Genomic DNA, 72,089 nt, shown 5'->3' on the forward strand with positions numbered 1-72,089 from the left:
GTCATGAGGATAAACACTGCAGTTTTGGTTACTGAAGCCCCCCGATTCACTCGTGAAGACTGAGGAGAAGAATAAATTCAATACCTTCGCCATCTCTGCATCCTTTGTAACCAGATGTCCTTCCTCATTCTTTATGGGGCCAATATGGTCTGTCCTCCCTTTTTTGCTGTTTACATACTTAAAGAATTTCTTGGGATTTTTTTTGCTCTCCTCCACTATGTGTCTTTCATGTTCTATCTTAGCCGTCCTAATTGCACCCTTACATTTCTTATTGCATTCTTTATAAAGTCTGAATGCTGAGGATGATCCCTCAACCTCGTATTTTTTGAAGGCCTTCTCCTTTGCTTTTATATGCATTTTTACATTGGAGTTAAGCCATCCAGGATTTTTGTTCGCTCTTTTAAATTTATTACCCAATGGGATACATTGGCTAATGCCCTTATTTAATATGCTCTTAAAGCAAACCCATCTCTCCTCCGTATTCTTTGTTCCTAATATTTTATCCCAATTTATGCCTTTTAGCATAGGTGTGCGCAGCCTATTGCATTAGGGTGTGCACCTCAAAGCTCCAACACATATGCGTTTGACATATTTACCGGCCTCTTCCCCGCTCTCCATCCTGAAACAATGGGAGGAAGGGGGAGCAAGGGAGCACATGGGAGACCCAGGCAACAGAAGTAAGAGGATCAGGGAAATGAGGGGTGGCGGGGGTGGCATATATTAGTACCAATCCCCTATATTTTCCTCCTGTGGCAGCAGAATGTTGACAAAAGGGAGAGGAGAAGCCTACTTTCAGCTGCTGCAGGAGGAAAATACAGATTGGTTCCACTAAATTCCACCCACGCCACTTCTCCTGTCCAGGTTCTGAGGGTCGGCAAGGAAGGGTTGTGGTTTACCTGTCACCTGCCCACCATTGACAGGTTGCCAACCCCAGGATTAGGGTGTGCCCAGGCACACCTGGCACACCCCTTGCGCACGCCTATGCCTTTTAGCAAGGTTTGTAGTTTAGGGAACTTGGCTCTTTTGAAATTCAGTGTCTTTGTGTTCCCTTCTTGTTTCCTATTTGTGTGATTTATACTGAAACTAATTGACCTGTGATCGCTGTTACCTAAATTGCCCCAAATTTCCACATCTGTGATCAGGTCTGTATTGTTGGTAATCAGTAGATCCAGTAATGTTTTATTTCTAGTTGGTGCGTCTACCATCTGACCCATAAAATTGTCCTGCAAGACATTAAGGAACTGGCGAGCCTTAAATGAATGCGCGGTTCCCTCCGCCCAGTCTATGTCTGGATAATTAAAATCCCCCATTATGATAACACTTCCCATCCTTGCTGCTAATCCAATTTGTGATAGGAGATCCGTCTCCACTTCCTCCCTCAGGTTAGGGGGCCTATAGCATACTCCCAGTATTATTTTCCCCTTAGCTTTATCCCTTTGGAGCTCTACCCATAAGGATTCCACCTCCTCTCTAGCTCCCTCAGTGATGTCATCTCTCACATTCGCTTGTACATTATTCTTGATATATAGGCATACCCCTCCCCCTTTTTTACCCTCTCTATCCTTGCGGTATAGGGTATACCCTTGAATGTTTGCCAGCCAATCATGAGAGCTGTTGAACCAGGTCTCTGAAATTCCCACAAAATCCAAATTCTCCTTGTACAACAGTATCTCTAGTTCACCCATCTTGTCCGCCATGCTCCTGGCATCGGTAAAAAAAACAATTGTAAAAAAAATAAAAAACCCGATGGTGATTAAATACCACCAAAAGAAAGCTCTACTTGTGTGAGTGTTGCATGACTGCACAATTGTCAATCAAAGTGCGACAATGCTGAAAAATAGCCTGGGCAGGAAGGGGGTGAAAGTACCCAGTATTGTAGTTGTTAAAGGAGGAGTATGGGCAAAGCTTTTTTTGGCACTACTTCTCCAATGGTTTATAGGAGTGCAGTTTGTTCTTCACTCCTGTGACCCGTTTTCAGCTGACAGCGGGCTAAAGTCCGCTGTCGGCTAAAGTCACTCAGCTGGTCCAGGTGCTGGAACAATCCCGACTTTACAGTCTGGATCCACCCAGAAGCCTGGACCGGAAGCTGACTGGTCTGAGTAAGCCGCTCCCGCCCCCTCCACTGCCCAGCGCTCCAGTGATCACTGGAGGGGCAGAGCAGAGAGCTGATGACTGTCAGCTGTGTTGGATCGCTTAGTTCTCAGTGTAGAGGCGGCAGGAAACAGATGCAGCATCGATCCCATGCTGCATCCACCTTGGTGAATATAATCTTTTTTTTGGAAACTCGAACTTCTCTGGTAAAGAGTCTTGCAACTTAGTAGGAATCTGACACTTCTGCCAACTATGCCAGCTACTATGTCCCCCTGCAAAGCTTCCTGCTGAGACTGACAGCGGGAGCTGTTTGCACATGGTAGCTGTAATAAAGTTTTGTTATCATGCAGCGCTCATAGCTCCAGAGGGGTTGATTTACTGAAGACAAATAGGCTGTTCGCTTTGCAAGGGAAGTTGCACCTTGGTAGGGATTTTCCCCAGAATTGAGTGAATGTGGTGAAATTTTACTTCGCAAAGAATGCCAAAAAAATGCAAGAAATTAAAAACAAAGCAGCAGTTTTGTTTGGACATGATTGGATGATGGAAGTCAGCAAAGCTTCACCTAATTTACCAATCTCTAGAGAACAGATCCTTGCAAAGTGCAACTTCCCTTGTACAGAGAACAGTCTTTTTGCCTTTAGTAAATGAACCCCAGAGAGTCTAATTCCTCCACTGTCTTCTTGTATCTCTTGGAGACGTTGGGGTTGACTTACTAAAGTCAAACATGCTGCATACCTTACAAGTGAAGTTGCACTTTGCAAAGGGAATTTTCCCCAAAGCTTATTGAATGTAGTGAAATTTCACTTCGCAAAGAATACCCAATATCGTGCAAGAAAAATTAACAAAAAAATAGCATTTTGTTTACACATGATTAGATGATAAAAGTCAGTAAAGCTTCACCTCATTTACAAAGCTCTTTGTAAAACCCCGTTAAAAAGTGCAATGTGCTGCGCCAAGTGAACATTCTGTTTGCTTTTAGTAAATCAGCCCCTCTGTCTCAGCATCAGTGGGAGGATTTTTCAGGAATCCACAGCTTCTTCTGCATACAGCTCCAGGGAGACCCAGGAGTAATGGTGTATGGTAGATGCTGCATCTCGGGCACTCGGGATTTCACACTGGGGTGGCTTAAGAGGCGCATTTCAGGCACTTTACAGGCGTGATTTTTAGCGCTAAAACGCCTGAAAAGCGCCCCAGTGTGAAAGGGGTCTTAGAGCTGCACGATTAATCGCTAAAAGATCATGATCTTGATTCGATCCCTCCTACAGTCTTAATCCAGCATTTCCACGATTCATGTAAAAAGTACAGAGCTGTCAAAAAAAAAAAGCAGCCGGCGATGTTTTATCAACATCATTGCTCATCGCTGAAAGAGAGATAAAAAGAAACATTGTATCTTTCTGTTCATTAACAGATCAAAGGGATGAACTTCGGTCTGGCACTACCCCAGTGAACTTTGTGAAGTGATCCATAAAGACTAGGGCAAAGCGGAACCCAGAGCGGGAGCTGGAGACTGTAAGGAAGTTCATCGTCACCAGCTCAAAGGGCTCCGAGGTGGTGATAGTCATCTGGGTAGTTTTTTCTTGGGGTTTTTGTGTGTGTTGCGAGCTACACATTCCCGGCTAATAAGGAAACCAATGGTAATCGTCTGGCGCACACGGGCAACTGCGAACGCCCGTGCACGCTTATGCGCATGCGCGGCAACCGGCGTGCACACGCAGGAGCGCGTCCCTGGTACCAATTGGCGCCAGACAGCCTATTTAAGTAGTCCCCTGATCACTGTTCTGTACTGACTGGTCTTTCAGCTGTGCTCCTGATACCCTGAACTTGTGATTTCCTGTCTGAATACCCGTTGCTGACCTTGGCTCCCGTTTGACCCTGCTTCTGGATCCTGCTTGCCTGATCTCTGGCTTTTGATCCCGGCTCTCCACTGACCATGCTTCTGGACTGTGTTTACTTGATTCCTGGCTCCTGATCCCGGCTCTTCATCTGACCTTATGATGTCCTGTTACCGTGTTGCCTGTCTGTTAATGAACCCGGCTTCCCCAATGACCTCGCTCCTGCCTCCTGTTTGGCTCAGCACTTCTGCAACTACAGTCCTGCGACTAGCTGCGACTTCCTGCAACAGGTCTCCGGGTCTTCATCTGCAGGCACTCGTGTTCCTCCTGGCCCTTTGGCTCCTTCTGTTCCATCCTCAGCGGGACCCGGGCTGGAGATACAAGAGAGGCCGACCTCGTCAATTCAGGCTCCCTTCAGGTACGTGACACCAGCAAACTTGTTGCACCCATTCCGTCAGTTGTGGACAAAAGAAATATCTCCTGACCAGGGCGTTGGTATGATTCGCCCCTCCAGGCGTGCATCATTTGACAGACCTTGATGATGTGGGACTGGGGGACCACAATTTTTCAAATGTTCAGTTGTTCAGTGGGTGTACGCGTCTGCTGGTACAGGATGTTGCCTCGAGACTCAAGACGTTCCCACCGCCTCAGGAGTGCTCTGACTTTGTCAGATAACTTTTGACACTCCAAAGAAGACGGTTTACAGTGCCAGGCAAGGAAACATTGTACCTGCACAAGATTGAGGTCCTTCTGTTGGATCAGGTCCCACTCCTCAAGTGTGTGGATCTCAGCGGCCCCCTGCCTGGGAGTCCAGTTGCTGCTTCTGGAGGGAGCGAGAATAGAAAGCCACAGGCAACACCGATGCCACCTCCAGATCCTCTAGACTCAGGTCCACATCCTCACCTTTCCAGCAGGTAGCGGGAGAGGGCACCCACGTGTCTGTTAAATTTCCCAGGTTTGTAATGTATCTTATTGTCAGAAAATTAAAGGGGTTGTAAGCCCTCATGTTTCTTCACCTTAAAGGGGTTGTAAGCCCTCGTGTTTCTTCACCTTAAAGGGGTTGTAAACCTTCGAGGATTTTCACCTCCTGTAATGCTGCAGCCCCCCCCCCCCGTCGAGCCCCCGTTTTACTTACCTGTACCCCCTCTATCTCGTCCCGGGTATGAGCACACCAGCAAAAGCCGTTGGCTCCCGCTGCTGTCAATCCAATGACGCGGGCGCCGGGGGGGCGGGGCCAAGTCATACATTCGGCTTCTATAGACACCGAATGAATGGACTGGGAGCGCGCCTGCAAGGTAACCCCCCTCGGAAGAGCGCTTCTCCTAGGGGGTTATCTGATGTGGGGAGGAGCTGCGAGAGCCGTCGAGGGACCCTGGAAGAGGAGGATCGGGGCCGCTCTGTGCAAAACTAGCTGCACAGTGGAGGTAAGTATGATATGTTTGTTATTGAAAAAATATAATTAAATTAAAAATGGTCCTTTACACCTTAAGTCCTGCTAGATCAATTCAGGCTGGCTCCTTTTGCAGGTATAGCTACTGTATGTAAAACATTAAAGGCGCCTAAACTGTTTAAAATCCAGTAATACACTTGTGTGTAGAGTGCAGCGTGGTGTGTCGGTGAGCAAAGAACGAGGCTGAGATCAGATAAAACAATGAACTAAGATAGTTCCAACAATGTACAGCTAGGCAGGGTGGGTAGGCACAGCCAACCGGAGCCACTTACGAAACTGTAGCAGAGGAGCGTATTCTAAGATGATACTGGCAGCTTCTGCAACAAGGAGCGAGAATGAGGCCTGGCCAGTCCACACCCAAATGGGAGGCTTCCTAATCGGAACAAGCATAGTCCCGCTAATACTCTGAAACCTCTCCCTGCCAGATGGGGATCTTGTGCCCGCCCTAGCCGCGCTCACAAAGCGTGCCAAACCTGGGAGCCAGAGTCTTAACCACTTGCCGACCGGCTCCCGTACATGTACGTCGGCACTTTGAAGACGGATATCTGCTGCCACAACCGATGTATCCATCTTTGGAGCCAGCGGTTCTGTTTACGATAATGATGGTCTCTGCAGCGGATTCGCCGCAAGATCACTGTTATCGGCGGCAGGAGAGGGGCCACCTCCCCTCCTTGCCACTGCTCTCCTGCGCCCCCCCCCCCCCGCCGCTTACCGGAGCCGTCGGTAGCGGCGGAGGCGATCGCGTCCTTCTCCGTGCTGTGCCTGGAGACGAGTGAGGCTAAGATGGCCCCCACCCGTCTCCATACCATAGCAGGGCGGCCATACGTCTTAAAGGGCCATTTTTCTGTTTCTGTCATTTTTTTAAATGACAATTTTTTTTTTTACTTTTTTTTTGTATTTAAGTCCAAATATAAGATCGGAGGACTTTTTGACCCCAGATCTCATATTTAAGAGGACCTGTCATGCTTTTTTCTATTACAAGGGATGTTTACATCCCTTGTAATAGGAATAAAAGTGACCCAATTTAAAAAAAAAAAAAAAACAGTGTAAAAATATAAAATTAAATAAAACAAATAAGAAAAAAAATGTTTTAAAGCGCCAAGTTCCGACGAGCTCGCGCGCAGAACGAACGCATACGTAAGTAGCGCCCGCATATGAAAATGGTGGTCAAACCACACATGTGAGGTATCGTCGCGATCGGTAGAGCGAGAGCAATAATTCTAGCCCTAGATCCTTCTTCTACTTCATTGGTGCTTCGTTTGAGCGCCACCTACAATGGGGAGCACAGACTGCACCCGCCAACACACTGTCTCCCCCTGCTCTGCTCAGTCGCTCTCTGTTTTTTGGCACTGTGCCGAAAATCAGAGCCACTATTGTGAGTTCCGATCTGCCGACAGTCTAACCACTTGCCTACTGGGCACTTTTACCCCCTTCCTACCCGGGCCAATTTTCAGCGCTGTCGCACTTTGAATGACAATTGCGCGCTCATGTGACACTGTACACAAACTACATTTTTATCATTTTTTTCCCACAAATAGAGCTTTCTTTTGGTGGTATTTAATCACTTCTGCGTTATTTATTTTTTGCTAAATAAATGAAAAAATATACCAAATATTTTGGAAAAACCTGTTTTCATAAGTTTGTTATAAAATTTTGCAAACAGATCATTTTTCTCCTTCACTGATATGCACCTATAGGCTGCACTGATGGGCACTGATAGGCTGCACTGATAGGCTGCACTGATAGGCTGCACTGATGAGGTGGCTCTGATGGGCACTGATAGGCTGTACTGATAAGGCAGCACTGGGGGGCACTGATGAGGAGGCATTGATGAGGTGGCCCTGATGAGCATTAATGGGCACTGATAGGCTGCACTGATAAGGCGGCACTGATGAGGAGGCATTGATGAGGTGGCACTGATAGGCTGCACTGGTTACCAGCACTGGTAGGTGGCACTGATGGGCACTAGTAGACGTCCCTCATTCCAATCGCAAAAAGTTGGGAGGTATGCCGTCATTCAGTTATAGCACGGTCAACAGGTGGCTAAAGATTTACTGCTGCTCAGGAGCTCTGGGCTACAGCAATATGGCCGCCTCCGGCAAGAAGAAACAGAAACAATGCTGGAGGCAATTTACAGCACAGACTCATTTTGGAAGCATAATTATTAATGTGGAATGTACAGAACATTATTTTTTATCAAGTTGATCTGGGTAAAGTTTTGCTCCAGTAAACTTTTTATTGTGTGTTTGAAAAGTAGGAAGCTTCCAAAAGATCATCAATTTCTGGCGATTGAGTGTGTAGAAACGTTTTCACAATTACAGGCTGTCTGGGGATAACGTGATACATCTGACTTTCCCCTCCTATGACACTCACACAGCGCCATCCACAACATGGCCGCCTAGTTAGCCATTCCCTGGCCGCTGCGCCAACCAACCAGCTGCGCAGCCACACTTCCGGCCTGTTAGACCCGCCTCTTCCTGGCTGAAGCCGCTCGGCCACCAATAGGGGAGAAGATAACTTTTCAAACTGTCCTGTCAGGAAGGCGCTTGTTGGAAGGTTCCCGGCTGCGGCGAATGGTGGCGGTTTGAAGTTGGAGGAAAGGGAGAGAGATATATAAGTGACATGGTGAGTGAGGTGCGGGGTGGAGGACGGGGGGCGGATTGTCCTGGCTCAGCGCTCCCCGGTGACCTGGCTTCTCGGTACCATGGCTGCCTATAGGCACACTGTACGTTCCCATTCACATGTCTATGGTAGGAGGAGGTGGTGAGAGGTGACCCTTCTAGTCTGAGGCCTCTATGGTCACATTACCTGGAAATAAAGCTCTTTATTCGGGTGTGATCAGTGAGCCGCCCTCTGTGTTGTGTTCTATGATGATGGCGGAGAAATGAGACCGTTGGGCTGTCCATCTCTGGGTCCTTCATATACCACCCCCCTATATTCATAACAATGGACTATTCCTCCATGGTAAAGTCTTAGGGCCGGATCACGCCATGAATCGCACAGGGGGGGGGGCGCGCTGTGTATTCCTCTGCGATTCACATGTGACCCGGGTACAGTGCGATTTCAGCCCATTCATCGTTTATGGTTCACGCTGTAAGTCTCCTGCGCTTTTGTTTAAATCGCACTGTACTTGTGACCTGCAGCGGGTGTCAGTGCAATTTTAACCGCTTCAGCCCTGGAAGATTTTACCCCCCTTCCTGACCAGAGCACTTTTTGGGATACGGCACTGCGTCGCTTTAACTGACAATCGCGCGGTCGTGCGACGTTACACCCAAACAAAATCAAAGCCCCCCCCCCCATAAATAGTTTTCTTTTGGTGGTATTTGATCACCTCTGCGGTTTTTAATTTTTGCACTATAAACAAAAGCGACAATTTTGAAAACAAAAAAAAGCATTATTTTTTACTTTTTGCTATAATAAATATCCCCCAAAAATATATAAAAAAAAAAACATTTTTTTTTCTCAGTTTAGGCCGATACGTATTCTTCTACATTTTTTTGGTAAAGAAAAAATCGCAATAAGCATTTATTGATTGGTTTGCACAAAAGTTATAACGTCTACAAAATAGGGGATAGTTTTATGGCATTATTATTATTTTTTTATTAGTAATGGCAGCAATCTGCGGTTTATTAATTTTTTTATTGTGACGGACACATTGGACACTTTTGACACTATTTTGGGACCATTGTCATTTATACAGCGATCAGTGCTATAAAAATACACTGATTACTGTGTAGATGACACTGGCAGGGAAGGAGGTAAACACTAGGGGGCGATCAAGGGGTTAAGTGTGTCCTAGGGAGTGATTCTAACTGTGGGGGGGGGGGGGGAGGGGCTTCCACTGACATGACAGCAATCACTGCTTCCGATCACAGGGAGCGGTGATCTCTGTCATGTCATTAGGCAGAACAGGGAAATGCCTTGCTTACATAGGAAGCTCCCCGTTCTGCCTCTCCGTGACACAATCGCTGGGAGATCGGCAGACATTGACCTGTCAGAATTGTGACGTTTCGTCGCCATCTTGCTACACCCCGCACTCCTCCACGGTAAGGATACACTGATAAGGGGGGAAATCGGACATCTTGCTACACCCGCCGGAGTTTTGCATTTCACGCTTATTTTTAACAGTAAACGGAGCTTATGAGGTCAAATGTGGTATTTAGAAATCCGACTGCTTTAGATGTTGAATTTTTAAAAGCAGCGGAAAACCTGCTGATCTCAAAGGTTTTCTAATCTGACAGAACACCGCGATTTCTAAATACTGTATTTGACCTTTATAAGCTCCGTTTACTGTTTAAAAATAAGTGTGAAATGCAAAACTCCGGTGGGTGTAGCAAGATGTCTAATTTCCCCCTTCTCAGTGTATCCTTACTGTGGGCGATTTGCGGGGTGTACCAAGATGGCCGGAACGTCACTTTCGTTACAAATTCTGACGCATCGCCAAATCTGATGCAACACCCGCACGGGTGTCCCCGAAGGAGAGCGCTTCTCCGACGGGGCGCTCAAGAAGAGGAGGAGCCAAGAGCGCCGCTGAGGGATCCTAGAAGAGGAGGATCGGGGCCACTCTGTGCAAAACCAACTGCACAGAGGAGGTATGACATGTATTTTATTTTATTTTTTTTTTAAAGGAAGCTTTACATATCCTTTAAAAGTCAGCAGATACACTTTTTTTGTAGATGTTGACTTATTAATAAGCGTAAAAATGACTGAACCTCCGCTTTAATGACGCTCCAAATGCAAGTCGCAAATGCAGCGCTTTTGTCTGCACCGGATCAGACAGTAGAAAACAACGATGCAATCTACTACTAATAAAATAATGATAAATGCCCAAACATTAATAAATATTTATTTTGTGTTAGGGTGTTTATTTTTTTTAAGGGGTAGGAGTTAAGGGTTCATTATTTATTGTTACTTAGTATTTATTGAATTTATTTTTTTATGATTTTTATTTGTGTATTTTACATTTATGTGTTCATGTAGTAGTAGTAATATAAAAAGAAAAATAATAAATAACCCCCAACTCCCTAATCCTAACTTAAACTGAACTCTAACTCCTTACCCTAACGAAAAAAAAAACATTATTATAAATGAATAATATTAATAAGAAGAAGAAAAAAAAAAAAGCTAGAAAATCTGAAATGCCTAGCAACAAACAATGCAACAGATAATTAGTTTGGCTAATAAAAAAAACACCAAAGCTCAAACGCTGTATAAAAACACGCGCAATTCACGCATGAAAAAGTACAAAAACTGCTGGAGAAGCGCTCAGGTGTGAATGCAGCCTTAACCCTGGTTCACACCGGAGCGTTTTGACACGTCAAATCGGCGGCCGTTGCCATCAAATGGCACCGTCCTAATCGGTGCGACGGCGAATCTGTGGCGCTGCACCGATTTCAAAAAGTCATTTCTGTTCTACTTTTTGAGATTTCGGGCTGCACAGATGTCTCTAAAATCGCGGCCGAAATCGGGAGAGAAATTGTGTGAGTTCAGCTGAACTCGCACGGCTTCATTCCCGCAGCTCAGTGTGAACCCGGGCTTACAGATGGAAGCTCATTCCTTTGAACTAAAGCAGGGATATGCAATTAGCCGACCTCCAGCTATTGCAAAACTACAAGTCCCATCATGCCTCTGCCTCTGAGTGTCATGCTTGTGGCTGTCAGAGTCTTGCTATGCCTCATGGGACTTGTAGTTCTGCAACAGCTGGAGGTCCGCTAATTGCATATCCCTTGTGTAAAAGAATTGAAAGATACGTTGTTTCTCTTTATCGCTGTTGATAAACATTTTCCGGATGAGGTTTTTTTTTTTTCCTTTTGTTTTTCTCTTTCTTTTGACAGCTCTGCACTTGTTTAACATTAATTGGGGAAATGCTGTATTAAGATCGTGTGTGTGTGTGTGTGGGGGGGGGGGTTGAATTGCGATAACGTTTTTTTAACAATTTGTGCAGCTCTACCCCACAGCATGCCAATAAATAGTGCACCACAAACAGAACTGCGTACCGGTACTGCGATCCATACCGTGCCATCCGGTGCAGGCAAGTGCACTACGTTTGCCACACTCGCTGCAGATTACAAGGTGCAGTGCGTTTTGAACGTGGTGCAGGGAATGCGGGAGCGCAGCGTTCTGGTGTGAACTGGTCCTTACAGAAAATATATAACGCCGTGCACTCTCCCCGCTCCCTACTGTACTCACCTCTGTGGGTGATGAGCTGATAGAAACCACACAAGCCAATCCAATGGTCCTGGGACCTGAAATCCCCACTTTACTCTGCACAGGGATTGTGAGACGGATCGGAGTAATGCTGTGTGACAGTGAGGATCAATCAGAATCGCGCTGATCCATCCCAGAAGTTCTACACAGAAGAGCAGGGATTTCAGATCCCAGGGGGCGCTGACAGCTCCGCATCCCCAGAGGTAGGGAACAGCGTGGAGCGGTGGGGGGAGGGGATGAAGAGGATGTATGCTGTTCGCCTTTTTCTTTTTTTCTGTAAGGCTACATTCACATGTGTGTGTTCCAGGAATGGGGCAACTGGAATGTTGTGCTTGCAGCGCCATTACGTAAAGCGGTTGTATACCCGCAAAAAAATTTTTTTTTTTTCTACTCCTGTAAAGCAAAAGGCATAATGAGCTAGTATGCACCGCATACTAGCTCATTATTAAATACTTCCCTTAGAACGAGGCGTCAGTATCTTACCTGGTCCACGCCGAGGGAGCTGTCATGTTGCCTCGGCGTGTCTTCCGGGTATCGCGGTTCCAGCGCTGATAGTGGCTGAAACCGCGATGTCGTCACTCCTGCGCATGCGCGTGGGAGAATTGTTACTCGGCAAGGTCCGGCAGTTGCCGGCCTTCAGCCGAGAATCCCCTGTGCGCATGCGCCGCTGCAGTCAGCGGCTCCATAGCAAGGGGACTATCTCCTAAACCGTAAAGGTTTAGGAAATATTTTTTTTTACCTACAGGTAAGCGTTATTATAGGCTTACCTGTAGGTAAAAGTAAAAAAAAATGACTATACAACCACTTTAATGGCACCCAAAATGTAGAATGTAGACCGCAAATGTGCATTTTGCCGTGTGACAAATGTGTGATAAAAAAACACTGAGCTCTGCATCCAAAAAAGGTGCCGGCGCTTCTTTGGTGCGCGTAGCGCAGCCCATTCAAATGAATAGGCTGCTCTATGCCGCCGCATTAAAAACGCAAAAAACACGAGGTGTCACTGGGGCCTAAAGGTGAACAAACATAGTTACATAGTCAGGTTGAAAAAAAGAAGCAAGTCCATCTAGGGCAGTGGTTCTCAACTCCTGTCCTCAGGGCCCACTAACAGGCCAGGTTTGCAAGATAACTGAAATACATGACAGGTGATCTCATTTGCTGCTCAGTGATTGCAGTATTCTAGTCTGCATCTCCCCCAAGGTAATACATAAAACCTGAAAACCTGGCCTGTTAGGCTTGATTCACATCTATGCATGTTGCTTTTGAGTGTTTCTGCAGTGTTTTTTGCGGTATGCAAACGAGAAGATCCGGACAGCCGCACTCAAGGAAGTAATAATCCAAATTTCTTTATTTTAAAATCAAGAACACATCAGATACAGGACGTCATGGACAGTGTACAGATCATAGGCTCTATGATCTGTACCCTCTGTCCATGACGTCCTGTATCTGATGTGTTCCTGATTTTAAAATAAAGAAATTTGGATTATTACTTCCTTGAGTGCGGCTGTCCGGATCTTCTCGTTTGCATATAGTCTCTACTAGCATGAGCCAGCACCTGGAACCTCTCATCTCTGGAGAGTAAGATCAGCTTCATACCTGGTGAGATCTAAACTAGTGCGGGGATAACTTTTGTATTGCAGTGCTTTTTGCGGTGCTTACCGTGTTTTTGAACATGCGTTTTTGCTGCGGTTTTTTTTTTTTATACTGTATACAGTGTTAAAAAAAGAGAAAAAAAAAACGCAAAACGCGGTACTTGCGTTTTGGATACAGGTCCATTGAATTCTATTACATGCAAAATGCTGCATTTTGCATGAAAAAAAGTTCCCGACCCTTTCCAAAAACGCAGATGCACAAAAATGCATTGATGTGAACATGTTTCATAGGAACCCATGTTAAAAAATTCCCATGCATTTCTGCAAAATGCATAAAAAAAACGCATTAGTGTGAATAGAGCCTTAGTGGGTCCTGAGGACAGGAGTTGAGAACCACTGTTTTAGTTCAACCAAAAAAAAAAAATAAAAATGCAATCCCATATACACAATCCATCACCCACAGTTGTTCCAGAGGAAGGCGAAAAACCCCAGTAAAGTATGATCCTAATTTGCTAAAGCAGGGGTAAAGATTCCTTCCTGATCCCTCCAGAGAGACCATCAGATTTTCACTGGATCAACTTTACCTATAAATGTCTGTGCCCAGTTATGTATTATGTACGTTCCCTGGTAGGATCACCAGGGATTTTCGCATAAAGGAGGCAATACAAAGTGAATGGGATCCTTTCTCATACAAGTACATGGCACAGCAGCCACATATCAGGAATATGAAGTGTTGGGGTAACAAACGCTTTAAGCGCATGTAGGGCTGCCCATTCATGTGAATAGGGTACCCTATGCTGTTGTGCAAAAGATGCAACGCGTAAGTATGAATGGAGGGGCCTAAGGGGAATTCCTCCACTTTGGAAAGCTCTCCTTATCAAACGCTTTAAGCGCATGTAGGGCAGCCCATTCATGTGAATAGGGTACGCTATGCTGTTGTGCAAAAGACGCAACGCGTAAGTATGAATGGAGGGGCCTAAGGGGATTTCCTCCACTTTGGAAAGCTCTCCTTATCCATGGGGAGATCATTTCCCTTCACTTTTAGCTTTGAGACATGACGGGTAGTGAAGGGTAATCTTCCCAAAGGGGCACAGATGGCAAAAAAAAAAAATCTGGTCAGAGTGTTAAGCCTTTACTTGCTTTGGCTCTGGATATGCTTTAAAATTAACATTTCATGCAAACGCCCCTAAAAAAAAAAAAAAAGCTAGTTATAAACCGACTGTCCCAGAAAAAAATGCCTTGCCCCTCCCCCTCAATGCTTCTGGGAGACGTAGATGATGTCACAATACCACAATCTGCAGAACTAGGAGAATACACTCCAGAACATTGAAAGAATGCGTTCTCGCAGGATTTCCAGAGTTCTGCTATCACAGTGCGGTGAGGTGTGGTGCCATACGTCCTGGAACTTTTACAGGTGGTGTGTGTGTGTGTGTGTGTGTGTGTGTGTGTGTGTGTGTGTGTATATATGTGTATATATATATATATATATATGCACGTGATCCTGCACTTCCAGGTATCGAGAGCTTGCCACTAGTGGTTCGCTCCCACTGTAATTCTACACAGTGGGTCCCACGGATCGGATGTCAGCCGGCACCCTCTGATCGTACGGTACACAGGCTGAACGACACAGGCAGATCGCCAGTAGGAAAGGCATGGATCCTGTGTTCCTGCAAAACGGGGACACAGATCAATGCCTTGCCCTAGTAAACACCTCCCACACTGTAGTCAAACACTGGCTAGGCACACAGTTAACCCTTTGATCGCCCCTGATGGTAACCCCTTCCCAGCCAGTGTCATTAATACAGTGACCATACATATTTTTAGCATTGATCGCTATTGGTGTCACCGGTCCCAAAAAAGTGTCAGTGTCCAATTTGTCCTCCGCATTATCGCAGTCCCGCTATAACAGTGAAGGTGAACCTCGGCACCCCAGATGTTTTGGCACTACATGTCCCATGATTCTCATGCACTCTGCAGTGTAGTTGAGCATCATGGGAAATGTAGTTCCAAAACATCTGGGGTGCCAAGGTTCACCATCACTGCGCTATAAGTTGCTGATCGCCGCCATTACTAGTGAATAAAAAAAAATTCCATAAAGCTATCCCATAGTTTGTAGACGCGATAACTTTTGCGCAAACCAATCAATATACGCTTATTGGGATTTATTTTCTCTACAAAAATATGTAGAAGAATACATATTGGCCTAAGTGCCGGTTCACACAGGGGCGGCACGACTTGCAGGTCGCCTCAGCGAGGCGACCTGCAAACGACTTCTGAGGCGACTTGCAAAACGACTTCTGTATAGAAGTCTATGCAAGTCGCCCCAAGTCGCCCCCAAAGTAGTACAGGAACCTTTTTCTAAGTCGGAGCGACTTGCGTCGCTCCTATTAGAACGGTTCCGTAGCACAGAACGGGAGGCGACTTGTCAGGCGACTAGGTCGCCTGACAAGTCGCCCCTATGTGAACCGAGCCTAAAGTAAACTGATGAAGAATTTTATTTATTTATTTTTTTTACATTTGTTATTGGATATATTTTATAGCAGAAAGTAAAAAAAAAATGTTTTTTGTTTAAAATTGTTGGTCATTTTTTGTTTATAGTGCAAAAAAAAAAACACGCAGAGGTGATCAGCTCTATTTGTTGGGAAAGGACATACATTTCATTTGTGTACAGAGTCGCACGACCGCGCAATTGTCAGTTAAAGTAATGGAGTGCCGTAAAAGTGCCGACTTATAGCCCGTACACACGATCTGAAAACCGGACTAAAAATAACGCTTTCGACGCGATCGTACAATAATCGGATCGTTAGTACAGAGCTTTCGAGAGCCCATCACGACAGTTCATCAGATATTATTCGACCGGACAAGCATGAAAATTTTCCTCGTACGATTTTCGTTAAGTCAATATAGTTGTCGTCTGAAAATACAATACAAATTATTAGAACACGTGACATCACTTCCGAAATTTTTTTTTTTTTTTTCTGTCGTATGAGAATTTTTGTGACTTTGGTAACCTATTCGATTTCTACTTGCGACTATTAATCTGAAAAAAGTCATACAATCTGTCTGATATTGGGATCATGTGTACAGGCCATAAGAGAGGGGAGAAGAGATCACCACTGTGTACGGCTGCATCTATTCTCCCCTTACTTTCTTTTCACACAGCATTTGAGAAGCATTCACTGCATTGGATTGTTGCTGTCAATCCAATGCAGTGAAGAGAAAGTGGGGGGGCGGGGCTTAAAGGGGTTGTAAAGGTAAAAATTTTTTCACCTTAATGCATTCTATGCATTAAGGTGAAAAAACTTTTGACAGTACCGCCGCCCCCAGGCCCCCCATTTTACTTACCTGACGCCTCGAATCTTCGCTCCTCGTCCTCGTCAGCTTCATTGCAGCTCAGCCTGGTCGCTGATTGGCTGCAGTGGATGGATTGAAAGCAGCGCAGCCATTGGCTTGCGCTGCTGTCAATCACATCCGATGACGCGGCGCGCTGGGGGGCGGGGCCGAGTGATACAGCGAGCGGCTATAGCCGCCGGCTGTATCACGGGAGCGCGCCCGCAAGCACTCACCACCGTGCGAGGGAGCTCGCATGAAGGTGGTAAATGCTTGCGGGGAGGAGCTGAAACAGCCGCCGAGGGACCCCAGAAGACCAGGTTCGGGGCCACTCTGTGCAGAACGAGCTGCACAGTGAAGGTAAGTATAACATGTTTGTTATTTAAAAAAAAAAAAAAAAATAACTTTACAACCCCTTTAAGTCCTGCTGTGCAAGTCTATGGAACGTGGCTCCATAGACACACAGGTCGGGGGCACGCAGAACACGTTTCTCCCCATAGCCAGCGGCTGGCTATGGTGGGCATAGGAAGAGGAGGAGCCAAGATCGCCGCTGGGGACCCCAGAAGAGGATCGGGGCCACTCTGTGCGATACCACTGCACAGAGCAGGTAAGTATAACATGCTGGTCGTTGTAAAAATGTAATTTAAATAACAAACACTTTTTAACCTCTTCCGGACCGCCCACCGCCGTTATACATCGGCTGTTTGAAGAGGAGTATCGTTGTTATGGCAGCGGCTGGCTACCATAACCCCGGCATCCTCTTCTTCAGTGAGCGGTCCAGTTTCAGATAAAAAAGGGATTTCTGCGGCGGATTCGCCACGAGATCACTTTTATCGGTGGCGGGAGAGGGGGCCCCTCCTGGAGCTCTCTGCCGCTTACCCGAGCTGTCGGCAGTGGCGGAGGCGATTGGATCTTCTCCCTTGCTGTGTATGGAGATGAGTGAGGGGAAGATGGCCTCCACCCGTCTCCATACCATTACAGGGCGGAAGCGATGTCAAAACATCACTTCCGCCCATAGCTCTTAAAGGGACTTTTTTTTTTTTTTTAATGACAATTTTTTTTTTTCCTTATTGTATTTTAGTGTAAATATGAGATCAGAGGTCTTCTTGACCCCATATCTCATATTTAAGAGGTCCTGTCATGCTTTTTTTGTTTACATTCCTTGTAATAGGAGTAAAAGTGACATATTTAAAAAAAATAAATAAAAAAACTGTGTAAAAATAAAAGGTAAAATAAATAAAAAAATATTTTTTTTTTTAAAAAGTGCCCCGTCCCGACGAACTCGCATGCAGAAACGAACGTATATGTGAGTCGCGCCCGCATATGAAAACGGTGGTCAAACCACACATGTGAGGTATCACCGCGACCGGTAGAGCAAGAGCAATAATTCTAACCCTAGACCTCCTCTGTAACTCAAAACAAGCAACCTGTAGAATTTTTTTTTTTTTAAACATCGCCTATGGAGATTTTTAAGGGTAAAAGTTTGTCGCCACGAGCGGGCGCAATTTTGAAGCGTGACATGTTGGATATCAATTTACTCGGCGAAACATTATCTTTCACAATATAAAAAAAAAAATTGGGCTAAGTTTACTGTTTTACTTTTTAATAAAAAAAAAAAGTGTATTTTTTTCCAAAAAAAAGTGCGCTTGTAAGACCGTTGCGCAAATACAGTGTGACCGCCATTTTATTCTCTAGGGTTCTAGGAAAAAAAACAGTAAACAACAAATCTCAGAAAGAGGCTTTGTCCTTAAGTGGTTACATTTTTTTTTTTTTAATAATTTTTTTTAAAAGGGGGATCCACTGACATGTTGACTCCATAAATAATAAAGTCGATCGTTGTGTGGTGAGGTCGTTTGTCAGTAACTGGTGCTTATCCTCTCCATAGGAGCTTTTTGTTCCACCGATAATCTATAAATAGTGGAATTTGGTGTCCAGCCTGCTGCCCGCTGACAAGATGCACCCCGTGTATTTATGGTAACTGGCCGAACCCTTTGATATAATGAGGCCGGGCTGCTGTACAGTACAATTACCAGCAGATCTCGGGAACAGAGCACGGGTAATTGAGATGGGCCTGTTTATGAAGGCTGTTTTGTAGAGGAGAATCTGTGAAATTAAATTTGCTTGAAGCCACTGGCATATTTTTATTTAAACGTCTGTAGTATATAATTACTTTATTGATCTGAGAGGAAATGAGCTGCGTTAGTTGGGCCTTTTTTTTTATTTCATTAGTGTCTTCATAGAGGCCTGAGCTTATTAAAGACATATGTCTTGTTTAAACCAATCTTAGTTTCTCGTAATTTAGGAGGTTAAAATACTTAGTAATTAGTGACAGATCTTGTTACAGGGAAGACATTCCTTGCTCATTTATTAATATAGTTGCCACCAGAACAGACCTCATTATGAAGATTCACTATGATAGCTTACATCTTTCAGAAAAAAAAAAGCAATCCGCCGATCCCGGAGCAGATTATTTGTCTGTCGTTAGGCCTCATTCACATTGCAACTCTTTCGTTTAGCTTTTCTAAATGCTGGAGAAGTGATTGGCGACCTTTTTAACTTTTTGCCTCTTGGATCAATTTCTTCCTCCTTTTTAGATGTTCCTGCTTTAAAGCGGGTTTAGAAGTGTTTACATGAATTTTAGACTCTAAATTTATTACCGTATATACTCGAGTATAAGCCGAGTTTTTCAGCACTTTTTTTTTTTGTGCTGAAAGTGCCCCCCTCGGCTTATACTCGCGTCAAGCGCTTTTCTGGTGCAAAGAATGACATTTTGCGAACCGAATTTGGGGCCCCGTATCTTGGGGCCACTTGGTGCTAGGAACACTATTTGTTGTGCAAACCCAGTGGAACTAGCACTACAACATATCCAAATTTGGGGTTCCTAGCACCAAGTGTCCCCGAGATACGGGGGCCCAAAGTCGGTTCGGAAAATGTCATTCTCTGCTACAAAAAGTGCTTGACATTTTCCGAACCGAATTTGGGGCCCCATATCTCGGGGCCTCTTGGTGCTAGGAACCCCAAATTTGGATATATTGTAGTGCTAGTTCCATTGGGTTTGCACTCCAAATTTGGGGTTCCTAGCACTAAGTGGCCCCAAGGTACGGGGCCCCAAAGTCGGTCAACTGTGTCTATCTGCAGCAATGTCATTTCGGGACCCTTTGAGTCCAGAGACCCCAAATTTTGGCTGCAGCTAGGGGGCATCTAGGAACCCTTCACTACCGAATTTGACGTTCGGGGGACCGATGGCTGCAAATGGGCACAGTGAGGCTGCAAATGGGCATTGTTGACCCTCTTTTCCACTTACAGTAGCTGCGCATTTCTCACCCTAGGCTTATACTCGAGTCAATAAGTATTCCCAGCTTTTTGTGGTAAAATTAGGTGCCTCGGGTTATATTCGGGGGGTCGGCTTATACTCGAGTATATACGTTTAAATTATATTTGGAGTAGAGCTGCACGATTCTGGCCAAAATGAGAATCGCGATTTTTTTTTTTTTTTTTGCTTAGAATAAAAAGATCACGATTCTTGCTTTAAAATTTTTCACATTATAAAAAAAAAAAAAAAAAAAAAAAAAAAGGCTAACTTTGGTTAGTTTTTTTTTTTTGTTTTTTTTTTTACTTTATTAAAGTAATTTTTTCCAAAAAAATTGCATTTGAAAGACCACTGCGCAAATACAGTGTGACATAAAATATTGCAGCAACCACCATTTTATTCTCTGGGTCTCTACTAAAAAAAAAATATATAATGTTTGGGGGTTCTAAGTAATTTTCTAGCAAAAAAAAAAAAATTTAACTTGAAACCAACAAATGTCAGAAAAAGGTTTAGTGTTGAAGTGGAGTTCCACCCCCCCCCAAAAAAAAAAAAAAAAAACATTTGGAGAAAAATTTTTTTTTTTTTACTCGCCTCTAAATCCCTGTTGCTAGGGGGTCCCTCATAATCTGCCTCCTTCAGAGCCTGGGCTCCTGACGTCACTTACCTTACCTTGGTGCAGGAAGGGAGATCGCCTCTCCACCCTCCCTCTTGTCAATCATCTGGGACACGTGACCGGTCCCAGATGATTGGGGGACCAGTGACGGCTTGCGCATGCGAAGTGGGTGCCTGGCTGTGAAGCCACAGCCGGGCGCCCACAGTTAAAATGCCAGGCGCAGCCGAGCGGAGGGGGAGACAAGCGGGGCTTCGATCCCCCACATCGCTGGACCCTGGGACAGGTAAGTGTCCGATTAAGTCAGCAGCTGCAGTATTTGTAGCTGCTGACTTTTAAATTTTTTTTTTTATTTATTTTTTTTTTTAATGGGAACCCCGCTTTAAACTTCATTTACACACCAAAGTCTATTCCATTGACAAATTGTTACAATATTTAGACTTCGTTCCAGTAATAAAGAATGTTGTGATTCTTGGCAGACTGCCGTTTTTTTTTTTTTTGTTTTTTTCTTCCTTTCTTTTGAAGGCTGTGGCTTCAGAAGAGCAGGGAGAATTCTTTGCATAGAAAGAATTGTGAAACACTTTAGTCAAGATTGCAACGGGGGGAAAAAAATCGCGATAACAGTTCTTGACGATTAATCGTGCAGCTCTAGTTTACATGCATTTAAACTCTAAGTTTATTAAATTATATTTGGAGTGTCTGATTGGATCTTGGATGCACAGAAACTTCTAAATGCAGCTAAAATGACCGCACCTAAACACGGGGAAATGCAGTATTAGAGGACATTTTTTTTAAATGCATGTATTGGATTTTTAATGGTGCCACTAAAGGCATGAAAACACAAGTCTTAAGCTGGATGCACACATACTATACAACTTTTGTTTGATTTCCTTTAGATTTACCCAGGATGGATTTGATTTAAATCATGGTTTTTAAAGAGCACCTGTCATCTCTGTCCCGTAGAGGCTCCTCCTCTGATCCGCTGTTGACTCACCAACAGTCCCATTCACTTTAATGGGATGGCTGGTGATGTGGCAGGGACACAACAAGGTGAGGGACGTGGCGGCAGCAGGTGAGTGGATGCCCACTAATGGGCGCTGCCATGATGGATCTGAAATGACAGGTGCTCTTTAAATGTAAGGACTTATTCTTGCTGGTAGTTAGAATCTTTAATATTTGCAAACAAAATGAAGGTTTCCTGTTTAGAATAATAAAACTGTCATGTTAGTAAAACAGCGATATCAGGACCGATTCAGTCATACAGTTTGTAGTGTACATAGATTTGCACAACAATGGGATAAAAAGGAATATTCCTGAACTTTGTTTTATCTCATGTTTACTGTGACATTGTGTGAATGCATCAATGCAGTGCATGTTATCTCAGCTTGCAGAGCTTGGATTCATTGAATGAGTTTACCAAAAAATTTAAATATTGCAGAATATACAACCTCATGCTACATAACTAAGCTCCATTTCATGCTGAATAAACTAAATCATTAATGTATCTTGAATGGGAAAACTAACTTTAGATCGTTTTTTTTACTCCAAAAGCATTTTATTAAAATAAATTTGATTAAAAAAATAAAAAGTTTGATTTAAATAACAAATCATCGCTTTTTATCCACCCTGGTTTTAACAAAACTATGTAGTGCAAGGGCCTGCCTGATTGCATACAATTTGAAACGGCTAAGTAGAGGTCGACCGATATGGGTTTTTCTCTGGCCGGTGACGATATTCAGAAATCGCGGCAGCCGATCTTTTTGGACCGATATGTTCTGTTGTCCTTATGATTTAAAGAGTAAACACAGTTGATTGATAATAAATGGCTTCAGCCAAACACTAATCATGAGTGAAAGAAATGTTTTTGTGTTATCATTCATATTCCCTGAAAAAATGGCCAAGAAATCATAAATTCTTCCAGGGTATGTAAACTTATGAGCACAACTGTGTGTATCTCTCTCTCTCTCTCTCTCTCTCTCTCTCTCTCTCTCTCTCTCTCTCTCTATCTCTCTCTATCTCTCTCTCTCTCTCTCTATCTCTCTCTCTCTCTATCTCTCTCTCTCTCTCTCTCTCTATCTCTCTCTCTCTCTCTATCTCTCTCTCTCTCTCTCTCTATCTCTCTCTCTCTCTCTATCTCTCTCTCTCTCTCTCTCTCTCTCTCTCTCTAGCTCTCTCTCTCTCTAGCTCTCTCTCTCTCTAGCTCTCTCTCTCTCTAGCTCTCTCTCTCTCTAGCTCTCTCTCTCTCTAGCTCTCTCTCTATCTAGCTCTCTCTCTATCTAGCTCTCTATCTCTCGATCTCTCGATCTCTCGATCTCTCTATCTCATTTTTTTTTTTTTCCTTTGCTTTTGAAAAAAAAAAATCTCTAGGTTGGCAGGATCTTAATTGTACATTTTTATTCATTTTATATTGATCTGCTTTGTCTGGAGACACAAGTCCCTCTGTCTTTGCTCAGGGAGCAGATTAGCATTGAACTTTGTACCGTAATTCATGTATCCAAGTTTAATGCTAAACTCCAGGCAAGCAAGAAAAAAAAAAAGCACAGCCGAAATGCATATCCAAGTACGATCTTACCTGCAAACGAATTTGTATATCTGTCCATCCAGTCCTGAGATTTACACAGCTCTGGCACACAGCTCAGCCCAATCTAGCAGGGTGTAAAACCTGATTTCTCTCTGCTGCAGTTTAAAAAAAAAAAAAAACACTGTCTGCAGAAATCCCGTGCGATTTGAATCCAGTGCGCGCGCGGGGGAGGTGGAAGTTCCTTCACTAGTCGTGCTGTATAGCTGAATTCGCACACGTATGTGATCCGCACAGCAATGCAGTGCAAATCACATGTTGATGTCCGATATCGCATATGTGTGAACCAAGGCTTACAGTGGTTGTAAACCCAGTTTAAAAACAAAAAAACAAAAACTAACACCTTCAAGACAAAGGCATTATAATGCATACTAGCTACATAATGAGCTAGTATACGTAGTTTCACTGAAGCAACGGCACATACGTGCAGGTTTAGGAGATATCCTGGGTAGCTACAGGTAAGTCTTATTATTTATTCAGGTACTTGTATAGAGCCGTCAATTTACACAGCGCTTTACATATACATTGTACATTCACATCAGTCCCTACCCTCAAGGAGCTTACAATCTAAGGTCCCTAACTCACATTCATACATACTAGGGACAATTTAGACAGAATCCAATTAACCTACCAGCATGTCTTTGGAGTGTGGGAGGAAACCGGAGTACACGGAGGAAACCAACGCAGGCACAGGGAGAACATGCAAACTCCAGGCAGGTAGTGTCGTGGTTGGGATCTGAACCAGCGACCCTTCTTACTGCTAGGCGAAAGTGCTACCCACTACACCACTGTTATTATAGGCTTACCTGTAGCACAAAGTGGTCTGTAAGGGTTTACAACCACTTTAAGGAGCACTCTGTTTATATCAAACATGCTTTAGAACTGGAATATGCAACCTCAACACTCAAGCTGTTTTGAAACTACAAATCCCATCATGCTTCTGGGAGTCGCACCTGTTGCTGTCAGTTTTGCAATGACTTGTGGGACTTGTAGTTACCAAACAGCTGAGGATGCCTCGCCCTGCTTCAGAATTACTAAATACCTTTATCCAGCTCGCTAGCAGTCTGGAGCACATGGACAACATTTTTTTTTTTTTTTTAAATCTCCTCTGCCCTCCGTTATTTCTGCATGTTGTTCATACAAATGTTGAAGATAACCACTCAAGAATTTTGGTGGATTCTCAAGTACCATATTTCCACGGATAAGTAAGAGCTGTAAATATTTCAAGAAACCATTTGTATGAGTTTTAAAAATCAGCTATATAGTATACATATTCCATTCTGTTTGTAATCCATATCATTCATTATGAGAATATTGTTTTTACAATCCCCCTCATTTTTATTTTTTGCAGATGACTGGTTCCAATGAATTTAAGCTTAGCCAAGCCCCTGAAGATGGGATATCCGCTGTTAAGTTCAGCCCAAACACCTCCCAATTCTTATTGGTCTCTTCCTGGGATTCCTCGGTCCGCCTCTATGATGTTCCTGCTAACACTATGAGGCTGAAATACCAGCATGCCGGTCCTGTCCTGGACTGTGCTTTCTATGTAAGTATTTCAACAGCTCTTGTTCTCTTTTTTTTTAATAGTTCAGCTTCAGATTCAGCATCTGTTTCATTCAACACCAACTCATTCTAATTCTTACTAGTGAAACCCTTGAATATCCCTTTTGTGTATTGCAGGATCCTACTCATGCTTGGAGTGGAGGTCTGGATCATCAGCTAAAGATGCATGACTTGAATACTGATGGAGGTAAATGTACCATGGATGGTAGTATCCCTGTAACTGTATGGTATTACTAGCATTGTGCTTTATTTGCCCTGCAAATGGCTTTCTCTTTATAACCTGTGGACTGTGAACTCCACAGAGGGTATCCAGGAAGACGGGTCCAGTATAGTGCCCGGTCTCTTGTTAATAGATCCGTAGAAGGGGAATATTACACTGTTGGGGTCACTGACTGCCAGAGGGTCTAACGCTGACTGGTTCCACCCACAGTTTAGAAACGTAAACCTTTTTTCTTTTAAAGTGGATGTAAGCCCAATTCATGAAATCTGACCTTGGTACGTATATCTGTAGTATTTACTTATCTCTGTCCAAAGCCCTAAGTCCTGTGTCTTCATGCTGCTCCGTTTTTCTGTTATCAGTATAACTTCTGACAAGTTCTCCAAGACGGGAGATAAAACCAGCTGGGAATGTGTGAAGGTTCAGGTTTAAAAAAAAAAAAAAAAAAAGCAATCGTCATACTTGCCTCTGCTGTGCAGTTGGTTATGCTCCAGTGGCCCTGATTCTCCTCTTCTGGGGTCCCTCAGCCGCACTCCTGGCTCCTCCTCCTCCTTCTCAAGTGTCCCATTGGAGAAGCGCACTCCAATGGGACACCCACGCGGGCGCGCTCCCGTGTCCTGCTGCGTCTGACACAGACAGCAGGACTCGGCTCCATTTCATTAAATTTGCTTGACCACAGCGGGAGCCAGTGGCTATGCTGCTATCAGTCTATCCGATCGGGACCCTAAACACCGGCCGGAGCTGGTGTGCTCGTTCGATGCATTAAGGTGAAAAACCTTCCGTACTGCAGCAGCCCCCCAAGAGCCCCCCTTTTACTTGCCTGAACCCGATATTTCCAGTGAGAACAAGCACCACTGTCTCGGGTCCTCATTGGATATAATGATAGCAGCTGGAACCATTGGCTCTCCCTGCTGTCAATCAAATACAGTGACATGGGGGGCCGGGCCGAGTCCTGCTGTCTGTCAATGGACGCAGCAGCGGGACTCAGGAGCGCGCACGCACAAGTGCCCCTATGGAATGCGGCTCTCCATGGGGGGCACTTGAGAAGAGGTGGAGCCAGGAGTGCCTCTGAGGGACCCCAGAAGAGGAAGATTGGGGCCACTCTGTGTGAAACCCTTGCACAGAGAAGGCAAGTATACCATGTTTGTTTTTTTGTTTTTTAAAACTAACCTTTAATGTCACTTTTAAAGTCTAAGTTCATCTTTACAGAAAAATCTGTCAGGTGAACTTTACACAGGACCCCCTCTTCACCCTCCCCCTATCCCGCTGACCTGCAACACGACGATCTACCTGTTCTGAGCCCAGCAAACGCCACCTCAACGATCCGAGGTTTAGAACTCCCTCGGCACTCTACTTCCCCGCTGACAGGATGGGTTACGCTGGATCTGATTGGTTGGTGCCACCCATGTGACAGCGCTGCCCAATTAGAATGCTCCGAAACATACCTCCAGACGGATGTTCTGGAGATTAAGCCAAGGGGTTTGTTAAGGCTCGGTGAGGCGGCGATAGCAGGGCTCAGAACGGGAGATCGCAGAGCTGCAGGTCAGCGGAATTGGGGGGGGGTTGGGGGGGTTGTGAAGAGGTGGTCCTGTGTAAGTTCACCGTACAGATTTTTTTGTAAAGGTGAACTTGCCTTTAAGACCCCATTCACACCTGAGCATTTTTAAGCCTGAAGCTATACAACACGTATGACGGCACTAGGAAAGGGAAGTTCATAAGAGGGGGGAAAAAAAACAACAATTATTCTCTATGGAGATGGTTCACATTTCCATTCCAAAATGCCTGAAGCCAGAAGCTCCAACGCCTGAAACTCAAACAGGTTCTGGGACTTTTTTTTTTTTTTGGCAGATTTTTACATTGACCGTGACCTTTTGACCTGTGCAAAATAGCAGTAAAATTGCGCAACTTTTTGCCTGAAAATACTACTCAGGTATGAATGAGTTTTTGTTACAGGGCGGCACAGTGGTGTAGTGGTTAACACTTTCACCTAGCAACAAAGAGGTCGCTGGTTCGAATCCCGACCACCATCTGCCTGGAGTTTGCATGTTCTCCCTGTGCCTGCGTGGGTTTCCTCCCACACGCCAAAGACATGCTGGTAGGTTAATTGGTTCCGGTCTAAATTGTCCCTAGTATGTATGAATGTGAGTTAGGGACATTAGATTGTAAGCTCCTTGAGGGCAGCGACTGATGTGAATGTACAATGTATATGTAAAGCGCTGCGTAAATTAATGGCGCTATATACCCCGTTTCCCCGAAAATAAGACCTAGCGTGATTGTCGGTGATGGCTGCAATATAAGACCTACCCCCCAAATAAGCCCTAGTTAAAGTCCTTGTAGGTCTTATTTTCAGGGTAGGGCTTATTTTCGGGGAAACAGGGTAGGGGTTATTTGGGGGGTAGGGCTTATATTGCAGCCATCACTGACAATCACGCTAGGTCTTATTTTGGGGGAAACAGGGAAAGTACCTGAAGGAAATAAATAAATAATAAAATATTTTATCTGGGTTTTAAATCAGAACGCTGTTTCTCCTGCACATGCGGCTTGATTTTCCACAATATTTTTGCTGTCTCTGGTGCCTTCATATTTATGGTGGTTGTGCCTTTTGTATAGACTTTATTCTTTTAAGCCCAGAAAAAATAAATCTAACAAGTTGACAATAAGTTGGATGTGTCTTTATGGGTATACATGGACCAAATGAAAAGCATTAGAAGTGTGTTTTTAATATTGTGCAGTTTTTCATTTGTTACAACAGCAGTGTTGAGTAGTCTGCGTCCCTCTGGGCTCTCTATTGATTTGTCTTTTTTTTTTTTTTTTATGATTGTTTTCAGAGAATGTGGTTGGTAACCATGACGCCCCCATTCGTTGTGTTGAGTTCTGCCCCGAGGTCAACGTTATGGTTACTGGGAGTTGGGACCAGACGGTGAAATTATGGGACCCGCGGACTCCATGCAATGCCGGAACCTTCTCTCAGCCAGATAAGGTGTGTACCCATTTTTGTATGTAACCATAAGAAGTTGCCAGAATTGTGTGAGAGTTGTACACAGGGGGCGCCACCTTTTGTCTGTGAAGTCGCGCTGCGCAGCGTCGTCCCCACTCCGCGTTATGAAGTGCAGTTCAGAGCGCGGCTAAAAGCAATTGTTTCTTGTGCGGACCTCACCTAAGATTATAGTGCTAGCATTTAAGTTATTACATCCTTTTTCTCCTTCATATTTTCCACTAAGTTCCCCGTGTCAAGATGAAGCAGGAAAGCTTTTCCTTCCAGTAAATCAACACAGCACTTCTGTGCCTGTGCTTCCTCTTAAATATACCGGCCAGTTTGGAGGCATCATTACCGGCTCGGCACTCCATCTAAATGGGCCGTCATTTTTACCCCATCACGACTGAATCTACTTCTGGCGAGACCTTTGTGCGGAGCAGAATAATTGCATTGTTTCTTGGGTTTGATTTATGGGTGTATGTGGCCAGTAAAAGCCTGTGATGAATAGCTGACAGGACAGCACATAATAGACAGCCACTGGGAAGCCGCCTACCTATTGGCGCGGACAGCTTGGCATGTCATGGTTTTTCATAGGGATTTTTTTTTTTTTTTTCTTTTTCCTCCATACTGATAAATGTGTCCACCCACTCGGTCGCTTGACATGCCGGTTTGGGGTGATTGATGAGCCCGCTGGCCAGAAAGACTACTTCCAATCCAGGTGTGACACCAGTTTGTAAAGAAGATTTAGGATTCTCAGCAAGATTGTTTCATTAGGCCTGCTTTTTTTTTTTTTTTTTTTTTTTTTTTTTTTTTTTTTTTTTTTTCTCCTCCATGCGTGCTTTAGCTGCAGTATGTCTTGGTAATGGTAGCAAAAGTCGTACCTGTAGCATTAGTGTAAAGTGGCTGCCGCAGCTGCCCTCATTTATAATTTTACTCCTGTGGTGTTGGGCCAGCGTAACTTTTCTTTTTCTTTCTGCAGTTTGTGTATGAGACTCGGTACAAGTATTCTGTATTCCTTTATTTGCTCAGCAATGCCAGCCTTTTCCTAAACTGCCTGGCTTATCGGACTATAAAAGTTAACCTGTCTTCGCTTTAAAGTTGATTAAAAGCCACCAGTTTCCCAAAAGAAAGCTCAACTTAAAAAAAAAAAAAAAAAAAAAAAAAAAGTTCAATAAATGTTTAATTCTTCAACAAACATAATATTGTAGTTTTCTGCAGTGTTTTGTTTTCCAACAGGTTGGTTGTACAGAAGTTGATTGAGAGATCGACTTCTTCTGTACAACAGCCTGCTCGTAGATGGATCAAAATTCGGCCAGTTCCTGCTGAACCAGCTGAATTTCGAAAAGACAGAAGGGTTTTTTTTTTTGTTTTTTTTTTTTAATTTTAAAGCGGTAGTAAACAGCTGAAATACACCCCTTCCCAAAAAGAAAATCTGCAAGACAATAGCATAATGTGCTAGTATGCAATCTCTGCATTGTGGTGGAGGCAATATATTCAAATCTATGGCCTGCCTAAGTTGACACTCATACTTTGCTACAGGTGATGACATCCCCTTGCCGTTCCCTTTTAAACGTTGAGATCGGGTATTACGATAAAATGTTTATTGTACTTTATCACTGAATGTTTGATGACCAAGTCCATTTCTTTGTTCTTTCACTTTGGAACACGCACACTTTGCTTGATATGTCTTGTAACTGTCATGATTTTTTTTGTTGTCCTCGCTAAAGAATCTGTAAGAAAAAAAAAAAGTTTTTTTCTTTTCTGCCTCCGACATGATGCAGAGAAGAGCATGTCTTACTTCTGTCAAAAATCAAATAAATATGAGCTTTACTTATAATTTTTACATAGTACAGAGATGCAGCTTGTGTATATGATGATTTTTTCCTGTTTAGATTTCAGTGACTAGAGTCCCACGGACTTTGTGGTGGCTTCTTTTAAGGGTAGCTCCACTTTAGTGGGAAAAAGAGCCAATAAAAAAAATATATAGTCTATACAATTGTAACACAAGTCATATTGCAATTGAATGTTATAAAAAGTTACCTTTTTTCTTTTTAAACTGCAGCCGCTGTAATTCTCTGTAAAATGCAATGCAACATGGTAGAGCTGCACAATTTAATCGTTAAATAAGCGCAATCTTGATTTAACACCCCCCCCCCCACAATCCTAGTCAGCCATTTCCTCGATTCTATGTAAAAAGTGCAGAGCCCAGCTGTAAAAAAAAAACAGCAAATGTTTATCGACATTCCTCAGGGAAGATGGAAAGATAGAGAAGAGATACAAAGTATCTTTTTTTTTTTTTTTTTGGTTCTTTTAGATCAAAGGAATGAACTTCGCTTTGTAAATGAGGGAAGTTTAATGTACAGAAAAATCTGTAAGGTGAACTTACACAGGTTTACAAGTTAAAATCAGTGTTTTCTGCTAGAAAATTTTATATAATAATTTTATCTTTAAACAGAGAATAAAATGGTTGTTGCAATATTTTATGTCACCGTATTAGCGCAGTGGTCTTTCAAAAGAAATTTTTAGGAGGAAAAAAAAAACAAAAAACGCTTGAACGAATAAAGAAATCGAAACCGTAAAGTTAGCCCAATTTTTTTGTATAATGTAAAAGATGTTACGCTGCGAGAATCGTGATCTTTATTCCAAGCAAAAAAAAAAACAAAAAACAGTGATTCTCGTTTTATCTAGAATCGTGCAGCTCTACAACGTGCCTACCTGGAGGCGTTCTGTACACAGATGAAATGTAATTTCCTGAAAATGTAATTTCCTAATATTATTATTTTTTTTTTTTTGCATTAATATACAAATATGCAAATTCAATTCTGTGCATCCCCTGCAACAGAAATTTAAATTTTGGTTACATACTCCCAATAGGAAATCGTATCTAAAGGGAATGTAGACCCTGCAATTTTCCTCATTATAGAGCCCTGCAGGTGCAGTAGCTGTTAGTTACAAAACCACTCCCATACATATTAACAAAAGCCATGGACACAAACGGCTATTTCTCCAGATTAATAAAGGATAGGACTTTGCAACAAAGTTTGTTACAATTCTTGCAGTGCACAGAGATGTCGAATGAGTATTTTTTTTTTTTTTTCTTAACAAAAGTGGAGTTACTTTTTAAATTGTTTGTATCACTATTTGTAAAAATATTATATCTCTCTGTGTGTGTGTGTATGATATATATATATATATATATATATATATATCTCTCTCTAGAGATATAGATAGAGATAGATATATATATATATATATATATATATATATATATATATATATATATCTAATATTTTCTTAATAACTATTTTCTCCCACTAGGTGTATACACTGTCTGTGTCTGGGGACAGGCTGATTGTGGGCACAGCTGGCCGAAGGGTGCTGGTGTGGGATCTGAGGAACATGGGCTACGTACAACAGAGGCGTGAATCAAGTCTTAAGTACCAAACACGCTGTATCAGAGCTTTCCCAAATAAACAGGTAATTCAGACACTTCACTAACAATTCAGGTACAGCGCTTGTATCATGGTCAAGATGCAGGCAAGTGAAAAGGATTTTGTGAATGCCAGCTTAAGCGGCTCACTGATGAGGGGTTGCTTTTACTAAACCAAGGCTGTCTTTGTTTCACAATAGAACTTTACTTGAAACATCCAGCACAGGGTTTTCCACTCCCTGCATATAATACTTTTTTTTGTTGTTCTTCATTGCCCCAGGCAGGGAAAACAGATCGATGTGGTCACCTCGCCGATTTGGCTTTGTGCAGTGAGATTCTCCTTTTTTCATTACAACTTGTTAATTAAATGGCTCAAACATGAAAGTGAATACAACTGTGGCTTTTATTATTAAGCAAATCCTTGAAGACAGTTTTAGCAGGGATCACTTCCTGAGTGAAATGAACGCTGATGGGTCTAATTGCCACCTTGTCACACTTAGGGCTATGTGCTGAGCTCCATTGAAGGAAGAGTCGCCGTTGAATATTTGGACCCGAGCTTGGAAGTTCAGAAGAAGAAATACGCTTTCAAATGTCACCGGCTGAAAGAGAACAACATTGAGCAGATCTATCCTGTCAATGCAGTGTCCTTCCATAATTTACACAACACCTTTGCCACAGGTTAGTATATAGCCTCTGCTTGTGTTGAAATGGCATAAACAATGTGCTTCAAGGGGAACTCCAGATCTATATTTAAAATGCGGTTGTGTATCCCGTGTTCACTGGAAGTATCTTTTGTATATCTGTGCTTCAGTGAACGATTTTCCCTGCACCTTAAGAACAATCATTCTTACAAGCAGTGGGAGGGGACGTCGTGTCCAAACCCCCCCCCTTCTGCCGCCCTCCAAGCTGGAGAAGGAAACTGTGCATGCTAGAAGTTTACCATAGAGAATCCGGCGGGCCAGATGGACACCCCCCCCCCCCCCCATCACGGGGGTGTCGTTCTGGAGCGTCCGTCCTCTCTCCTCCCCTCCCTCCCTCCTTGCCCATGCTGCAGGCGGCCCATGGGGTCTCCGTGTAACGTCCCCCTCTCCCCGAGCGGTGGCTGCATATAGATCCTCAGCTGATGTGTAAATTGGCTGTGCAGGAGCTCGGTCACGCTGTTTACTTTGAAAGTGAAAGCAAGGGAGAGGTGTCTAGCAGTGTGTGTGCTATGCTCTCTGCCTCCCCCTACAGTGCAGTACTCAGCATGGAGATTGAAGGTAAAGAGCCGCAGCTGCCAATTTTTAAAAAGGCTGTCTGTGTGTGTGTGTTTGTGTGTGTTTTATATGCACTGGTGAGGCACAGGCAGGCTGCATGACGGCACTGGTAGGCTGCTGGGCACAGTGAGGCTGCATATGATTGGCACTGGTGAGGCTGCATTGATCTCCTGTACCATGTCCCAAGTCTCTGACCATCTCCTGTACCATGTCCCCTGTCTCTGGCCATCTCCTGTATAAAAATATTTTTTAAAAACAGTCACTTTTGGTATCGGTGCTGTTTCGGTTTTCGGCCTAGTGTATTTTTCATTTTCGGTATCGGTTTCGGCACCAAAAAAACACATTTGGTGCATCCCTATTTTTTAGGCTTCCCAGCCTAGAGCCGAGATATGGGGACCTATTGACCCTAGGTCTTGCTGTAAAGAGGACCTGTCGCGCACTATTCCTGTTACAAGGGATGTCTACATTCGCGAGTCATTAAGATGAAAAACCTTCTGTGTGCAGCAGCCCCCCCTAACATGTATCTGAACCCCATCTAGATCCAGTGATGCTGCAGGAGTGTCTCGGTTGCCTGGGACTCCCCCCTCATTGGCTGAGACAGTAGCGTGGCACCATTGGCTCCCAGTGCTGTCAATCAAAGTCAGTTGGCCAATGAGGAGAGAAGGGGGGGAGGCGGGACAGTGGCCCTGTGTCTGAGTGGACACAGAGCTGCAGCTTGGCACCAGTGCACCCATAGCAAGCTGCTATCTGGGGGGGGCACTCAACAGGAGGAAGGGGCCAGGAGCACAGAAGAGGGATCCGAGAAGAGGAGGATCCGGGCTGCTCTGTGCAAAATCACTGCAACAGAGCAGGTAAGTATAACATGTTTGTTATTTTTAACGGAAAAAAAAAAAGACTTTAGTATCACTTTAAGTGGAAAATGATGGTCTCTTGTGTCCCATATGGGACTTCTGGTCAGAGATTGTAGATTTGAGATTATATTTTGAGGGAAAAATGTATGCCGGCAAAATGTGTGTTAAGCCAGTGTGTTGGGTGAAGAATCCATTGTTCTTATCTATGTACCTCTGTCCTTTGCACTCCGCTACGTCCAGTTAAAGGCCTTTCCTACAAGTTTAGTGATTTTGCGTTTTTTTTTTCTCTTCACCCTGCAGGTGGCTCAGATGGCTTTGTCAATATTTGGGATCCTTTCAACAAAAAACGCCTGTGCCAATTCCACCGCTACCCGACCAGCATCGCTTCCCTGGCCTTCAGCAACGACGGCAGCACTCTGGCAATTGCCGCCTCCTACATGTACGAAATGGATGACATTGAACACCCTGAAGATGCTATCTTCATACGGCAAGTGACAGACGCTGAGACAAAGCCCAAGTGAGGCAGCGTCACCTGCCTCCCCCCAACCCCCCCCGCACCAAGATTTTTTTTATTAATTTTCCTTTGCCTCATGAATAGCGTTATTGATGGTAAAGGAAGATAAGTATGGCTGACTGTAGGGCTGGGGGAGATTTTATCACATCCTCCCAAGCTTTCAATATCCGTCAGTTGATAGACGTCTGACAGATAAAATTATTCTCAGTTGTTTTATACAGAAGCGTGTCGACCTCCTCTGCATTTCATGCCCTTCATTATCGGAGGACTTCTTACTGTTGACTTTGCTTCAAATGTATTGAGGAGAGAGACGGCTGTTGGTTAGTCCTTATATTGCCTTGTGTCTTGTCACCTTTCTTTGTTCCTATGTTTTTATATTTGTACATGAAGTTACTTTCCCTATCAGGAATGTACGTTTTGTGTCTTTATTATTTTTTTTTTTATTTTATGTAAATAAGCATTTTCACCCAAATAATAAATACACACAAGTCAGAACCTTTGTGCTGAATTTATCATGTGAGTGTGCATGTAAAGAGCATTATTTTCTGCACTGTGAAGTAAAGTGATATCCTCGGTGTCTTATATTTTATTTGGATTTCTAATAGTGTTGGTTTACAGATGCTGAAGAAAAAAAACAAATGGAGGAATTGTAACAGGTAATATTACAGAGGGTATATAGACATTATTTCCAACCAGTGTTATTACAGAGTGCACGTAAAAAGACTCCAAAAGGCTATAGTACAGAGGACACAAACACTAACCTAACACTAGAATAAAAGCTTTAATAACATGAGGTGCATAGTTTTTTTTTTTTCGAATTAACAGATTGACGATCATATAACTTGCATATACGGCAGCATGGCGGCTCTCCTGCGCAGGATCACGTACTTCCGGGTCTGGGGGCACGCCGCCGGCGACCTGCTCCCACTGTGATTATACACAGCGGAAGCTCATCTGTGGGTACTTCTCCGGGACACCTGCCGATCATTGGGCAGAGAGCCAGAACGGCGATCTGCCTATGTAAACAAGGCAGATTGCCGTTCTGTCAGGGAAGGCATGTATCCCTGTCGTGATTAGTGATAATATAGGTAATGATGCGCTCCAATTAACTTTACAATCTATGCACAGCTCCTCTAGATAAATGCATGTTCCAATAGTATTACTGGTGATAAAGTAAACCAAACATACAATATAAAGACTATGTGAAGAAATTAGGGGTGCAACGGATCAAAAAACTCACGGTTCGGATCGTTCCTCGGATCAGGAGTCACGGTTCGGATAATTTTCGGATCAACAAAAAAAAAATCTCCCCCACTGTAATATCCACAATCTCCCTATTGGCAGGGTATTGGCGGGTATATTGGCAGGGCATTGGAAGACTATTGGCAGGGTATTGCAGAAGGGCATTGCAGAGCATTGGCAGGGCATTGCAGAGTATTGGCACTGCTGCCATCCGATCTCTCCCCTCCACTGTACAGATCAGTACACAGAGGGGAGAGATGAACCGGCGTCATGACATGACGCTGGTTTGTTACAAGTGATCGCTTCGTCATTTGACGGAGCGATCACGTGCTAAATGGGCGCTGGGTGTACCAAGATGGCCGGAGCTAGGCCGAAGCCGCGGCCTTTCCTATGGCCGAGGCCACAGAGCGCTCCGGATCGCGGGTGTCCCGTACGGATCAACCTCCGTGGATCGGATCACGGATCGGTGACGATCCGTTGCACCCCCAGAAGAAATACCATACGTGAATACAAATTCCAAACTCTCATGTGGTGAAAACCGCATATGCGTCACAGACCACATGACTTTCTCAAGGACACTGATCCATACCTTCCCCTAGTAAAAGCACCTCCCACAGTACACAAACACTGGCTAGGCACACAGTTAACCCTTTGATTGGCCCCGATGTTAACCCCTTCCCAGCCAGTGTCATTAGTACAGTGATGGTGCATACATTTTTTTTTTTTTTTTTTTTTTTTTTTTTTTTTTTTTTAGCACTGATCACTATTAGGGTCACTGGTCCCCAAAAAGTGTCATTGTCAAATTTTTGTCCACCGCAGTGTGGCAGTCCCGCTATAAGTCGCTGATTGCCGTCATTACTACTACTCAATAAAAATTCCATAAATATATCCCATAGTTTGGTTTGCGCAAAAGTTATAGCGTCTACAATCAATATACACTGCTTGGGGGTGTCATGCTTGTGGCTGTCAGTCTTGCTATGCCTCATGGGACTTGTAGTTCTGTAACAGCTGGAGGTCTGCTAATTTCATATCCCTGGCCTAAATTGATGAAAAATTTTATAGCAGAAAGAAAAACTATTTTTTTTTTTTTTTTTTTTTTTACTTTTTCAAGATTGTGGGGTTTTTGTTATCTATCTATATATCTGTCGCAGAGATGATCAAATACCACCAAAAGAAAGTTCTATGTGTGGGGGGAAAAAGACATAAATTGCATTTGGGTATAGCGTCTCAGTTAAAGTAACGCAGTGCCGTATTGCAAAAAATTGGCTGGGGGGGAGGGAGTTGTAAATCTTCCGGAAGTCAAGTGTTTAAAAATGGTCCTGTGCCTGCACTTTGGACATTTTAGGTTTTTACATTAAAGTGTAACTAAAGGCAGGTTTTTTTTTTTTTTTTTTTACGTTTTGGATAGAGTGGAGAGGGGTTACAAGACCTGCTAGTTTATTGTTGCGGTCTGTGCCCCCGTTGGAGAGATTCACTTTCTTTTTATTTTTACTTTCAGTATCAACGAAAGTAAAAAAAAAAAAAGAAAAAAAAAAAAAAAACCAAATTTTGGGATCAGACCAGAACAGTAAGGGCCCATTCACACTAGGAGCTGCATGTGAAGAACTCTGTGCGGTTCCTGTGTACTTCACATGCAGTTCTGTGCAGTGCGATTCATTTTGAACAGGCTGACCGCACCAAAAGTAGTGCATGCGCTACTTTTTTAAATGTGTGGCAACCGCATTGCATAATTTTGTATCGTGACCCAGTGCGGGCAAACAAGGCTTTTGTGACCTGTGTTTGGGGTGTCATTAACTTGAACTGACCCCATGCAGCAGATGGCAAGGGTAATGCGATCAGAACGCAGTGCAGGAACGCAGCTCTCCCGTCCTGCATTGTAGTGTGAACAGGCCCTAATAGAGGGGAAATCTTTTTCCAATGGGGACAGTGGTTTTGGTGACCCTGGTAATGCCCCAGGATTCCCTCACTTTGGTGGTGGGGGGGGGGGGGGGGGGGTTGTTTTCCCTCTCACTTCCTGTTTTGGCTATGGGACAGGAAGTGAAGGGAAATCTCTCCTATGGGACACAGATGGCAAAAAAAACTTGATTGGGGGGGTTTGTTTCCCTTATTATGCCCAAATTGAGGAGGGGGTGGGAAGTATTGCCTTTAGTTACACTTAAATGAACAATAGAATTGCTTGAAAAGGCTTTCAGTTGCATATGACCTGAAAGAACCAGAGCAGGGTGCAAAAATGATGATCGTCCTCGTAGATCAGGGCGGGCAGCAGACGTGCACAGTTAGGAGGCCGTGGTCTATAATGGGTGAGACAGAAACATGGGAGTCACGAGTACACAGGAGTGTAGGGCTTAATGGAGGCATAGAGTGCAGGAGTCAATGGAGACCTGAGGACATGACCTGAAAAGGACAGGACTTTTTTTTTTTTTTTGTAGCAGTAACAGATCAGCTTTGCATGTTTGCAATTGACAAGTAACAGATCAGCACTCATGAGACGAACATTCTTGGGGGAAGCAGTGATCTCTCTGCAGATGTGCTACACACACCATACCGAGTCAGACCTTTAGACCTGCAGTCAGCAAAGCTCCTGTTCTCTAGTTCTGATTTAGAAAAAGACACATTGGACCTCTGAAATGAGATCACTGCTTCCCCCAGCGGAAAGTAAGGGTCCCACTCTCTATCACACTGACCAAGGACAAGGTTTTTCTACCCAGGTAGTCGCTAATTTCTAAAGAAAACAAGCTGTAAGACTTTGGCCACCTTTTTTGTTTTGATGGACCTGGAATGTATTTAAAGAGGTTGTAAACCTCCCTTAAAAAAAAAAACCCCTGCAAGACAAAGGCATAATGAGCTAGTATGCATCGCATACTAGCTCACTATGAAATACCTTAGACCAGGGGTCTCAAACTGGTGGCCCTCCAGCTGTTGCGACACTACAAGTCCCATCATACCTCTGCTTGTGAGAGTCATGCTTGTAACTGTCAGCCTTGCAATGCCTCATGGGACTTGTAGTTTCGCAACAGCTGGAGGGCCGCCAGTTTGAGACACCTTAGACCGGTGCCCTGCAGCGGCGCCGGCACACCGCTCACGTGGCCGACCTCTTTCCTGGAGTTACTTCCGGGTTCGTGGGCCACGGTGTTGCGATTGGCCGGCGCCGCGATGACATCACTCCCGCGCATGCACGCGGGTGCCACCAGTCACGGCACGGGCCTGAAGAAATGGCACGAATGGGCCGTTCCTTCAGTGCGCATGCACAGACGGCAGCGTGTATAGTATATGTCTCCTAAATGCTGCAAGTTTAGGAGATATTTACAGTACCTACAGGTAAGCTTTATTATAGGCTTACCTATAGGTACAATTAAAGAGGAAGACTTAACTTCCTCTTTAACCACTTCCCGACCGGCGCACACCGATGTACGTCGGCAGAATGGCACGACTGGGCAAATGGGCGTACCTGTAACTCCCATTTGAATTCCCCGCTGTGCCATTGCGTGCGCGCCGGCCGGGAGCTCCGTGAGTCGGTCCCGTGGACTCGATCGCTGCGGGGATACCCGCGATCGCCTCACGGAGAGGACGAACGGGGAAATGCTGATGTAAACGAGCATCTCCCTGTTCTGCCTAGTGACAGTGTCACTGATCTCTGCTCCCTGTCATCGGAAGCAGAGATCAGTGACATGTCACAGCTAGCCCATCCCCCCTACAGTTACAAAACACTCCCTAGTACTGACTTAACCCCTCCCCGCCCCCTAGTGGTTAACCCCTTCACTGCCAGTGTCATTTACACAGGAATCAGTGCATTTATTGCTGTATAAATGGTCCCAAAAATGTCTGATGTGTCCGCCATAATGTCGCAGTCACAATAAAAATCGCCGATCGCCGCCATTACTAGTAAAAAAAAAAAAAAAAAAAAATTATTAATAGAAATGCCATAAAACTATCCCCTATTTTGTGAACGCTATAACTTTTGCGCAAACCAATAATCGCTTATTGCGATTTTTGTTTTGTTTTTTTTTACCAAAAATATGTAGAAGAATTCGTATCGGCCTAAACTGAGGGAAAAAGATGTTTTTTTTTAATTATTTTTTGTAAAAAATAATGCGTTTTTTTTTTTCAAAATTGGCGCTATTTTTTTCTTATATCGCAAAAAATAAAAACCGCAGAGGTGATCAAATACCACCAAAAGAAAGCTCTATTTATGGGAAAAAAAGGACGTCAATCTTGTTTGGGAGCCACGTCGCACGACCACGCAATTGTCAGTTAAAACGACGCAGTGCCGAATCGCAAAAAGTGCTCTGGTCAGGAAGGGGGTAAATTCTTCCGGGGCTGAAGTGGTTAACTGCTTGCTGCCGTGAATGTAGGAGTGAGAGCAACAATTCTAGCACCATAGCTAATGTTTGACTGAACCCGTAAAAGCTTTTGAAGCGTCACCTTTAGACAATTTTGGATACGGCCATTTATCGCCATTTCACAGGCGTGCGCAATTTTGAAACTTGAGATCAAGCTAATATACGAGATATCGTATCAAACATTGAGTTGCCTGTGAGAGGATCGCATCTGCTGCTGTTTAAAATCGCGTGGGGCTGCCATTCATTCATAATGGCACCCCCACTTATCTAAAAAAACGCAATGCTTTTGCTGATGCGGGAACCACTGGAAATCGTGTGCAAAAGCACCATGTGATTCCCTGCCGCTGCATTTCGAAAAATGACACAGGAACCCCTTTTTCCTGCATGAAACGCGGGCACAGCAGCCCATTCGGTCTGCAGACCTGCCATAGTTGTGACCTGGGCCTTATATTGTGTGTTATGTACACTGAAATTCATTTTAAGTGTATTTTTTTTTCCTGAAAATTTATGTTTGATAGCTGCGCAAATATCATGTGACATAAAAAAATTACAAAAAAAAAACAGCCACCGTTTTATTCTCCAGGGCCTGTTTTCAGAAAATGTATCCTGTTTGGGGGTTCTAAGTAATTTTCTAGCTGAAAAAGGGCAGACTTTAACTTGTTTGTGAAGAATTAAAAAAATTGCCCTAGTAGGCGAATTGATTAAACTGAAGCTTCAATTGGACTCTATATTGTAAACTCTGGAATGAAGTTGGAACTGTCCCCATTAGTGTGCCGTCCATAAAACCAAACTCCAATGTTCAATTTGTTAAAGCAACCCATTACATGTCGACTAGTCTATGAAAAATACAAATACTTGCTTTTTTTTTTTTTTTTTTTGATGCAGGAGACATATATTTTTTTTTTCTTTATTCCTTCTAAACTTGACCGGCTATCTAATTAGAATAACAATATTTCCTTATACTGTGGTATATCTGCCTTTTTCAACCAGGTTGCCTTCTGGGTTCTTCAATGGTGCCCTGGCAAAATGCCTACAAATTGTCAACAAGCCAGCCTGTGGATCAAGCCTGACTTCTTGTTACACAAAGCCACAGACTTTTTATTGTACTTATTACAACCTTGGGCACTGTGCAGGTCAGCCCCTGGCACGCTAACAACTAATGATGTCATCAGGTGATAAGAAAGACGCTGGGCGCCTGCCCTGTGACCTTGTTTGCCCATCCCTGCCCCTCCCTGCCAGCATACTGGGGTCACAATAGCAGGTAGAAGAGAAGCTCTAGAATACCAATCAGTACCAGTTTGCAAAGACAGAGAGTAAAATCTCCTGCGATGTTGGGTGGCCCATGTGTGTGGATGCTGCTGAGCTATACACAACTATTTGTTTATTTTCTTTTTTATTTCAGAATAGTGTGCCTTGACTGTAAAAAGGGGTGAGAAACCCTGATGTATATACACCATAGAGCTAAGCCACTACTTAACCACTTCCCACCTGGCCTATAGCAGAATGACGGCCGGGAGGTGGTTCTGTTATATGACGTCTTTCAGGATAACATGCCGGCACGCAGCGTGGCGATCGGTGGTGCTGTGCGTCACTCTGACACACCGCATCTCTGATCATGGTAAGGAACCTCTGACGTAGGCTCCTTACCATGTGATCAGCTGTGACTGATCATCGCGTGAACCAGGAAGTGCCAGTAAATGGCTTTCCTCGGTTTACGCTGACAGGGAGAGACGATCGTCGGCTCTCCCTGTCAGAGGGGGCGGTGGGTGTCTGTGCTGATAATGCACGATTATAAGCGCACCCCCCATCAGCTGCCAGTCTGTGCCCCATCAGTAACGCCCATCAAAGTGCCTATAAATGTGCCAATCAGTGCACCATCAGTAATGCCTGTCAGTGCCCTTCAGATGCCAATCAGAAATGCCTGTCAGGAGCTCCTCATCAGTGCTGCCTATCCAGTGCCATCTATCGGTGCCCATCAGTGCTGCATATCACTGTAGCCTATCGGTGCCCATCAGTGCCCATCAATTCTACATATCAGTGCCCTTTAATGTAGCCTCACCAGGGCCCGTCGGTGAAGGAGAAAACAACATTTTATAACAGAAACAAAGCAAAACGTATTTTTTTTTTTAAATTCTGATCATTTTCAGTTTGTTTAGCAAAAAATAAAAAACCCCAGAGGTGATCAAATACCACCAAAAGAAAACTCTATTTGTGGGAAGAAAATAATAGAAATTTTGTTTGGGTACAGTGTTGTATGACCACGCAATTGTCATTCAAAGTGTGACGGTGCTGAAAGCTGAAAATTGTCCTGGGCAGGAGGGGGGTTAAAGAGGAAGTAAACCCTGTTGGGTTTTTACTTCCTCTTTGTTTCCTTGCAAAGGTAAAGCATAATGGGCTACTATGCATCACATCGCATAGTAGCCCATTATGTGTCACTTACGTGACACAGGAGCCTGCGATGTCCCCGATGTTCTTCACTGACAGCGAGCGTCCATTCTTCACCTCCCTTCCGGGGCCGCGAACTCCTGCTCTGTGACTGGCCGGAGTCGCGTGACGTCACTCGAGCGCATCCGCCAGTCACAGCATGACCCCAGCTTGACACGGCACAGCACTAGGGATCTGAAACCTACTACAAAATACTGTACGTTTAACATTTAAGAAATGCATCTTTAAAACATCTGTTTGTAATGGTTAACCATATTGTTTCATTTAAAAAAAAAAAAAAAATATATATATATATATATATATATATATATATATATATATATATATATATATATATATATATAATATGTATGTATGTACCGTATATGTTTCTAAGTTCGTAGGGTTTATTTTTTATTTTTTCCTATGATTTGCTCTTTTCATATAACCATCTATATTGCCCATAATACCAGTGGGATTTCTTCTTTTATCCTTAAAGAGGAGGTCCGCCCACCGCTGCAAAAATTAAAAGCCAGCAGCTACAAATACTGCAGCTGCTGACTTTTAATAATCGGACACTTACCCGTCCCAGGGTCCAGCGATGTTGGCACCACAGCTAATGGTTTCCATCAGCTGTTGGGTGCTGCCGCCTCCATTGCGAGCAAAGGAAACTGGCAGTGAAACCTTACGGCTTCACGCTGGGAACCCTACTGTGCATGCGCGAGGCTCTCTCCTACTTGCCCGGCGGCCGGGGAAGGAGGAGGGAGCCCGGGCGGTGATGTCAATACCTGTTCTGAAGCTCTCTGAAGTGGAACAGGATACCTGTGAAAGAGGTATCCCCCCCCCCCCCCGAAAGGTGCCACCGGAGGGGGGAGGAATACAACGAGCGGAAGTTCCACTTTTGGGTGGAACTCCGCTTTAAAGTGATACTAAACACCCACTATTTCATTTACATTGTCCTGTCTCTTTCTGTATATGGATGATGGCACTGTAATAAATAAAAAAAATAAATAGAAAATCTAAGTACTGTTTTCCTATTTGATATAGGGCTGTCACATGACCCAGGGCTTTGCCAGCCTGTCAGCAGGGAAACATATATAGAGGGAGCTTCTAGTCCTCTGCTGCTGGGCACATAGTCAAGTTAAAAAAGAAAAAAAAAACAGCCTTTGGAATACAGAGTAAAAATAAGTAGTTGATACTAATAAACCGTTTTACATTGTCATGCAAATATATCTTTGTAAACAAATCTTTATTATTTTTTGGAAATAACATGGTGTGGGTGAATTTCTGCCAGACACAATCTGTGTCACGCCTCTGCAGCCTGTGTCTTAGAATAAGAGGGAGGTGAAGCCTCCCTCAATCTACATGTAAAATCCCGCTCCCATTTAGCTGGTTAGTGGGTATAGAGGGGAGGGAGTGGGAGTGTCATTTACCACTGTCTATACACCCACATGTGTGACTCTATAGTCACATGGGCTGCCCATATGTGATTGGAAGGAAATCCTCAGCATAGAAATTCACTGAAAACTGAGCATGTGCAAAGCTGCCAACAATGCTGAAAAATCCCTAGCTGCATTGGGGACCTGGACAGAAGGGGGAGACAAAGAGCAGCAGGATCAACATGATAGAGTTTTCAAAACATAAACACAACCATATCCAAATCGGCTGATACAATAATAGAAATATACTATGGACATTTACATTGTTTACGATAATAATGCAAACCTATACATATACACACAACTAAGTACATGCTGGATAAAAAGCTGAACTGTCTTGGCATCACGTGAATAAAGAACTCTATGCGTTTCGTGAATCACGTTCACTTCATCAGGAGTATGAGTGCAAAAATTCACTCCAAGTACAGAAAAAAATTGAATATGTAAATGCAATGTACCGTGCATAAAAAATTGAGGGAGGGAGAAATTTCCAAGAAAAATCCCCTTAAAAAATATATTTTCATAAACTGATACTTACAGATCAGCTCGAGACATATACCTGCTACTATGAGGATGAAGGGGATGGAAGAGGGGGGTCCCCAGCATGTGCCTGGCCCGGAGCTGAGGCAAAAAAAACCCAAACCAGGGCAAAGCATCAGCTAAGAGGCAGGTCAGGTTATCACAGTGCAATCCCAGAGAGGATGGACGATCTTTAACGATCCGCATCAATCTGGAAGATATGATTGTGTGGTGAATGGTGTGTTAAAATAATAAAATGTGAAGAAAAAAAAGTTTAAAAAAAATGTGTTAAAAAAAGGAAAAAATAAATATATGTATGTGTATATAGTTGAAAAAATATAAATATAACACTGCGCTAACCCAAAATTTGAAAAGAAGCAGCTACATACGAATGTGACAAATATTCCAAAACATGTGATACAAAATGTAGCGCTTATGGTAATAACAAAGAGCCAATCAAAAGTAAAAACAAAAACATAAATGTAACTGTTATGACACAATATACTAATAAAGTTCAATAGTGTCCAAATGGGTGATAATAAAATAATAATCCCATAGTGGCAAATGTATGGAGTGAATCCAACCAGAGTTGAAAATCTTCACGTCTGTGTCTCAATGGTAATACGATCTTGAATAAAAAAACTGGTGAAATACGCTTACCAGAAGTGGTGGATTCGGATGCCGGTGACACCGAATCAAACAGGCTCAGAGATCCACGATGGACATGGTGGGTCCTAGAAACCCCGGATCTTAAAGGGAATCTTCCCTCTGCTGTCTCGATCACAACTGCCGGTCCAAAACACCAAGTGGGGGTCCCAGCCGCATGGAGGTCTCAGAGGAAAGGATGGTTTAGATATAGTTGAGGAAGACCATTCAGAGGTTGATACATGTGTAGGGTTGCCACCTCATCCCTTTAAACCCAAACACATATGTTTCCTCTTGAGATCCGGGGTTTCTGGGACCCACCGTGTCCATCGTGGGTCTCTGAGCCTGTTTGATTCAGTGTCACCGGCATCCGAATCCACCACTTCTGGTAAGCGTATTTCACCAGTTTATTTTATTCAAGATCGTATTACCATTGAGACACAGAGGTGAAGATTTTCAACTCTGGTTGGATTCACTCCATACATTTGCTACTATGGGATTATTATTGTATTATCACCCATTCGGACACTATTGAACTTTATTAGTATATTGTGTCATAACAGTTACATTTATTTTTGTTTTTACTTTTGATTGGCTCTTTGTTATTACCATTAGCGCTACATTTTGTATCACATGTGTATATAGTTATAGTGCTCGTATGTTTTTTTTTTTTTTTTTTTTTTTTTTTAACAGAAGATTTTATTGAATAAATCAGCATTACAATACAATAAATTAGTACAGTCAATGCGATGAGAAAAGTGACAACAGGATCTGCCTTCAGTCAAAAGCCACTATTTAGCAGACATGTCAGTTATGCAAACGTCAGAAGTTACACCTAACAATACTTCTTATGGCATTAAAGCGTAATAACCTCTTCAGGTAGATTAAAGTAGGTAACCAATATGTAGTCAAGTGCTCATATGTTTACATACCCTGACAAAATTTATGATTTCTTGGCCATTTTTCAGAGAATATGAATGAAAACACAAAAACTTTTCTTTCACTCATGGTTAGTGTTTGGCTGAAGCCATTTATTACCAATCAACTGTGTTTACTCTTTTTAAATCATAATGACAACAGAAACTACCCAAATGACCCTGATCAAAAGTTTACACACCCCAGTTCTTAATACCGTGTGTTGCCCCCTTTAAATTCTTGGTCTGTCTTGCATGAACTGCACGTTTGAGATCTCCCCAGAGTGGCTCAATGATATTGAGGTCAGGAGACTGAGGTGGCCAATCCAGAACCTTTACTTTATTCTGCTGTAGCCAATGACAGGTCAACTTGGCCTTGTGCTTTGGATCATTGTCATGTTGGAATGTCCAAGTACGTCCCATGCGTAGCTTCCTGGCTGATGAATGCAAATGTTCCTCCAGTATTTTTTGATAACATACTGCATTCATCTTGCCATCAATTTTGACCAAATTTCCTGTGCCTTTGTAGCTCACACATCCCCAAAACATCAGCGATCCACCTCCATTTTTCACAGTAGGAATGGTGTACCTTTCATCATAGGCCTTGTTGACTCCTCTCCAATTGTAGCATTTATGGTTGTGGCCAAAAAGCTCAATTTTGGTCTCATAACTCCAAATGACTTTGTGCCAGAGGGTTTGAGGCTTGTCTCTGTGCTGTTTGGCGTATTGTAAGCGGGATACTTTGTGGCATTTGCGTAGTAATGGCTTTCTTCTGGCAACTTGACCATGAAGCCCATCTTTCTTCAAGCGCCTCCTTATTTTGCATCTTGAAACAGCCACACCACATGTTTTCAGAGAGTCCTGTATTTCACCCGAAGTTATTTGTGGGTTTTTCTTTGCATCCCGAACAATTTTCCTGGCAGTTGTGGCTGAAATTTTAGTTGGTCTACCTGACCGTGGTTTGGTTTCAACAGAACCCCTCATTTTCCACTTTTTGATTAGAGTTTGAACACTACTGATTGGCATTCTCAATTCCTTGGATATCTTTTTATATCCCTTTCCTGTTTTATACAGTTCAGCTGCCTTTTCTCGCAGATCCTTTGACAATTCTTGCTTTCTCCGTGACTCACAATCCAGAAATGTCAGTGCAGCACTGGATGAAAGATGCAAGGGTCTGTCAGGAGTCCAGAAACTCATTGACCTTTTATACACACACACTAATTACAAGCAAACAGATCACAGTTGAGGATGGTTACCTTTAATAGCCATTCAAACCCCTTTGTGTCAACTTGTGTGCATGTTATCAGGCCAAAATCACCAGGGTATGTAAACTTTTAATCAGGTTCATTTGGGTAGTTTCTATGGCCATTATGATTTAAAAAGAGTAAACACAGTTGATTGATAATAAATGGCTTCAGCCAAACACTAACCATGAGTGAAAGAAATGTTTTTGTGTTATCATTCATATTCTCTGAAAAATGGCCAAGAAATCATAAATTCTGCCAGGGTATGTAAACTTATGGGCACAACTGTATATATCTATATATCTACATCTATATCTCTCATTCATTTTTTTTCCTTTGTGTCAACTTGTGTGCATGTTATCAAGCCAAAATCACCAGGGTATGTAAACTTTTGATCAGGGTCACTTGGGTAGTTTCTGTTGTGATTATGATTTAAAAAGAGTAAACACAGTTGATTGATAATAACACTAACACTAATTCACTAACCATGAGTGAAAGAAAAGTTTTTTAACTAACTAACACTAATTCATTAACCATGAGTGAAAGAAAAGTTTTTGTGTTATTCATATTCTCTGAAAAGTGGCCAAGAAATCATAAATTCTGCCAGGGTATGTAAACTTATGAGCACAACTGTATGAGTATGGTAAAATATGTGGGTGTAAAAGAATGTGGGGAAAAAAAGTTCCCTTGTTTGCTGCTTTTTGGTATGTTAAATATACCTTTGAAATAGATTTTTAATAGATGCAAAAAGAAGCTGATCCTGTCTGACCTCTAGTGAGCTGATAACTTCCTGTACTCGTTATCAGTTAGCATTGTTCCCAGCTAGCTCTTTGAACTACAGAGCTATGGCTATACTGTGGCTATTCAATAAAATGAAGACATTTTAAGAGCAACAACCGGAGTGCGGATCATTTTTTCTACAGAACACCTCCCCTGCAATATGGAGATGACCCTTCCTTTCTTGTCACCCGAGGACAGAAAATGTTGCTGGCAGGAAATTGAATGCAGCCACCACCTCTAAGGACTGCCAAGCTGTAATATCTAAAACGTTTGTTCTTGGGTTTAGTTCCCTTTTGATCCTGTGCTATGGGTACCCCAATAGTTTGAGAAGTAAAGCCCATTGTACTTGGTATGTATGTAGACTACTATCAATAGCCTTCAGTGGAATTCCAGTGCTCCGATGAGCTCCCTCTCCCCATGTCCAGACTGAAAATGCCGGTTGCTTTTGTTAGGAAGGTGATTAAGGAAATGTCCATTTCTACTCCATTACCCCACCAAGAAGCCTCGATCAGCTTAGCTGCGCAGCAGTGCGATTTCACCCTTTGCCCTTTTGATCCTTGGGGGCGATAACCATCACAAGGACATCAGAGAATCAGAGGTAACATCGGAAGTGCCGATAAAGGTGAGGATATGGCCAGGTAATTACCTCATGAGCATGGACCATGGCCATGAGACCTCAAACAAGCTGCCATTGTCCTGAAGACCTCTGTAACAGGGGGGGAAGAGGAATATCAGGGAATTGTATTTGGTCAGGTTAAAGGATCGAGTTGCATGGAAACATTTTGTGGCTGCTGATGTGGAGCAGCTCTGTCTGATGCTCTCAAGAGCTCCATTGTAGGGGTTTAAAGAGCTGCTGACAGGTCACAGTGGGGGGAGGTCCGCTCCAGCAAGATTTTGGATTTTCTGCATTTCTGACATAGCTGCAATCATAACTTTGTATAATGCGGCACAAACATTACAGACCCACTATATGGGAGATCCATGCAGTCATAGACGCAGAAGTTAAGGAGGAGCTCCAGTCGTTTTTCTGAAAATTAAAGCGGAGTCCCAACTACAAACTAAATGTATTTTTTTTAAACCTCGAACCTTAAATTCTTCCCCGATGTCATCTGTTTCATCTGTTTAAATAACTTTGATCACGGTGTTCTGTCCGTTATCATTTTGCTTGTGAAGCCCACAAGCATTAATTTCCGGGATGCGGTGCAGCTGAGCGACCAGCATGCACCGCCCCGTCCTCGCGCATGCGCAAAGCGCAATGCGCTGTAGCGGCCCTGCAAAATATACAGGTTGCCATAACAACGGGCGTCGTCGTCGGAAGTGTCTGCCTCGTCGTTATGGCAACCTAGCCCGTGGCGCTGCCCACTGTGTCCTGGGAAATGATGACACACATCTCCCAGGAGCAGTAGCGAGCGGAGGCGCCGAGGGAAGTGACGTCAGGAGCCCAGGTGATGAAGGAGGCAGATTTTGAAGGACCACATAGCAACAGGCATAAAAAGGTAAGTAAAAAAAAAATTTTCTCCAAATGTTTTTTTTTTTTAATTTATTTCATGCATATTAATGACTTTTTTTTTTTTTTTTTTGGGTGGAACTTCACTTTAAATGGTCTGTAAACCCTTGTTTTTTTTTTGTTTTTGTTTTTTTTAATAACAAACATATCATACTTACCTTCACTGTGCAGTTCGTTTTGCACAGTGTGGCCCTGATCCTCCTCTTCTGGGGTCCCCCGGCGGCTCTTGCAGCTCCTCCTCGCATCAGTAAACCCCCTGGGAGAGGCGCTCTCCCGGGGGGGGGGGGGGGGGTTACCTTGCGGGGCCGCTCCCGAGTCCAGCATTTGCGTCTATAGACACAGAATGCCGGACTCAGCCCCGCCCCCCAGCGCCTGTGTCATTGGATTTGATTGACAGCAGTGGGAGCCAATGGCTGCGCTGCTATCAATCTATCCAATCAAGAGCCAGTTGATCCGGTCAGTGTCAGAGGTTTTTTCACCTTAATGCATAGGATGCATTAAGGTGAAAAAACATGAGGGTTTACAACCCCTTTAAGTCAGCAGCTACAAAAACTGTAGCTGCTGACTTTTAATTAAACAGACACTTACCTGTCCCAGGATCTGGCGCTGTGTTCTCCTGAGGGGGCACCAGGGACCATCTTCGGTTCCCCCCCACACTGGCATCTTGACTGCGAGCCAGGCTCCGCATTGTGCATGGCCCCCCGTATTCTTCTGGGGCCTGTGACATGTCCTATAAAACTGCGAGGGGGGGGGGGGGGAAGTTCCCCTCGCAGAAGTGGGAGCGTGTACCTGTCAATACCAGGCAACCCCCCCCCCTCCAAAATAAATTGCCAAATGTGATAGAGGAGCAGGGGAGGAGGCCTTAAAGCAGAACTTCCCCTTTTGGATGACGTTCTGTTTTAATACAAAGTTTAGAGATGCATTTTTAGTTTAGCGGTGTAAACTTACTGGAATATTATTCATTGTACTTCATAGCAGCCATTTTAAAGGAGATACAAGCAATATATCACACAGAACTGTCAGGTAGTGTGCGAATCAGCGCTCACTGGCAGCTATAAGGTGGATCATAAGGGATCAATAACAGGGAGGGGAGGAAAACAACAAGATATACCCAAAATGAATTAACCACTTGCCTACTGGGCCACTTAGACCCCCTCCTGCCCAGACCAATCTTCAGCTTTCAGCGCTCTCACACTTTGAATGACAATTACTCAGTCATGTAATACTGTACCCTAATGAATTTTTTGTCCTTTTTTTCATACAAATAGAGCCTTCTTTTGGTGGTATTTGATCATCTCTGGGTTTTTTTATTTTTTGCACTATAAATGAAAAAAAGACAGAAAATTAAAAGAAAAAACAAATTTTTCTTCCTTTCTGTGATAAAATTTTGTAAATTATTCTTCATAAAGTTTGGCCACAATTTATACTGCTACATATCTTTGGTAAAAATAACCCAAATTAGTGGATATTATTTAATCTTTGTGAAAGTTAGAGAGTCCACAAGCTGTGGTGCAAATCATAAAAAATTGATCACACCTGATGTACTGGTGGCCTATCTCATTTCTTGTGACCCGAACAAGCCAGAAAAGTAAAAATACTCCTCAAATGACCCCTTTTTTAAAAGTAGACATTCCAAGGTATTTAGTAAGATGCATGGTGAGGTTTCTGAAGTTGTCATTTTTTCCCACAATTCTTTGCAAAATTAAGTTTTTGTTTTTTTTTCCCCACAAAATTGTCATTGTAATATATTATTTCTCTCACATGGCATGTGTATACCACAAATGACACCCCAAAATACATTCTGCTACTCCTCCCGAGTATGGCATTACCACATGTGTGGGACTTTTTCACAGCCTGGCCACATAGAGAGGCCCAACATACAGGGAGCACCATCAGGTGTTCTAGGAGCATAAATTACACATCTAACTTGTTGACTACCTATTACACTTTTGATGGCCCTGGAGCACCTGGACAATTGAAATGCCCACAAAATGACCCCATTTTGGAAAGCTAACACCCCAATGTATAATCTAAGAGGCATAGTGAGTCTTTTGAATGGTTCATTTTTTTCCAGAAATGTTTGGAAAATGTGGAAAGAAAATGAAAGTGCATTTTTTTTTTACACAAAGTTGTCCATTTATAAGATATTTCCAACACATAGCATTTACATAGCAACAATGACACCCCAAAATACATTCTGCTACTCCTGAGTATGGCGATACCACATGTGTGAGACTTTTACACAGCCTGGCCACACACAGATGCCCAACATGCAAGGAAAACTGTCAGGTGTTCTAGGGACACATAGCATGCACATACCAAGAATTACACCCCAAAATACATTCTGCTGAGCAAAGGGTAAACAAAAGATCACCTGTGGTTTTAGTAGCGCAGTTGTCCACAGGAGGATAGCACTGGATCAGGCAGCAGGCAGGGACTTGCTCAGCAAAAGCGAACGCAATTCTCCAGGCAACAGGCAGGAATACTGTCCATAGTCAGTACAGGCAGCAGGCAGGGATACTGTCCATATACAGTCCAGGGTCAGTCTAGGCAGAGATTGTCAGCAGTGTCAAAATATTGGTCCTGGTAGTAGGCTGTAACATGGTCCATGTGGTGTGGTCAGACTTCTGATGGCAGAAGTCCTACAGGCAGCAAGCAGAAGTAGAGCCTCGTCCAGGACAGAATGGGGACTTCTCCCACCCAAATTTTTTTGAAGCCTCCGAGTCTCCAGACCCTAATCTAGGAATGAGAAAACAAAAAAAATAACTTTCTTCATCCAGAAAAACAATTCTGGAGCCCCTCACATATGTGAGACCCCTGTGTTATGAATCCCACTAGTCCAGTAGCAGGGTACAAGATCAGTCCAAGAGGCAGGCAAAAAGCATGGTCAAACAGTCCAGGGTCAGTTTCAGATCAGGCAGAGGTATGTACAGAATCGGTAGGCAGAAGCGTGGTCGAATAACAAGCCAGGGTCAGTTCCAGATCAGGCAGAGGTATGAACAGAATCGGTAGGCAGAAACGTGATCGAATAACAAGCCAGGGTCAGTTACAGCGCAAGCAGAGGCATAAGGGGTGTGAAGGTAAATGGCAAGAAGTAAGGGTTATGTTTACCATACTTCACTAATAATTTTCTGAAGTATGGTAACGGCGGAAACAGTCACCTATGCAGAGGCCTGGTTGGGAACGACATTGGGGACAATAATAAGTGGTGTCTCTTCTAACTCCTCCTCTGAAACACACCTGGCATTTTTTCTGACGTTTTTGGGCTGTTGGTCTGGGAGGGATTTTATTGGGAAAGTGGCGTTCGGAGAGTCTGCTAATCACATGGGATCTAACGTTTTCTGGTGGGCCATTTGGGAATATAAGGGCAGTGGTGATTTCCTTCTGGTAGACAAGGAAGGGTTTGGGGCTTTCATCAAAGTTGCAATAGATTATTTAGGTGTTGTATATGGCCAAATGAAACAAATAAATTGATACTTTTTTATACCACTGGTATGTTCGTCTTGTGGCAAAGTAGGGTTCGAGCATTTGGTCGTTGAAGTCGACACCCCCCATGAACATATTGTATTAGTGGATACATGTTGGCTTTTGGATTGGGCCATTCCTCCTGGTGATCTCCACGAAGGTATTATTGTGGATCGAAGACAGCATGTAGACATCCCCTCTGTCCCAGAACTAGTGCTTTTAGGTCAAAAAGATTAATTTTGGTCACATCTGACCAGAGAACCTTCTTCCACATGTTTGCCGTGTCCCCCACATGGCTTCTCACAAACTGCAAATGGGACTTCTTATGGCTTTCTTCCAACAATAACTTTCTTCTTGCCACTCTTCCGTAAAGGCCAGATTTGTGGAGTGCACGACTAATAGTTGTCCTGTGGATAGATTCTCCCACCTGAGCACCCCGCTGCACTCATCAGTCATGCTAAGGATCTGAAAAAAAAACCTCCTCACTGGTGTAAACTTTTTTGGACATGGCTGGCTCTGGTGACATTGGGGCTGATAGACTGCTGATGGTGGCGGTGTGATGGGTACTCTGGTGATGGGCGGCTGTAGGACAGGTACTCTGGTAAAGGGCAGCTGTGTGATGGGTACTCTGGTGTTGGGCAGATGTGTGACGGGTACTCTGGTAATCGGCAGCTGTGTGATGGGTATACTGTGGACGGCGGCACTGATAGGCAATGTGCAACAGGTCCATTGCTGATAGGTGACAGTAACACTGGGGATGGGTGACAGGTGCACTGGTGGGCGACAGTAACACTGATGATGGGCACTGATGCCGGGTTCTCTTGGTGTGGTGTTTTGTGCAGTACACTGAACAGACACAGACCGGTAACTCACTGTTTCCTGGCTCTCCTCTCCTCACACTGGAAACTGTGTGGGAGGAGAGGATTGCCGGTAACAGACAGTTATCGGTCTGTGCTCACATTTGTGATCGGCTGTGAGAGGACACACCCGATCGCGTGGTAAATAGCCGCTGTCATTGGCTCTGTACCATGATGAGTGATGGGGCATGTCCGAGGGACACGCCGCATCACAGATCGCTGCGCTCCCTCCATGTTGTGCCTGCGCGGCAAGAGCGGGACCACGTCATATGATGTTGTCCCAGAACAAAAGTGGTCCCGCTGTCCGTCATTTTAATACACAGTGAGCGGGAGTCAGTGAACATCCAGTATTACACTGTCTCATCCTGCTCTGCACGTGCTTAGTTGCTGTCCATTTTCGGCATTGTGCTGAAAATCAGGGCCACTATAGGCCGATCTGCTGACAGCCTAAGGATTTACTGCTGCTCAGGGGCTCTGGGCTTCAGCAAAATGGCAGCCTCTGGCAAGAAGAAACAGGGGCAATGCTGCGCAGCACACACACATTTTGGTAGCATGATTAATAATGTGGAATGTATGTTCTTTGCTAAAGTACATTATTTTTTTATGAAGTTATTATAGGTAAAGTTCCGCTTTAGGTGTTATAAGCATTGGTTCCGAACTTTGCAAATCATCCATACACATTGAATAAGGCTTCGAGTGAGAAAAGGTAGAACAATGTCAGGGTGGACCCACGCAGCGAGTAGCGTTGACTACATCGTACAAGCCCCATCTGTGCGCCCCGCATCGCACTCAGAGATGCCGGCTGTGCTCCCATCTTGATTTATGAGGCCGATACAACCTCTGGCTCCCAGCTTCATCTTCCTGACCGGCTCCTGCCTAGCTGCTGGAGTACTTCTTCATTGAACAAGCCCCGATATTCATAATAATAATAATAATAATAATGATAATAAAAAAGTGCTTGCGTTTTTTTTTCCCTTTTTTCCCTCTTGCAGCCCTTAGCTTAATTTGGCTCATTATGCTGTCTGAGAAGCTCTTTATAATCCCACTCTCCTGCAGAGATGGCTTTTTACATGTCAGCTCCTTTTAGTCCCACTCCGGCTGCAGTCTCTCCTGAAAGCCGCTCAGACGAGAAAAAGGAATTATTCCATTAAAGAGGAACAATTTTTGTAATGCGACTTAGAGTGTTCTGCAGAAGTGTACCAAGTTTCCCTCAATCTCTGCGGTATTATTCGCTCATTTCGTTAAATGATGTTTCTAATTCCTGCGTAATTACCTGTAATGAGGCCCTTTTTCTCTTCTGATGAGATTTCAGCTTAATATGAGATGGCGTTTTTCTATTTTTTTTTTTTTTTTAAGGGGCTAATTACCTTTTCAGAAGAAAAGCGGAGTTTGTTGTCCAGAGGCTACAAATGATTATTATTTTATTTCTCTTCCAGCCCGGCTGCCAGTAAATTATAAAATTAGGTTTCAGGAGCGCATTAGAGCTATTTGGAAAAGGACTTGAAGATGGGGGTATTTTGGTAACTCCCATCGTGGCCTCCTACTTCTTCGTCTTACCGGTCTGCGTTTTGCCGTACCGGGAACGCAATTTGGTAAGAGGGTGATTGAGTAGAAGATAGATATTGCCTCCATCAAAATGATTGGAGCACAGCTGCTATAATAAAGAATTATGCCGTTGTTCAGGATTTGTATATTAATATAAACCTGGAAGATTTAAAACTAAGACTTTTTTTTTTTTTTTTTACAGTTTTTCCAAATCATAGACATATCATAGACATATATTGAATAATAACTAGCAAAACAAGCAAAGGAAAGGACATATAACTGCAGTGGCAAAGCACACAGAAGTGGTACATAGGTACATTGATAACAGGTGCTGAGGTATGTGTCAGTGCAGCAGTGGCAGGCGTTGGTGCAGTGGCGGGCATTGGTACAGTGGCAGGCGTTGGTGCAGTGGCGGGCATTGGTACAGTAGCGGGCGTTGGTGCAGTGGCAGGCGTTGGTGCAGTGGTGAGTGAGGTGGTGAGAGCAGTGGGAGAGGATTGGGGTCAGGCGCAGTGGTACAAGTTGGGGTTGGTGTGCAGGTGTGGTGTGAAGGAAAAAAGATGTGGGTCAGCTTCAGAAGTGACTGCACAGGCAGGAGGGGGCATCATGGGCGTCCATGATGCCCCCTCCTGCCTGTTTTTCGGGGGGGGGGGCATCATTTAGGGTCAGCCATGCGCTGCCCCTTTTCAACAATGTCATTATCACATTGTCATGGTCAGAGACAGCAGGCGTAGTACAGTCCCTAGGATAGGTAATGGATAATGGCCGACAGGCCCTCTTACCAGGCCCAGCAAAACTACAGCAGTGATCCCTCCGGCTGGAGGATCACTCACTATGGGTCCCCCGGGGGCGATTCTGGTCAGTAGTGTAACATGTCTGTACCCTGGCAGTGGCTCAGTCTTTCTCTCTCTGGTGGCGATGGGCAGCGTGGCTCTCTTTGGTGGCGCTGGGTAGCGGGGCTCTCTCTCTGGTGGCACTGGGTAGTGTGTGTCTCTCTCTCTCTCTCTCTGGTGGCGCTGGGTAGCATGGCTATCTCTCTGGGGCTGGGTAGCGTGGCTCTCTCTGGTGGAGCTGGGTAGTGTGGCGCTGGGTCGCGTGGCTCTTTCTCTGGTGGTGCTGGGTAGCGTGGCTCTTTCTCTGGCGCTTGGTAGCGTAGCTCTCTCTCTGGCACTGGGTAGCGTGGCTCTCTCTGGTGTTGCTGGGTAGTGTGGCACTGGGTAGCATAGCTCTCTCTCTGGTGGCGCTGGGTAGCGTGGCTCTCAATCTGGTGCTGGGTTGTGTGGCTCTCTCTCTGGTGAGGCTGGGCAGCGTGGCTCTCTCTGGTGGCGCTGGGTAGTGTGGCTCTCTGGTGACGCTGGGTAGCGTGGCTCTCTCTCTGGTGACATTGGGCAGCGTGGCTCTCTCTCTGGCTTCCGCCCAGCACACGCCTCTTTCTTTGTCCTGTAGAACTCACTCCTTCAGCTTTTTTCCAGGCTGCACTCTCTCAATTTCTCTCTTGATCGAGCTGTAGCCTCCTTCCTGTGGAAAATGGGGCCGCCAATCTTCGGGACTACATGTCCCATGATGCACTCTTCTCCTAGTCTCCTTTGATTGGCCCTCAGTTGTGGCCAATGGGGAAGGAATGGAGCGGGCAGGAAGCTGGGCAGGGAACCTGGTGAGAGCCGCCGTCTCTTCTCCCTGACAGGAGAAAGGGGTGGGGGGGGGGGGGCGAGCGGGGGAAACCTCTGACAGCCCGCAGCTCGCCTTTCTCCTGACACAGCGCCGCCGAGTTCTCTGCTAGACTGAGCAGGGAAAAGAGTCGCAGTCACACTACACTGATGGGGGGGCTTGTCAGCACCTTGATGGTGTCACCCCGCTGACTGCCCGCACCCCCATAGAGACGCCACTGTGCTGAAGGTGCCGATCCAATCCCTGATTCCGGGGGAGGGGGGGGGGCAGTTGACCCCCGTTGCCCCTACCTGCGGACGCCCATGGGGGCATGAAGGTGCAGTGGTGGGGTCATTTCCTGCATGGTGGCGAGGAGGGGCATGTAGACATAGTGGTGCTATGGCTGTTGTGAATGGCGCTGGTCTACATTTAAATGGTAAAAGAAATAATTCAATCAGCGCAAAAAATATACTAATCAACTAATCAAATAACTAATACAGCTAGCACAAAAAAGATCATCACATAATCCCAACAGAGTATTACAAAACAAGGTGCAGTGCATAAAGAATTAAAACAGTCCAATAAAAAGTCCTAATGAAAATGGTTTCCACGACGACTGATGTGCTTATATGGGGACGGGTGATGCACGTTAGGCTTCGCCCCCACTGACAAAGGGTTTCCCAGTGCTAAACCTTTCACCAAATTTCTATATTGCTGCATTTGCAAGTTTCAAAAGCCAATATAAAAGGAATAGTAATGGTACAAAAAAAGCACTTGTGGGTTTAAGCAATCATTTTTTTGTATAATTCTCCCTTAAAGGAGGCATGGCAAGGGGTGTGTCCTATGCCTACATACTTATGCTAATCTGTGTCCCTCGTTCCTATCTTAGAAAGTATTCCGCATTGTCACTAAATGTTGGGAGCACATGTGGAGTAGAACCCAATAGAAGTCAATGGGTCTGTACTACACATGCGCAGGCACTGGGAACACACCGGCCACAGATAAAATTGGGTCAAAACGCTGGTGGGCTCAGTGCCAGAAATGTATGATTATATAGCAGTGGAGGGAGAGGGTGGGATAGATCAGCAGACTAGCTAACTGCACCTGCTTACACAAGTAACGATCCCCTTTTCAGTTCTCTGGTATACAATCTAACAGTATGCTGAGACTGATAGATCCCTTTATCTAGAACTCCAGGAGATGAGGGACAGTTCTATATCTGCTGATCTGTTGTCAATCTGATATCATCATATGAATTTACATTTTATCAACTAGCTACCCCATTGCTAATGCCAGGTACACACAGGCCGAAAATCAACTGAAAACGGACGATTTGGCAGGAATCGGCCAACTTTCGGCCCGTGTGTACATCTTCCTGTCCAAGCGGGCACGTTGGAAAACCAGCATCCGATCGGCATCTTATCAGTGCTGGCAGCCAATGGCTGGTTTCTTCGAAGGCTGCGGTTGTTCTTCAGCTTCTTCTGCATGAAAAAAATGCTTGATTTTTAATCATGTATCTTAGTCAATCTTGGGCGATGTGTTTCCTGGTTTCTTCAAAGGCTGTGGTTGTTCTTTAGCCTCTTCTGCATAAAGAAAATGCTTGATTTTTAATCATGTATCTTGGTCGATCTTGGGCGATGTGTTTCCTGGTTTCTTCAAAGGCTGTGGTTGTTCTTTAGCCTCTTCTGCATGAAGAAAATGCTAGAATTCTAATCATGTATTCTAGTTAAAGTGGATGTAAACCCGATTTATGCAATTTGAGCTAGGCACATATATCTGCAGTGTTTTCTTATCGCTCTTCAAAGCACTATGTCCCGTAGCTTTATCCTGCTCAGTTCCTTTGTTATCACCCTGATAACTTTTGAAAAGTTCTCGGAGATGGCAGCCTGAACTGTGTGTCGGGGGAGGTTGCTATAAATATATTAGCAGTCAGCTTGCCGTCTCAGAGCAGAGCAGTGCACATTCCTTTTTTCCTTTGCCAATGTGGATTCGGGTGTGTTCCTTTCCTCCAATCAGCTGTCTTGATTGTATGCCAATAATCCATTCCCAGTGGTGACCAGAAAGAGAAAATCTCTAACACGAAGAGCACCTTCTAAAGGATATATACAGCTGAAGACAGCAGATATACATGTAAAACGTATGTAGGGAGATTTGTTGCATCTCTGTGTATCATCTGAGACTGTTCACTTCACTAGGTATATGTGAAGGTTTACATCCACTTTAATTTTGGGCGATGTGTTTTCTGTTTTTTTTCGAAGACTGCGGTTATTCTTTAGCCTCTTCTACATGAAAAAAAAATGCTTGATTTTTAATCGTGTACCTTCCCAAAGGTAGGAGCCCATAGTGTGGAAGTGGAATCTAGGTTCCAGGGGATCTCCCCAAAAAGTGCTTGGAAAATTGCTGACGGTTGCATCTTGACGAAGCGCCTCTCCTCTCTTTCTGATGGAGGCCACAGCTCTCTGCCATAGTTACTTTTTAATGATACAGACCACCAAGCAAGAAAAGAGAGATGGTTCCATGTTTCTTAAACTTTAAAGGACCTTCTTATTAGTCGTGTTATGCAGCGTACACACGAGCGGTCTTTCCGACTGGAGTGGTCCGACGGACCGAATCCGGCGGACAATCCGACCGCGTGTGGGCTGCATCGGACTTCCGACGGACCGTTCCGGTCAGAAATCCGACAGACTTTAGATTTGAAACCTGCTTCAAATCTTTACGTCATAACTCCGCCGGACTCAGTTCCTGACGGAAAGCCCGTTCGTCTGTATGCTGGTCCGACGGACCAGATACGACTCAAGGGCAGGGTACTACATCTCACGCTTGCTGCAATAGGAAAACATTTTTTTCCTATTGCGGCGAGCGTGAGGCGGCGATGTCCCTTAGGTCTGGTATGGATTTTCAGGGGAACCCCCTACGCCGAAAAACCGGCGTGGGATCCCCCCAAAATCCATACCAGAATCCTATCCGAGCACGCAGCCTGGCTGGTCAGGAAGGGGGGTGGGGACGAGCAAGCGCCCCCCCCCCCTGAACCGTACCAGGCCGCATGCCCTCAACATGGGGGGGTGGGTGCTTTGGTCCCTGGGCATGCTGGGACTGTGATGTTTTAAGGGGGCGTGTTCAACATCACCCGTGACCACGCCCCCTTAAAACGTCACAGTCCCAGCATGCCCAGGGACTCTGACGTTATAAGGGGGCGGGGTCACTGCCTATATAAATCATAGCGGAGCGCTCAGACAGCATTACAGCCGGAGAAAGCGTTTTGTCAACATCGGAAGAAGAGAAGAAGGAAGAAGGCGACGCAGAAGTCCAGACCACCGCTAGCAAAAGAGTGGCAGAAGATAGCGGAGGAGCCGGCAGAAGAACCGGACACCGGGAGAAGAGGTCGAACACCGGGAGAAGAGGCCGGAGAGAGCAGAGAAGAACCGGACGCCGGGAGAAGAGGCCAGAGAGACCCCCGAAGTCAGAAGAAGACCCCCGAAGTCGGAAGAAGACCCCCGGAGCTGTCTAATAAATTACTTTAAAAACCTGTGTAGTGTGTTTTTTTATTGACACTTTTCCCCCCAGGTGAATGGGTAGGGGCACAATGTAGGGACAAGGTGCTTTGGGGTAGGGGGGGCCGCAGGGCGCCCCCCTCCCCCAAATCACCCACCCCCCCATGTTGAGGGCATGCGGCCTGGTATGGTTCAGGAGGGGGGGGGCGCTCGCTCGTCCCCACCCCCTTTCCTGACTGGCCGGGCTGCATGCTCGGATAGGGGTCTGGATTTTGGGGGGACCCCACGCCATTTTTTCGACGTAGGGGGTTCCCCTTAAGATCCATACCAGACCTAAGGGCCTAGTATGCCCCACGACGGGGCTCGCAAGGTATCAATCTCGCCGATAAAAGCGGCGAGATTGACTTCCTTTTCTAGTCCCATCGTACCCGAGTCACGTTCAAAATGAACGGACTTAACCGTGTGTGGGCAAGTCCGTTAATTCGGAAAGTCCGCCGCAACTCCGCCAAAAGTCCGTCGGGAAGACCGGCGGACCTAGTCTTCCGGAAAGTCCGGTTGTGTGTAGGCAAGTCAGTCCGTTCAGAAAGTCCGTCGGAAGTCCGTTGGGAAGACCCTCAGACCTAGTTTCCCAGAAAGTTCGGTCGTGTGTACGCTGCATTAGTTGTTCTCAATGTTCTCAGCTGTTGCTTTATGTTCTTGATCTGTGCTTTGGTGTTCTTGCACATATCCCATGTTCAAGTTTACAACTCCCAATTTGATCTGCAGTTCAACCCATGTGGCTCTTAATTTTTCTGCACTTGCCGAACAATCCTGGCTGGTATTTTTTGTCTTTCAAGCAGCAGCTGTAAATCCAAATAAAATCCAGGGCTGCACATATAATGTTTAGGATCACAAGATTAACTATGGCAACTGTTTTATTGTTTTATTTTAATTTTGATTTTATCTTTGTCAATCTTGGGTGATGTGTTTTTTGGTTTCTTTGAAGGCTGCGGTTGTTCCTTAGCCTTAGTCAATCTTGGGCAATGTGTTTTCTGATTTCTTCAAAGTCTGCAGTTGTTCTTCAGCTTCTTTTGCATTAAAAAGGGCTTGATTTTGTATCGTGTATCTTCCCAAAGGTAAGAGTCCATAGTGTTCAAGTGGAATCTAGGTTCCAGGGGATCTCCCCAAATAGTTTTTGAAATGTTGCTGATGGTTACATCCTGCTGAAGTCACCCTCCTCTGTCTCTCATGGGGGCCCCAGCTCTCTGGCAGAGTTACTTTTTAATGATACAGACCACCAAGCAAAAAAAAAAAAAAAGAGAGATGGTTCCATGTTTCTTAAACTTTAAAGGGCCTTCCTATTATTCGTGTTAGTTGTTCTCAATGTCCTCAGCTATTACTATTTCAATGTTCTCAGCTGTTGCTTTATGTTCTTGATCTGTGCTTTGGTGTTCTTGCACGTATCCCATGTTCAAGTTTACAACTCCCAATTTGATTTTCAGTTCAACCCATGCAGTTCTTTATTTTTCTCCAATTGGGACACAGTCCTGGCTGGTATTTTTATTTTTCAAGCAGCAGATGTAAATCCAAATAAATCACAGGGCTGCACATATAATGCTTAGGATCACAAGACCAACTATGGCAACTGTTTTAGTACTGTTTTCAATCTTGGTCATTCTTGGGCAATGTGTTTTTAAGGTTACTTCGAAGGCTGTGGTTATTCTTCAGCCTCTTCTGCATGAAAAAAAATGCTACATTTTTAATCATTTATCTTGGTTGATCTTGGGCGCTGTGTTTTCTGGTTTCTTTGAAGGCTGCGGTTGTTCTTCAGCCTCTTCTGCATGAAAAAAATGCCCAATTTTTAATCACGTATCTTGGTCGATCTTGGGTAATGTGTTTTCCGGTTTCTTCGAAGGCTGCGGTTATTCTTTAGCCTCTTCTGTCTGAAAAGAATGCTTGATTTTTAATCATGTATCTTGGTCGATCTTGGGCGTTTTCTGATTTTTCCGAAGGCTGCGGTTGTTCTCCAGCCTCTTCTGCATGAAAATAAAATGCTTAATTATTAATCGTGTATCTTGGTCGATCTTAGGCGAAGTGTTTTTTGGGTTTCTTTGAAGGCTGCGGTTGTTCTTTAGCCTCTTCTGCATTATTAAAATGCTCTATTTTGAATTGTGTATCCTCCCAAAAGTAAGAGCTCATTGTGTGCAAGTGGAATCTAGGTTCCAGGGGATCTCCCCAAAAAGTGCTTGGAAAATTGCTGATGGTTGCATCTTGCTAAAGTGCCTCTCCTCTCTTTCTCATGGAGGCCATGGCTCTCTGGCAGAGTTACTTTTTAAAAAGAGAGATGGTACCATGTTTCTTAAACTTCAAAGGGCCATCTTATTTTCTGATTCCTCCCAACACCCAATGCACCCCTTTTCCCCTACAGTTCTATTCAGGGCTGGACTGGGACAAAAATTTGGCCCTGGACTTCATCCAGACTGGCCCACTTTGACAGGTCTCTCCCATGCCGGCTTGCCACCCAAGCCCCCCCCCCCCCACTAGCCATTAGCCGTTCTACATTATTTCTCTTATAGGCAGTACCAGTGGGGAAGCTAGACATTATTTCACCTGGGGCAAAGAATCAGTTTGGAGCCCCCCCCCCCCCCAATGGGACAAGATTAGGCAGGAAAGTGAGGCCACCCTCCTTCCAGATCGTATGATGAGCTTCTCAGTGTTGACTCCTGAGCATCATGTCTGTATTCAGGCGCGCTGCATAACTAGCCAGGGAGAGGAGGTGAGCACTGCGGGGGGGGGACAGAGGACCGGAGGGAGGCAGCGGTCCACTGTCACTGAAATCGGCCCACTGAGCCATCGGCCCACCGGGAAACTCCCTGTAGTCCCAATGGCCAGTACATGCCTGGTTCTATTGCTGACTAAACCCACTAATGTCCAAAGGTGAACATAAAATGGAAACAAATTTGGGGAAAAGTTATCAAAATATGAGGCTTTATGCTGTCTCATTTCCCTGCTACCCTAGTCACAGGCCCACAAGTGCCAATATGGTAAATATAGCTCTGTAATTTATTTGTTTTTTCAAATAGTCCATCTGGAAACAAAAATCAGATCCATATAAATTGCTTTCATTTTGCATAGACATTACAGAATGGTGTTTTTGTTCCTGGAGTCTCCCTTTAACGTGGAATTTTCTGTGGAAGGTCCACTTGTACAAGTTCAGCTACTTCTAATGAAAGCTGTTGAAACGCGGTGAAGCGGATCCCAACTACAGAGCAGACAAAAAAAGCCGTCATTGTGGAAAGGATTGAAACGCTTAAACAAAGTAAGTTTATGAATGTAATTATCTCCCTTTTAGCTCTACCTAATGAGTATTTGTTTGAGTTTTCAAAGCAGAAGTAGGAGCGATTAACATGCGAATCACGCCATAATTCTAAGTTAATGCAGCTGGATCTGTGAAATAATGTTTGTGTTACTAATAATTATGTGCAATTCCTGAATGATTAATGAAGGTAAATGATGTCGGAAAATGACAGGACAAAACAGTTTTCTAATTAAGAGGCTGAGAATTGCTAATGAAGCTGTAGCCAAAGTTAATTGTCAGTTTTGGTTTGCCACAGAAAACAGTGTATAAGTAGAGCTCCCTCATCAATACAGATGCAGCACTTGAGGATTACACTTGTGTATGGAGCCGAAGCAGGCAAGCAGAGAGTAAAACAGTGTAATGAAGGTGTACAAAGGGTACAAATCCCCTTCTACCAATCAGAAATTAGCTTTTATCTCATCTCACTACAGCAACGTAAAAATCTGATTTATGGTTACAGGCTAATTTATTTCACATATTCTTCTGCTCTTTGAGAAGTTAATTAATATGAATTATTGCATGTAAATATTTCCTGTTTACCCCTTGAAGTCAACAGGTATTAAAAGCGAGTCTGTGGACATCCTTCCAAATTTTTGACTTCAGATGTTTCCAGTGAAGGGTACTGGTACTGCTGCAGCATAGAGTTCAAAGACATTTTAGATAATCGTGAGCCTTCAACCAAGAAGGATCCTTGGAAGGTTGGAAGGCCTATGTTTGTTCCAGCATGACTGTGCCCCTTGTACAAAACCAGGACCATAAAGACATGGTTTCTCATGTTTGGTGTGGAGGAACTCAAGAGTCCTGCGCAGAGCCCTAACCTCAACTCAACTGGAAACCTCTGAAATGAATTGGAAAAGTGATCGCGAGCCAGGTCTATTCACCAAACATCATCACCGGAGTTCACAAATGCTCTTTTGGCTATATGGGCACAAATTCCCACAGATAGACTCTAAAATCCAGTGGAAAGCCATCCAGAATAGTGGGGGCTGTTATAACCACAAAGGGGGATGGGGTGCAACTCCATATTTGAGTAGAACTAAAGTAAAAACAATTTTTTATCATTTTGGATAGAGTATGGGAGGGTTTATCCCCTGTCAGTTGTTTTGCCATCACTGGGAAGATTTCCCTTCACTTCCTGTCCATAGCCAGTGGAAGAATCGAGAAAAAATCCCTCCAAAGTGAGAAAATCCATAGTTGTCACCAAGGACACCAGAACTAGTGTCCCACTGACAACCCGATATTTGGGATTTTCTTTCACTTTCACTGATAACAATAAACAGGGCAAATGGAGAGGGTGAATCTCCCTAAAGAGGGCACAGACAGCAAAGAAAAATGCCTTGTGCTTAAGAGCACATGTGTTTGTTTTGGCCAGGTATGGGTGTTGTGGTGCCACTGAAAAAATTATTTGGCTAAAATAATAGTTCTTCCATTTTAACATGTTCATAAATGTGAACCAAAAGGAATGAATTCAAGTGGCGTCTGCTGTTTATAACCCACTCATGAATGCTGTGACCAGGCTCATCCACCTTGCCAACTGTTCAATGTTTGTTTCTCCTTCCTTGCCAATCCATCCATTAGCCTTCGTTAACCCAACAGATATAATTCAAAATACTAACAACAGGAAAAAAAAAAAAACAGGGAAGTGCATGATCTTCTGCAATTAATCACTTGAATCTATTGAATTGAATATAACTGAATTAGATTGCACTCACATCAGTATATAGGATGGCCATTGTACACAGACTTATAGCAGGGGAAGACATAAGCTGGCACTATGGCCAGTGGTGCAATGAGAACAACAGCTTCAGGTGGAGTCCTTACTCGCAGAACTGACAGGCCTCCCCCCTGTGCTCAGGGCTGTGCCCCACTCTCAAGCCACAAGCATACAGACTTATTCAACAAAGCTTTCCCTGACGTGGACAATAGTTTCCTAGTCTCATTGGTAACCATTGTCCACTGTAAGAGGAAGCATTTTTGGACAAGTCTGTATGCTGTATGCTTTGGTGTGGAGCATAGTTCTGAGCATGGGAGTGTCGTGTGCCTCCTCTTTCCCTAGCTTGTCAGTAGAGTGAGGACTCCACCTGAAGCTGTCATTCTTCCTGCACCAATGGCCATTGTGCCAGCTTACATCTTCCTCTACTATGAGGCTGTGTACAATGCTCATCCTTTCTACAGAAAAGTGTGAGTGCAAACCAATCTGGTTTTATTCAATTCAATAAAGTGATTCGTTCAAGTGATTCATTGCACAAGATCATGCGCTTCCCTGTTTTTTTTTTTACTTTTCTGTTATTTCCAAGTTTTTTCCCTTGTGCATGATGAGTCCAGGGGTAGCTGCAAAAGAACTTTTGATTTTGATTACACATGGGCTGTTGTTTGGTCTCAGATTTAATGACACATAGCACAGAAAAGTGTTAAAGTGTTTTTCTGTAACTTGTATGGAAAAAGCTAACAACCTACAAAGCCATCCACAACTCTGTCCCACCTATATCACCAACCGTGTCTCAAAATACCCACCAAGACTTCCTGCTCTTTAGCAACCTTGTCACCTCCTCCCATGCTCGCCTCCAGGACTTTTCTAAAGCCTGTTCCATTCTCCAGGACTCCCTACCTCAATCAGTCCAACTATTTCCTACTCTATCTGCTTTTAGGCGATCCCTGAAAACCCATCTCTTTCAAGAGGCCTACCCTGCCTCTAACTAATAAACCATACTTTTACTTTCCCCATCAGCTCATCCCCAACAGTTATTACCTTGTGTATCTCTTGACCATTCCCTTTCATTTTAACGGAGAAGTCCAAACTGAGCTTGTTTGGCTGGGCTTCTCCTATGGGTCACAGAAGTGCAATACCTTTTGCACTCCTGTGACCCGTTTTTAGCAGAGAGCGGTCTGAAGTCTGCTCTCTGCTGACGTCACTGAAATCAGTCCAGGCACTGCGTAATCTCAAGAATAAAGTCTGGATCCACCAGGTGCCTGGACTGATGGCCATCTCAGCCTCTCAGGGAGCCGCTGAGAGATTGAGACGGACGCTCCCCGCTCCTCCACAGCTCAGCGCTCCAGTTAGCGTGGGGGGGCAGAGAGGAGAGCCTCTGATTGACAGTCAGCAGCTCTCTGCTCGGGGAGCTGAGAGAACCTAGCCATTGGCCAGTGTTCGATGGCTCGGTTCTCAGTGCAGAGGTGCCGGGGGACAGGTGCAGCATTGGTCTGATGCTGCATCCACCTAGGTAAGTATGATGAGTTAAAAAAAAACAAAAACATACTTCTCTTTTAAGCCCTAACAAGCAGGGCCCTCTGTTCCCTTTTTACATTGAATTGTACTGTAATGCCGCATACACACGGTCTTTCCGACTGTAAAATGTGCGATCAGAGCTTTTTGTCGGAAATTCCGACCGTGTGTAGGCTCCATCGGACAGTTTCCATCGGAATTTCCGTCGCACAAAATTTAAGATCTGGTTCTCAAATTTTCCGACAACAAAATCTGTTTGCGCAAATTCCGATCGTGTGTACACAATTCCAACGCACAAAGTGCCACGCATGCTCGGAATCAAGCAGAAGAGCCGCACTGGCTATTGAACTTAATTTTTCTCAGCTCATCGTATGTGTTGTACGTCACCGCGTTCTTGACGTTCGGAAATTCCGACACCATTTGTGTGACCGTGTGTATGCAAGACAAGTTTGAGCCAACATCCGTCTGAAAAAATCCATGGATTTTGTTGTCGGAATGTCCGATCAATGTCCGATCCTGTGTAAGGGGCATTACTGTACGGTCTCCATCCATTTTATAAAGTGCTGTGCAAATTGTTGATGCTATATATTTTTCCTGTATTATAACACAGTAAAACCTTGGTTTGAGAGTAACTTTGTTTGAGAGCGTTTTGCAAGACAAGCAAAATTTTTAAATAAATTTTGACTTGATATACAAGCGATGTCTTGATATACAAGTAGCGTCATGTCACAACTGTGTATAAAAGAGAAGAGAGGCGCCTCTAAGTGTAGCAATATGGTTACATTTAATGAAGGTACAACCTTCAGTAACATATTGCTACACTTAGAGGCGCCTCTCTTCTCTTTTATACTCTGGAGCTCCTGCTGGATTTTGCTTCTAATCCCCTTGTGGAGGCTTCCATTTGTGGATGGACATTTTATGGTTACACAACCTATCACATTGCTATAATCTTTTTATATGGACTATAAACTGAAGGACCTATGAATAAATGGTTGTGGAACAAATTATTTGAGTTTCCATTATTTCTTATGGGGAAATTCGCTTTGATGTACAAGTGCTTTGGATTGCAAGCATGTTTCTGGAACGAATTATGCTCGCAATCCAAGGTTTTACTGTAATAATACAAAATGATAGCTTGAGTCTGGTTGCTCTTTGGCCAGAGCGGAGATGCCTTTGCATATTGAATTCCAGCGAATAGTTTACAGAATGGCTGCTTTCTGGGAACCATTTAGCCTTCTTATTTTATATCTGTGTCGTAAAATGGCTATTTCTCCATAACAGAGGTTACTTGGCTCTGGCATTTTAGCCATCTATGAAGAACTTGGATCCATAAATAACACACAATCAATCTCCTTTAATTGACATTCCCAGAGATACTGTATGAAGCATCAATTAATTCAGCTAGACACAGTTAATTTTCTAACCATCCAGCCATTCCACAACAAATGCCAAGGCCTTGTCTGTATGTAGTAATGGCTGGGGCCCGCTCCGATAAGACTCCTGTCTTTGTTGACACACAGCGTTAATATATGATTATTTTCTGTCAGACTTAAGTCTCAATACACATCTATCATGGAGGAAATCTAGTGAATTCATCTGTGTCTCTGACTCGCAGTCCTCCAAAGTTATTACACGGAACGGGTGTCTCTCTCGTAACATCATTACCCGGAGAGGCCTGTCTCCAGAGCTGAGACATGTTAAATAAAGCAGAGGCCTATGTGGCCAGGCCTCAGAGACACGCAGCATGACAGAGAGCAGTACCGGCCTGGGCACTCATCATGGATTCATTTCAAACACTTGTATTTCATTCCCAAATGTATTTTTGTTTCTAGAGTAGAGGCAATCTTATTCACGGCTATCTGAGCAAATGTGAGCATAGACAAAAAAAAGACCATGATGGGCTCAGTTCATGACATTGTATAACAGATGTACTATCCCATACTGCCCGACCCATCTTATTACTCCATTACCCATAGCATTGCTCCCATTAAATGAGGCCACACCAATTCTGGAGTGAACATTGGCCGTAGCAGCCTCTTTAATTAACAGATAAAATTTAAAACTTAGACATATCCGTAAAACATCTGTAATCAAGAAAAACTCATATTCCTTACTAGCGTTGGCCTTTGCCGGACACCTCCACCTACCATCTGTTCAATCTGGCACTGCGGTACCTTTAAATATGTTAATAGGCCTCTTGCCGACATGCTGGCTCTGAGACAACCCACTGACCGCAGTGCACCCGTTAACCAAATTCCAGTTAAACCACTGTTAACTGGAATACCATCATCAGGACCCATACCACCGATGGGTCCCAAACTCATCCATCCAAGGTGTCTTCCTTCTCCCGCAAAGACCAGTTCATTAACCTTATATTGGGGCAACGGGCAAAATGAAATATTACATATAAAAATGCAGTCTGCACCTAGCATTAACACAGTAGGTTTAGTTATTCACGCTGTAACAGAGTTTTTTTTTTAACTGGTGATCCTGCCAGTATGTAGGTGGGGTGCAGCATGTACACCAGCAGTAACTCACACAGACAGGCTTAATAGAAAACTTGTATTGAAGTAATACAACAACAGTTCACAACAAGGCAGAGGGACGCCTGTCCAACCGGATACACTCACTATTTCCAACGATGTGAAGATGACAGATATCAGCCGAGTTGACAGCATCTGTTAAAAGTGGCATGTGGCCTGGCCATCTAGTGCCCAAGCGAGAAGATGTCCAAAGAAGTTGCGACCCTATGCTTTCTCTCCTCATCAAGAATCTTTCTCTACCTCTAGTACTGTCCCTAGCAGGCAGGGTACCTGTACTTACTAAAGATAGAAAAAAAAGAGGGTGTACCAGTCTAGTGCATTATCCCAATTATATTTATTTATTGATAAAAACAAGGCAAAAACTACTCACAAACATGTAGAGAAATTTTGCTTGTAAAAGCCACCTATTTGTGGCAATCAGTCCTAAAACCAACAGTCTCCAGATGACAGAGGGGAGGACATCAGGATCGCTACTGGCTGACGCGTTATGAAGGAGTACAGAGCTCTGAGGAAGAAGGTACTCCTTTGAAACGCGTCGCCAGTAGCGGTCCTAATGTCCTCCCATCTGTTATCTGGAGACTGTTGGTTTCAGGACTGATTGCCACAAATAGGTGGCTTTTACAAGCAATATTTCTCCACATGTTTGTGAGTAGTTTTTACCTTGTTTCTATGAATAAATATATGTAAATGGGATAATGCACTAGGCTGGTGCGCCCTCTCTTTTTTCTATATTTTTTATGACTACTAGGATATCCCCTATCCTGGAGGGCAGCAAGGCCAGAGAAACTATCCCTTGAGTAGTAGAGCACCCAGACATCACACTAATGCACAAGAGTGTTTGCTGTTACCTGTACTTACTCTACCAACTCGCAAAAAGCGCACCAAGCCTGGGAGATAGGGCCTTAAATAGGCTCTGCCTGACCCAAGGTGGCGGCTGGAGTCACATGGGGCAGCAGCATCCAATGGGCGCTTCCCTAAGGATCCAGGAAACCATAGAAAGCTGTGTTCCTGTTGACTTCCTCTCCAGATATGGTGCCACTGCGGAAAAGCACCACCTGCAGTGGGGAAAATAGACTGCACCTGCCTACAAGTAGATCCATTATTTTTCCGTATACCTATAGTATACACTGACGCAATTGATATATTCCCACCAATCCATTTCACCAATCTTCATTCTCCCAAAACCCCATCCCACTGACATGACAATGTTCTGTTATTTTCCTCTATTCCTGGCAAAGTGTTTATTGTCTCAACAGTTGCTTGCTGCTGTGTTTGCATTTATGCAGGCTTTTTGTCCTTTTCCAAGTGCCCATCTTTTCAATTCTGATGAGGTATACATATCTCCCTGGCTAACATTTACCCCCCCCCCCATTATACACACAGGTATGAGACTAGACACCTCTGGAAACTGTTTGTCTTGGCAATGGAGGGGGATAAAAAATAGTCATAAAAAAAATATCTAACAGGTCCATTCACTATTTCAACAAGCTTTGCCTGTTGTGTTTGGTGCCCATAGATATGAGAACCATTGCGAAAATTGGACACATCTTGATCCAAGAGAAGTCCTTAGCCCTGTGCAAGCCAAGACTTTAGCGAACTGTAGCATATACAGGGCTATCATTCCACTTTCAGTGGCTAGACAGAGTGGCAGGGGAGCAAAAGAAAGGTAAGTATACATTGGGGAAAATAATAATTTGATCCCCTGCAGATTTTGTATGTTTGCCCACTTACAAAGAAATGAAGGGTCTATAACTCTTATCATAGGTGTATTTTAAATGATAGAGACAGAATATCAACAAAAAATCCAGAAAAAAACGCACACGAAACAAATGTTATAAATTGAGTTGCAGTTCAGTGAGTAAAATAAGTATTTGATCCCCTACCAACCAACAATAATTCTGACTCCCACAGACTGGCTACAGTATATGCTCATGTGGTACACAGATTAGTCCTGTCAATTTAGGAAGGTGCTCCTAACAACAACTCATTATGTGTATAAAAGACACCTGTCTACAGAATCTCTTTCTTCCATTCAATCCTCACCATCATGGGCAAGACCAAAGAGCTGTCAAAGGACGTCAGGGACAAGATTGTAGGCCTGCACAAGGCTGGAATGGGCTACAAGACCATCAGCAAGAAGTTTGGTGAGAAGGACACAACTGTTGAAGCGATTATTTGCAAATGGAAGAAATAAAAAATAACCATCAATCGCCCTTGGTCTGGAGCTCCATGCAAGACTTTGCCTCATGGGGTAAGGATGATCATGAGAAAAGTGAGGGATCAGCCCAGAACTACACGGGAGGAGTTTGTGAATAATCTCAAGGCAGTTGGGACCACAGTCACCAAACAAACCATTGGTAACACAATACACCGCCATGGATGGAAATCCTACAGAGCTTGCAAGGTCCCCCTTCTCAAGAAGGCACATGTACAGGCCCATCTGAAGTTTGCCAATGAACATCTTAATGATTAAGAGAAGGATTGGGAGAAAGTGCTGTGGTCAGATGAGACTAAAATTGAGCTCTGTAGCATTAACTCGACTCGCCGTGTTTGGAGGAAGAAAAATGCTGACTATGACCCTAAGAACACCATCCCTACAGTCAAGCACAGAGGTGGAAACATTATGATTTGGGGCTGTTTCTCTGATAAAGGTACAAACCGACTTTGCCGCATTGAGGGGCCAATGGGTGGGGCCATGTATTGTAAAATCTTGGATGAGAACCTTCTGTCCTCAGCTAGAACACTGAAGATGGGTCATGGATGGGTCTTCAGCATGACAATGACCCAAAACATACCGCCAAGGCAACAAAGGAGTGGCTCAAGAAGAAGCACATTAAGGTCATGGAGTGGCCTAGCCTGTCTCCAGACCTTAATCCTATAGAAAATTTATGAAAGGAGCTGACACTTTGAGTTGCCAAGGGACAGCCAAGAAACCCTAAGGATTTAGAGAAGATCTGTAAAGAAGAATGGACCAAAATCTCTCCTGAGATGTGTGCAAACCTGGTCAGCAACTACAGGAAACGTCTTACCTCTGTGCTTGCTAACAAGTGTTTCTCCACCAAGTACTAAGTCATGTTGTGCTTGGGGATCAAATACTTATTTTACTCACTGAACTGCAACTC

At 44.1% G+C, this 72,089-nt stretch overlaps 1 protein-coding gene across 1 annotated transcript; it reads left to right on the forward strand.

Annotated features, from left to right (window-relative positions):
• Positions 1-7,843: 7,843 nt before the first annotated feature.
• BUB3 (BUB3 mitotic checkpoint protein) lies at positions 7,844-34,300 on the forward strand. Its single transcript, XM_073595646.1, has 7 exons — positions 7,844-7,998; positions 24,349-24,543; positions 24,678-24,747; positions 27,606-27,757; positions 31,073-31,231; positions 31,685-31,862; positions 33,592-34,300. The coding sequence occupies exons 1-7, from the start codon at positions 7,996-7,998 to the stop codon at positions 33,810-33,812; spliced, it is 978 nt and encodes a 325-aa protein (XP_073451747.1). The 5' UTR covers positions 7,844-7,995; the 3' UTR covers positions 33,813-34,300.
• Positions 34,301-72,089: the final 37,789 nt, after the last annotated feature.

The sequence above is a fragment of the Aquarana catesbeiana genome, linkage group LG08 (assembly GCF_042186555.1).
Source record: "Aquarana catesbeiana isolate 2022-GZ linkage group LG08, ASM4218655v1, whole genome shotgun sequence".
NCBI classification, from domain to species: domain Eukaryota; kingdom Metazoa; phylum Chordata; class Amphibia; order Anura; family Ranidae; genus Aquarana; species Aquarana catesbeiana.

Bases quoted from the DNA above. Each gene is read 5' to 3' on its own strand.
- BUB3 (XM_073595646.1), top strand. The intron at 27,758-31,072 runs GTGTGTACCCAT...TTCTCCCACTAG, and splicing joins CCTTCTCTCAGCCAGATAAG to GTGTATACACTGTCTGTGTC. The intron at 31,863-33,591 runs GTTAGTATATAG...TTCACCCTGCAG, and splicing joins ACACAACACCTTTGCCACAG to GTGGCTCAGATGGCTTTGTC.